This window comes from Staurois parvus, unplaced genomic scaffold (genome assembly GCF_062004578.1).
Source record: "Staurois parvus isolate SC_StPar_1 unplaced genomic scaffold, SC_StPar_1.0 ptg002783l, whole genome shotgun sequence".
NCBI lineage: Eukaryota > Metazoa > Chordata > Amphibia > Anura > Ranidae > Staurois > Staurois parvus.
In genome coordinates this window covers 1-56,193 of record NW_028320579.1, presented here as the reverse complement: position 1 = coordinate 56,193, position 56,193 = coordinate 1, and the positions used below count along the sequence as shown (strand labels likewise).

Here is a 56,193-nt window from a genome sequence, read left to right as displayed (position 1 = left end):
CTGCCCCCCCCCCCCCCGTAGTAATGCTGCACCCTTTCTATAGTAATGCTGCGCCCCCCCCCCCCGTAGTAATGCTGTGCCCTTTCTATAGTAATGCTGCCCCCCCCCGTAGTAATGCTGCGCCCCCCCCGTAGTAATGCTGCGCCCCCCCCGTAGTAATGCTGCACCCCCCCCCCGTAGTAATGCTGCACCCTTTCTATAGTAATGCTGCGCCCCCCCCGTAGTAATGCTGCGCCCCCCCCCCCGTAGTAATGCTGCACCCTTTCTATAGTAATGCTGCGCCCCCCCCCATCGTAGTAATGCTGCACCCTTTCTATAGTAATGCTGCGCCCCCCCCCCCGTAGTAATGCTGCACCCTTTCTATAGTAATGCTGCGCCCCCCCCCCCCCCGTAGTAATGCTGCACCCTTTCTATAGTAATGCTGCGCCCCCCCTTGTAGTAATGCTGCACCCTTTCTATAGTAATGCTGCGCCCCCCCCCCGTAGTAATGCTGCGCCCCCCCCGTAGTAATGCTGCACCCTTTCTATAGTAATGCTGCGCCCCCCGTAGTAATGCTGCGCCCCCCCGTAGTAATGCTGCACCCTTTCTATAGTAATGCTGCGCCCCCCCCCCCCCGTAGTAATGCTGCGCCCTTTCTATAGTAATGCTGCGCCCCCCCCGTAGTAATGCTGCACCCTTTCTATAGTAATGCTGCCCCCCCCCGTAGTAATGCTGCACCCTTTCTATAGTAATGCTGCCCCCCCCCCCGTAGTAATGCTGCACCCTTTCTATAGTAATGCTGCGCCCCCCCCGTAGTAATGCTGCACCCTTTCTATAGTAATGCTGCGCCCCCCCCGTAGTAATGCTGCGCCCCCCCCGTAGTAATGCTGCACCCTTTCTATAGTAATGCTGCGCCCCCCCCGTAGTAATGCTGCGCCCCCCGTAGTAATGCTGCACCCTTTCTATAGTAATGCTGCGCCCCCCCCCCCCCGTAGTAATGCTGCACCCTTTCTATAGTAATGCTGCGCCCCCCCCGTAGTAATGCTGTGCCCTTTCTATAGTAATGCTGCCCCCCCCCCCGTAGTAATGCTGCACCCTTTCTATAGTAATGCTGCCCCCCCCCCGTAGTAATGCTGCACCCTTTCTATAGTAATGCTGCCCCCCCCCCCGTAGTAATGCTGCACCCTTTCTATAGTAATGCTGCGCCCCCCCCCCGTAGTAATGCTGCGCCCCCCCCGTAGTAATGCTGCACCCTTTCTATAGTAATGCTGCGCCCCCCCCCGTAGTAATGCTGCGCCCCCCGTAGTAATGCTGCACCCTTTCTATAGTAATGCTGCGCCCCCCCCCCCCCGTAGTAATGCTGCACCCTTTCTATAGTAATGCTGCGCCCCCCCCGTAGTAATGCTGTGCCCTTTCTATAGTAATGCTGCCCCCCCCCCCCCGTAGTAATGCTGCACCCTTTCTATAGTAATGCTGCCCCCCCCCCCGTAGTAATGCTGCACCCTTTCTATAGTAATGCTGCACCCCGCCTGTAGTAATGCTGCACCAAACCAAAGAAAAAAAAAAAACAGACCCCCCCCCCCCCCCCCCCGTTTTTCTTTGCTTTGTGTTTTTTGAAGTTGTAACTTTTTGTCACATTTTTCTGGAAAATTTCATTTTAAAAAATCCTGTTTTTCCAAATTTTTTTTTTCTTTTTGTTAATACCAATGCAGCACAGAACCATCCTGACTGGCATGTGGGGGGGGGGGGAAGAACATGTATGATCGGGTCCGATCCATAATAAAGACAGCCCCCCGGGATATGATGGGGTATTACCTGGACCACCCAACTTCCATCATTAGTGGGGGGTTCACAGACTTTTGCTCATATAGAGTGTATGGGGGAGGGGTGCCGTGTGTTGTATGACCTGATGGCCCTCAGCACAGCTCTGTGTGATCTGCAGGACGAGGACCGAAGTCTCAGACATACTGAGTGATGAAATGAGGAAACGATCGATGAGCCTGTCTGGGTCAGAGATGAACATTCGGTGAAGGTGAGTTCAGGGTGTCGCTGGAGGAGGATGGAAAGGACAGCTTAGCGCCTATTACTGAATATTATCGCATCTATAAAACAGCCGACGACGATTCCCCGTCCTGCGATCGTCCATAAAACATCGACTTTATGTGCCACGATTATAGACAACTCCATTTATAGATATGATAAAAAAAATAATAATAATTATAAACTAAATATATATATAAAATATTTGTAAAAATAAATAATATATTATCCATATAATATATTATTACATTATATATATTTTTTTTTCATTTATAATCATTTTTATTATTAACAGTAATAATACATTAAAAATACATGCAAATTTATTAATACATTATTATTACTATTATAAATTGTATAAATTATATAATTAACTTTTCCACCAGCAGAATCCAAAAGGCAACTAGCAGTATATATATTACATATATATATATATATATTTTATATTTGTAATTATTAAAAAAAAAAATATATATATATATATATATAAATTATACAAAATATACAAATATACATTTTATTGAATAATATATATATATATATATAAAAAAAAAAGTATGTATATATAGATAGATATAAATAGCTATAAATATATATCTATTTTTATAGTATATATATATTTTTTTTTAAATTTGTAATTATTAAACTATATATATATAGATAGCTATAAATATATATTTTTATAATATATATATTTCATAACTAATATATTATTACATATATTTTTTTGATTATTATTGTAATATATTATAATATATGTATATATATATATATTGTAATAATAATGATGATAGAATAAAAAATTATATATATTTTTGTTTTATTTTTTTTTATTTTATTATTCTGATTATTTATTTAAAAAAATAATAATGTAATCATCATTTTCTATCTTTTAAATTTAATCAAAGTGAAGAAATGATGCAGCAGGCGAGTCCATGAAATTTGATTGCAGCAACTCAGAATGGTCCTCAGTAGTCTGTGTGGCCCCCACGTGGTTGTATGCATGCCTGACAACATCGGGGGAGGGTCCTAATGAGACCACGGATGGTGTCCTGGGGGATTTCCTCCCAGATCTGGACCAGGGAATCACTGAGCTCCTGGACAGTCTGAGGTGCGACCTGGTGGCATCAGATTGACCGAAACATGACATCCCAGAGGGGTTCTATTGGATTTAGGTCAGGAGAGCGTGGGGGCCAATCAATGGTATCAATTCCTTCATCCTCCAGGAACTGCCTGCATACTCTCCCCACATGAGGACAGGCATTGTCTGCACCAGGAGGAACCCAGGACCCCCTGCACCAGGAGGAACCCAGGACCCACTGCACCAGGAGGAACCCAGGACCCACTGCACCAGGAGGAACCCAGGACCCACTGCACCAGGAGGAACACAGGACCCACCGCACCAGGAGGAACCCAGGACCCACTGCACCAGGAGGAACACAGGACCCACCGCACCAGGAGGAACACAGGACCCACTGCATCAGGAGGAACCCAGGACCCACTGCACCAGGAGGAACCCAGGACCCATTGCATCAGGAGGAACCCAGGACCACCTGAACCAGGAGGAACCCAGGACCCACCGCACCAGGAGGAACACAGGACTCACTGCATCAGGTGGAACACAGGACCCACTGCACCAGGAGGAACCCAGGACCCACTGCATCAGGAGGAACCCAGGACCCACTGCATCAGGAGGAACCCAGGACCCACTGCGCCAGGAGGAACCCAGGACCCACTGCGCCAGGAGGAACCCAGGACCCACTGCGCCAGGAGGAACCCAGGACCCATTGCATCAGGAGGAACCCAGGACCCATTTCCTGCTGGAGGTCATTTTGTAGGGCTCTGGCAGGGCTCATCCTGGTCCTCCTTGCACAAAGGAGCAGATACCGGTCCTGCTGATGGGTTAAGGACCTTCTACGGCCCTGTCCAGCTCTCCTAGAGGAACTGCCTGTCTCCTGGAATCTCCTCCATGCTCTTGTCCCCTGGAATCTCCTCCGTGCTCTCGTCTCCTGGAATCTCCTCCATGTTCTCGTCTCCTGGAATCTCCTCCGTGCTCTCATCTCCTGGAATCTCCTCCGTGCTCTCGTCTCCTGGAATCTCCTCCATGCTCTCGTCTCCTGGAATCTCCTCCGTGCTCTCGTCTCCTGGAACCTCCTCCATGCTCTTGAGACTGTGCTGGGAGACACAGCAAACCTTCTGGCAATGGTACGTATTGATGTCCCATCCTGGAGGAGTTGGACTACCTGTGCAACCTTTGTAGGCTCCAGGTATGGCCTCATCCTACCAGTAGTGACACTGACCCTAGCCAAATGCAAAACGAGTGAAAAACAGTCAGAAAAGATGAGTAGGGAAAAAATGTCAGTGGCCTTCCCCTGTAAAACTATTCCTGTTTTGGGGGTCATCTCATTGTTGCCCATCTGGTGCACCTGTTCATTTCATGAACACCAAAGCAGCTGAAAGTGATGAACAACCCCCTCTGCTACGTCACTGACCCAATATCCCAAGAGTTTCATCGACTTGATGCTAGACTCTGATTTTATATATATATATATATATACACACACACACACTGCTCCGAATGTTTTTAAATTAAATAATAATACATTAAAAAATTGTGTATATATATACTTATTTATTTATTTATTTAATTTTTTTATAATTTATTTATTATTATTTAATTTAAAAAATAATAATGTAATCATAATTTTCTATCTATGAAATGTATATGTAATTTATACAATTTATATATATATATATATATATATATATATATATATATATATATATTTATATGTTTAATTTTCTTTTATACTTTATTATTTAATTAAAAATATAATAATGTAATCATCATTTTCTATCTTTAAATGTATATGTAATATATACATTATATATATATATATATATATATATATGTATATATATATATATTTTGTATGTTTACTTTTTGTATGTTTATATGTGTATATATATATGTTTATTTTTTATAATTTATTTAATTAAAAAAATTATAATGTAATCATTATTTTCTATCTATTAAATGTATATGGAACTTATACATTTTATATATATATATATATATATATATATATATATATATATATATATATATATATGTTCTTTTCATAATTTATTATTTAATTAAAAAATAATAATGTAATCATAATTTTCTATCTTCAAATTCTTTAAATGTATATGGAATTTATACTATATATATATATATATATATATATATATGTGTGTTTATTTTTTTTAAATTTATTTAATATTTAATTTAAAAAATAATAATGTAATCATAATTTTCTATCTATTAAATGTATATATATATAAAATGTATAAATTACATATACATTACATTTACAAGATAGAAAATTATGATTACGTTATTATTCTAATTATTAATATATTATAAGTTGTATAAATTATTATATAATAATAATTAGAATAATAATAATAACGTTATAACCCAAAAAGCAGCTGACCGTGCCGGGCCAATGAGCTGGGATGTGGTTCAGCCCCCCCACCCCAGCCGCCAGAAGAGCAGAAACTACCAGAAAATGGTTTGCATTATATTTTAATTTTTTTAAACATTTTTTTAAAAAATGTCTCCTGAGGGGTACAGAAGCTCCTGTCCCTTATCCTGGACCTGGACCATTGTGCAAAAAAAAAAAAAAAAACAGCCCCCATTAGCCTAATTATTTTATATTTTCGAACAAAAAACACGAGGAAAAAAAAAGTCCAAATTAAAAAAATTAAACCGTATTTGGGGTCAATTTATTTTTTCTTTAAAATGGAGTGGAGACGGATTACTCATCAGCATTGCCATCGGACTTTGTGTCCCCGCCGGGAAGATTCACCCGCTCTATTGGTCTTATCCATTACCTTGAGAAAAGGAATCGAGGAGAAATCTTCCTGTTTCAGTGAAAACTGAGCGATTTCCTCTCATTTTGGAGAGATTGCTTCTCACTTCCTGTCGCATTTACAGAACAGGAAGTGAAAGTGAAAAGTAGCCAAATAACATTGGACTTTGCCCGCATTTACACAGAACAAACGTACGTTCCATTTCATACAGGATGAATAGCTCTGCAGTTTTTTTTTTATAAATACACTTCTAAAATGAGGTCTTTTTTTTTATTATTCCATTGATACAAAAAGTGAAAAAAAAAAAAAAAGATTCAAATATTATTGGTTAAAAAAATAATAATAATAAAAAAAAAAAAGCAGAGATGAAATAAAAAAGGAAAAAAATGAGTTAATTTTGGGCAGATTGTGGATAACTAAGGGTTACTAGAGCAATAAATAGGTAGAATATTTAATATATTAAATGGGGTTCTTACACAACTCTATGTGCGGATCGGATTGGTGGGTTGAAGACATTTTGGATTTTCTCTGTTTTTGAACGTGCGACCGGCTATTTATTTACAGATTCTTCATTCGGCCAATAATGTGCTGTCAGTCACCCCGTCACCTGGTGCCCCTCCCCCAGCCTCATATAGCCTTTATATATTATACAATTATATTTTTTTATATTTGATAAATTTTTACATATATATATATAATACAAATATACAATTTATTAAATATTATACAATTATAGTTTTTACAAATATAATGATGTACTTTAGCATATTATACAATTATACATTTTTAAAAATATTATAGCATTATCGTTTATATATATATATATATATATATATATATATATATATTATACAATTATACATGTTTATATATTACACAAAAGATACAGTTATACATTTTTAAAAATATAACAGCATTATAGTTTTATTTTTATATATATTATACAATTTTACATATTGATATATTATACAAAAGATACAGTTATTAATTTTTTAAATATATTATAGCATTATAGTCTTTATATATATATATATATATATTTATTACAGTTATAAATATTTTTATATTATACAAAAGCTACAGTTATATATATTTTTTTTAATATTATAGCATTATCGTTTTTTTATATATATTATACAATTCTACATATTTATATATTATACAAAAGATACAGTTATACATTTTTTTAAATTTTATAGCATTTTTTTTTTTATATATTATACAATTCTACATATTTATATTATACAAAGGATACAGTTATTCATTTTTTAAAATATTATAGCATTATAGTCTTTATATATATATATATATATATATATATATATATATATATATAATACAGTTATAAATATTTATATATTATACAAAAGCTACAGAGTTATATATTTTTTTAAAAATAATATAGCATTATCGTCGTTTTTAATATATATTATATAATTCTACATATTTATATATTCTACAAAAGATACAGTTATATATTTTTTTAAATTTTATAGCATTTTCTTTTAAATATATTATACAATTCTACATATTTATATTATACAAAGGATAGTTATTAATTTTTTTTAAATATTATAGCATTATAGTCTTTGTATATACAGTGGGGCACAAAAGTATTTAGTCCCCACCAATTGTACAAGTTCTCCCACTTACAAAGATGAGAGAGGCCTGTAATTGGCATCATAGGGAGACCTCAACTATGAGAGACAAAATGAGAAAACAAATCCAGACAATCTCATTGGCTGATCTGGAAAGAATTTATTTGCAAATTATGGTGGAAAATAAGTATTTGGTGAATATGAAAAGTTCATGTCAATACTTTGTTATATATCCTTTGTTGGCAATGACAGAGGTCAGACGTTTCCTGGAAGTCCTCACAAGGTTGGCACACACTGTTGCTGGTATGTTGGCCCATCCTCCATGCAAATCTCCTCCTCCATGCAGATCTCCTCTAGAGCAGTGATGTTTTGGGGCTGTCGCTGGGCAACACGGACTTTCAACTCCCTCCAAAGGTTTTCTATGGGGTTGAGATCTGGGGACTGGCTAGGCCACTCCAGGACCTTGAAATGCTTCTTAGGAAGCCACTCCTTCGTTGCCCGGGCGGTATGTTTGGGATCATTGTCATGTTGGAAGACCCGGCCACGTTTCATCTTCAATGCCCTTGCTGATGGAAGGAGGTTTGCACTCAAAATCTCACCATACATGGCCTCATTCATTCTGTCCTGTACATGGATCAGTCGTCCTGGTCCCTTTGCGGAGAAACAGCCCCAAAGCATGATGTTGCCACCCCCATGCTTCACAGTAGGTATGGTGTTCTTTGGATGCAACTCAGCATTCTCTCTCCTCCAAACATGACGAGTTGTGTTTCTACCAAACAGTTCTATTTGGGTTTCATCTGACCATATGACATTCTCCCAATCCTCTTCTGGATCATCCAAATGCTCTCTAGCAAACTTCAGATGGGCCCCGGACATGTACTGGCTTAAGCAGGGGGACACATCTGGCACTGCAGGATCTGAGTCCCTGGCGGCGTAGTGTGTTACTGATGGTAGCCTTTGTTACGTTGGTCCCAACTCTCTGCAGGTCATTCACTAGGTCCCCCCGTGTGGTCCTGGGATTTTTGCTCACCGTTCTTGTGATCATTTTGACCCCACGGGGTGAGATCTTGCGTGGAGCCCCAGATGGAGGGAGATTATCAGTGGCCTTGTATGTCTTCCATTTTCTAATTACTGCTCCCAGAGTTGATTTGTTCACACCAAGCTGCTTGCCTATTGCAGATTCAGTCTTCCCAGCCTGGTGCAGGTCTACAATTGTGTTTCTGGTGTCCTTCCACAGCTCTTTGGTCTTCACCATAGTGGAGTTTGGAGTGTGACTGTTTGAGGTTGTGGACAGGTGTCTTTTATACTGATAACAAGTTCAAACAGGTGCCATTGATACAGGTAATGAGTGCAGGACAGAGGAGCCTCTTAAAGAAGAAGGTACAGGTCTGTGAGAGCCAGAAATCTTGCTTGTTTGTAGGTGACCAAATACTTATTTTCCACCATAATTTGCAAATAAATTCTTTCCAGATCAGCCAATGAGATTGTCTGGATTTGTTTTCTCATTTTGTCTCTCATAGTTGAGGTCTCCCTATGATGCCAATTACAGGCCTCTCTCATCTCTGTAAGTGGGAGAACTTGTACAATTGGTGGCGGACTAAATACTATTTTGCCCCCCTGTATATATATATATATACACACATATATAATACAGTTACAAATATATATTATACAAAAGCTACACTTATACATTATATAATTCTACATATTTATATTACACAAGAGATAGTTATATATTTTTTAAAACATTATAGCATTATCATTTTTTTTTGTAATATATTATACAAAAGATACAATGATACATTTTTAAAAATTTTATATAATTATAGTTTTTATATAAATTATATAATTATCCATTTTTATATCATACACAAATTATACAAAAATATATATATATTTTAAAAAAAATTTTTTGACACATCCCGGGGACACTCACGCTGATAAGGGACTGAGTTTGCTTTGGCTTGGATCCTAACCCTGGACCAAGGGCAGGCGAATGTTTCATCACAGCGCAGAATGTTCCATCCTCCGGTGTAAAGGTCGATTTATGTGATCCGCGAGCTCAGTCGCTGTTTGGACGCGGTGGAGGACGGTCAGCGATTTACGCACGCACATGACTTCCTCTAGGTAACATGGAGGCCGGGTGCCAAGTTGCCTCCACGTGATCCCAGAAGTTGCGTCAAATATTTTTTAGGACCGCGCCGCTGTGACGAAAATAAAAAAGATTGACGGTGAAGATTTGAAGCCATGAAGACCATCATTGCGGCGTATTCCCGGGACTTAGGCAGTAAGTTGGATGACATGCGCGTTGCTGTGCTTTATATCACGTGCCCCCCCTAGAGTTGGGGCTCATTCACATCACTGCGTTCTGTGCGCCATATGCGGGATGATGGCGTCCTCCGTACTATTATCTGTGAAGCTCTTCGCATCGGTCTTGTGAGTGCGCTGCGTGTGTTCCTGCGCATTACATTATAGTCAATGGGAATGCATGGGAAATGACAATGGCGGCACATGGGAAAAGACAATGGTGATGCATGGGAAATGACAATGGTGATGCATGGGAAATGACAATGGTGGCGCATGGGAAACGACAATGGCGGCGCATGGAAAAAGACAATGGTGATGCATGGGAAATGACAATGGTGGCGCATGGAAAAAGACAATGGTGATGCATGGGAAATGACAATGGTGGCGCATGGGAAATGACAATGGTGGCGCATGGGAAACAACAATGGTGGTGCATGGGAAATGACAATGGTGGCGCATGGGAGATGACAATGGCGATGCATGGGAAACGACAATGGTGGCGCATGGGAAGTGACAATGGTGGCGCATGGGAAGTGATAATGGTGGCGCATGGGAGATGACAATGGTGGCGATACATGGGAAGTGACAATGGTGGCACATGGGAGATGACAATGCTGGCACATGGGAAGTGACAATGGTGGCGCATGGGAGATGACAATGGTGGCGCATGGGAAATGACAATGGTGGTGTATTGGAAATGACAATGGTGACGCATGGGAGATGACAATGGTGGTGCATGGGAGATGACAATGGTGGTGCATGGGAGATGACAATGGTGGCGCATGGGAAATGACAATGGTGGTGTATTGGAAATGACAATGGTGACGCATGGGAGATGACAATGGTGGTGCATGGGAAGTGACAATGGTGGCGCATGGGAAATTACAATGGCAATGCATGGGAAACAACAATGGTGGCGCATGGGAAACGGCAATGGTGGCGCATGGGAAACGACAATGGTGGCGCATGGGAGATGACAATGGCGATGCATGGGAAGTGACAATGGTGGCGCATGGGAGATGACAATGGTGGCGCATGGGAGATGACAATGGTGATGCATGGGAAGTGACAATGGTGGTTCATGGGAGATGACAATGGTGGTGCATGGGAAGTGACAATGGTGGTGCATGGGAAGTGACAATGGTGGTGCATGGGCGATGACAATGGTGGTGCATGGGAGATGACAATGGTGATGCATGGGAAGTGACAATGGTGGTGCATGGGAAGTGACAATGGTGGTGCATGGGCGATGACAATGGTGGCACATGGGAGATGACAATGGCGATGCATGGGAAGTGACAATGGTGGTGCATGGGAGATGACAATGGTGGTGCATGGGAAGTGACAATGGTGGTGCATGGGAAGTGACAATGGTGGTGCATGGGCGATGACAATGGTGGCACATGGGAGATGACAATGGCGATGCATGGGAAGTGACAATGGTGGCGCATGGGAAATGCACTAAAATGCAACAGGGGAAGTACCGCGTGTGTCCATACTTCCCATGGGCTTTTATAACACGCACATACAACACATGTCAATAGTGTCTCGTGTTGCATGATATGTTATTGCGACGCATTACACGGCTACACATGCAATTTCTAACGCAAACTCCTGATAGTTGCTGCAATAAACGTTGGAGGGAAAAGGACAGGAGGGGGCGCTATACAGCGGAGTGTTGATTGCAGACACATCAGATTATGGTTCTGATTATCGCATTTCCTCAATGAGTTCAGCCCCTCAGTCCTGCGTGTGTTGTGTCCGCTTCCTGTGATGACTGTCTACGGAGGGGGGGGGGGTTCCTGGATACCTGGCAGGGGGGGGGTCCCATATACCTGGCAGGGGGTGTCCTGGATACCTGGCGGGGGGGTCCCATATACCTGGCAGGGGGTCTCACCCTTCTTTGCTGTATCCAAGTGTTGTCTTTTTGGCACATGTGCAAACCCTGGCTGCGCCCCCTCCCCCCCTCCTTCTCCTAGTACTGGGGAACATGATTGTCGCATTGTGTGTTTTAGGAAGCCGTCTGACTCTGCGATCTGCGCTGCGCTCCATCTCCGCCGCTGCCACACCGCCCCAGGAGCACCGCCGGTCCTGTCTGCAGATCCTGGTCATAGTACAGTGGATCTTCTCCTTCCTGCTGATGGGTGAGTCTCTCTGTATTGTAGGCTGTATTCCCACATGCGACTTTACAATGCAGCTTTACAATGTGACTTGATGCGACTTTTATGCGACTTTACAATGTGACTTTTATGCGACTTTTATGTGACTTTACAATGTGTTTTGATGCAACTTCTAGGCAACTTTTATGCGACTTTACAATGTGACTTTTATGCGACTTTTACGTGACTTTACAATGCAGCTTTACAGGTGAAACTGTAAAAATGAGAATCTGGTACTAAAGTTCATTTATTTCAGTTCAGCAACTTAAAAGGTGAAACTAATATATGAGACTAATAATCAATAGTGATGCAGCGCTGATATAATTAACAATAGAGTGGATTTCAACCGTGAGAAGAAAGTGAATACGGTGTTATACAGCCCGCACAAACACAGCACACAATAATTCCCTCTATAATATATAATTGCTGTTTGTAGATATAAATGCAGTCCACAGTATATATAGATGAATAAATCAGTTCTTAGAGGACACACATGCTTCTGTGCTGGTGCAAAGTGGTAGGTGACAATCCTTGAATGGCTAGCATGCCCGCTCACCTTCCCCCTGCGACCCACAGGGGCCAAAAAGCCTGCCGGGTCACACCTTGACCCTATGCGTTATCTCCAGGTGCAACACAATCTTCACTCTCCAGTACTCTCTCCTTCACCATCTGCTATTCCCCCTGAATAGGTACCGCTGTACGTGTATTCAAAAAGCTCATAGGATGGTGATAATCATGGAACAAAAACACAAAGATCCTCCATAGTGTAACACTGTATATCACGTTTATTCCTTAAAAAACGCCAAGTCACAACTCACATTTCAGCAGATGAAAAAATCGCTTGTAACACCTCTCATGGGTGTACTGAGGCACTCTGGTGTAGCAAGATGGCGCCAACCCGGAAGTGCGTCACCACGTCACTACGTCACATCTACGCGTTACGCCACGCCCCTCGTAGCTTCGTCAGGATAGTGTCATGGTCATTTCCCCTGGTATTTATAGCGGGATCTTGTTGTCCATTTGTCGGTAGTTATGTCAATCATCACGGCCATTTTGTCGAAGTCGCGATATTAAGGGACATTATACCGCAGCCATTTTCTTATAGTTTTCCATTTCTATATTATGATTACTTAATTCACTGCCGCAACCCAACGTGACTGCTAAATGGAATAACCCTTAAGATGTTAATTATCGTATTCTAACCGGTAAAAGGTCCTTATTATAGTCCTATATGCCCAAAATAGTATCTTCGTTAATAATAGATTTATTCAATCTACTCTTTACCGTGGTGTGTGATGCTGCTATTCCTTGGTGATAAGCCAAATATAACTGTCGTAACTGTTTGATTTAAAATTTGTAATATCATTAAAAAATACATAAAATGACAATTTTATTAATATAATATAAAAAATAAAGTCTTTTTACTAGAAAAGCGTAAAAACGCACGACGATAAAAAACGGAATTACCAGACTGGCACAGTATGCCCATGAGGGATGTACTTATCAAAGCATATCAATATAAAACAATTAAAAATCGCTAATGAAACAGTTCAGATCAAATTCCACATTCAACCCTTTTGGGGCTTGGTTTTGTAGAACATATATCCACTTTGACTCCATTTTACTCAGTGTGCGGATCTTGTGGCTCCCACGCCAATGTTTTTTGTATCTTTCTATACCCCAAAATTGTAGTTCTGCTGGATCTTCATTGTGGCATATTGCAAAGTGTTTGGATACGCTATGTTTGGGGAAGCCCTTTCTTATGTTCTGAACTTGTTCCCTTATCCGCTTCCAGAGAGGTCTTTTGGTGCGTCCAATGTACTGAAATCCACATTTGCACTGTAATCCATATACCACCCCCTCCGTTTTACATGTTATGAAGTCATTGATCTTGAATTCTTCTCCACTAATAGTTGATTTAAAATTAGACCTTTTCTTATTCAGCCCTTTTACAGCTTTACATGCATAACATTTTTTGCAAGGAAAAAATCCATTTGTATCTAAAAACGTAACCTTTTTATTTTTAACAGGTGGATTCACTATATTTTTCACTACTTTATCTCCTACATTAGGTGCCTTTCTGTATACGAATCTTGGTTGCTGTGATATTATTTTGTTCAATGTACGATCCATTTTTAAAATAGGCCAATGCCTTCTAAAAATTTGCTCCACCTTTCTATATTGGCTGTTAAAATCCAGGATCAACATAGGTTCATCTGTAAAGGCCCGGTCATTAACCCTATCCTCCAAGAGTATCTGCCTATCCATATTGGACACCTCCCTAATCTGGGCTTTAATACGTTCCTCTTTATACCCTTTTGCTGTAAATCTTTTTTCCATGATATTAACCTGTTGTTGGTAGTCTTCTTCATGTGTGCAATTGCGTCTCAACCTAATGAACTGACCCTTAGGGATATTCAAAAGCCAGGGTGGGTAATGACAACTGTCCAAAGGTATGTATCCATTACGGTCCACTTCTTTATAAAAGTTACGTGTGTAAACATTCAATTCCCTAATGGAAATTTCCAAATCCAAGTATTGGATGTTTTCTACACTATGGATCCACGTAAAACTAATGTTTTTATTATTGTTGTTGAGTGTATCTAGAAATTCCAATAAATCAGATTCATTTCCTTCCCATATCATAAAGATATCGTCTATATATCTTTTATAGACTATCAGTTGTGTAGGGCTTTGTCCATATATACTCTCTTCCTCCCATTGGGCCATAAATATGTTAGCCACACTAGGGGCAAACCTCGCCCCCATGGCTACACCCTTAGTTTGTTTGTAGAACTTATCACCATGCCAAAAGTAATTGTGTGTAAGACAATACTGTAGGGCTTCTAGAATATATTTCCGTTGTTTCCACTTCAATTGACTATATTCCCTAAGGCCCCAGCTCACTGCCGATAATGCCTCCTCATGGTCAATAATTGTATATAAAGATGAAACATCTCCACTTACTAATATTCTATTCTGCCCTGGTTCTAATTTATCCAAGGTTTGGATTAAATGTTTGGTGTCACGCAGATATGATTTCGTATTCTTTACCAATGGTTGTAAGTGGATATCCAGGTACTGACCCATCCTTGCCATAATGGACTGTATTCCACTCACTATAGGTCTTCCTGGTGGATTTACCATATCCTTATGGATTTTTGGCAGTGTATATATTATTGGTATTCTACAAGCTTCCGGGATAAGGTATTTCGCTTCTTTCTTATTAAGAATACTTAATTCTTCTCCCTTTTTCACTATCTTTTCTAGCTCTCTTTTATATTGAAATGTAGGATCTTTACTCAACACCATATATGTAGTAGAGTCAGCTAGCTGTTTACCAAGTTCTTCCAAATAATACTCCTTTGACAGGATGACAATACCTCCACCCTTATCGGCTGGTCTGATGATGATATCATCTCTCTTGGACAATCTATTCAGTCCTATTTTTAATCCCATATTATTCCGAGTTTTGGGTAAATGTAGTTTCTCTAGGTCAGCATTGACCAATCTCTTAAACACCTCAATCTGATTATTATTATTAATGTGCGGGTTGAATAGTGATTTATTCCTTAGCTGTGTATGCATACTAGGGCCACCAATGGTATTAGTACTCAATTTTTTTCCGGTTTGATCTAAAAAGTATTTCTTAATATTTAGCTTTCTTATAAATTTCTGTATATCAATAAAAATACTGAATTTGTCAGCAGGTTTAGGCGGGGCAAATTTTAAACCTTTGTCCAATACTTGAAGTTCTTCTGAAGTTAGGATCTTTTCACTCAGGTTAAAAATTCCTTCCCCTAATACTCTCTTTTTCTTTTGTGTTTTGAACCCTGCTCTGCATCCCCTCCTCTTCCTGGGCTTCTCCCTCTGTCTGGTCTCGGGCTCCTCTCCATTTGGCATCTCTCTAAAAAATCTCTCTGGTTATACTCATCACGAATGGGATCATATCTGTTAGATAATGGTATGGGACTTCGCCTATCATCTCTAGGGGGATACCATCTCTCATATTCTTGTCTCGGGCTTCGCTGGTACTGATAATGGTCACCTCTCCCTTGATAGGGACGGAAACTTCCCCCATTTTGATGGTTCCAACCCATTTGGTGGTTGTTATATGGTTTATAGGGGGGTTTCCCTTTTCCCCTCCCTCCTTGTGGTCTAAAGTTATGTGTCCCTTTCATACCAGGTTTCCATTTCTGCTGTGGAGTGCGAAACTTAGGTGTAGAGTGATTCTGATATTTGTTTTGATATGGTGCCCTCGGGGGTTCCATATGTGTCACTACTGGATCTTTGTTTCTCTCTGTTCTATATTCTTTTATTGGAGTGCTATTGGTAAAGCTTACTTCTACATCTTTAGATGTAATTTGCCACTTGAAGGCTTGATCATTTTTATAATCATTGAGGTCCCTCTTATACTTCTTAGATTTTCTGGTTTTAACTTCTACATCCACCATTTCTAAATCTTTATTTAATCTTTTGGTGAGATTGATTACCTCTATAGATTCTTTATGCTCTTCAAGTTGATTTTTAATTTCTCCTATTTGTGTATCCAAGTGTCTCATCTTTTTCTGCTTTCTTTTTAATAAAAATCTAACTAACTCCAAACTCTTTTCTTGAAAAAAACCATACCACTCTTCTATTGATTCCTGGTCTGTCAGCCCGTCATTGATGGGAACATCCCACCTTAGACGTCTTGGTACTAAACCATCCTTAAGGTATTTTTCATGTGTTAGTATGTCCCACCACACCGAAACTGGTGGCCCTAGTATGCATACACAGCTAAGGAATAAATCACTATTCAACCCGCACATTAATAATAATAATCAGATTGAGGTGTTTAAGAGATTGGTCAATGCTGACCTAGAGAAACTACATTTACCCAAAACTCGGAATAATATGGGATTAAAAATAGGACTGAATAGATTGTCCAAGAGAGATGATATCATCATCAGACCAGCCGATAAGGGTGGAGGTATTGTCATCCTGTCAAAGGAGTATTATTTGGAAGAACTTGGTAAACAGCTAGCTGACTCTACTACATATATGGTGTTGAGTAAAGATCCTACATTTCAATATAAAAGAGAGCTAGAAAAGATAGTGAAAAAGGGAGAAGAATTAAGTATTCTTAATAAGAAAGAAGCGAAATACCTTATCCCGGAAGCTTGTAGAATACCAATAATATATACACTGCCAAAAATCCATAAGGATATGGTAAATCCACCAGGAAGACCTATAGTGAGTGGAATACAGTCCATTATGGCAAGGATGGGTCAGTACCTGGATATCCACTTACAACCATTGGTAAAGAATACGAAATCATATCTGCGTGACACCAAATATTTAATCCAAACCTTGGATAAATTAGAACCAGGGCAGAATAGAATATTAGTAAGTGGAGATGTTTCATCTTTATATACAATTATTGACCATGAGGAGGCACTATCAGCAGTGAGCTGGGGCCTTAGGGAATATAGTCAATTGAAGTGGAAACAACGGAAATATATTCTAGAAGCCCTACAGTATTGTCTTACACACAATTACTTTTGGCATGGTGATAAGTTCTACAAACAAACTAAGGGTGTAGCCATGGGGGCGAGGTTTGCCCCTAGTGTGGCTAACATATTTATGGCCCAATGGGAGGAAGAGAGTATATATGGACAAAGCCCTACACAACTGATAGTCTATAAAAGATATATAGACGATATCTTTATGATATGGGAAGGAAATGAATCTGATTTATTGGAATTTCTAGATACACTCAACAACAATAATAAAAACATTAGTTTTACGTGGATCCATAGTGTAGAAAACATCCAATACTTGGATTTGGAAATTTCCATTAGGGAATTGAATGTTTACACACGTAACTTTTATAAAGAAGTGGACCGTAATGGATACATACCTTTGGACAGTTGTCATTACCCACCCTGGCTTTTGAATATCCCTAAGGGTCAGTTCATTAGGTTGAGACGCAATTGCACACATGAAGAAGACTACCAACAACAGGTTAATATCATGGAAAAAAGATTTACAGCAAAAGGGTATAAAGAGGAACGTATTAAAGCCCAGATTAGGGGGGTGTCCAATATGGATAGGCAGATACTCTTGGAGGATAGGGTTAATGACCGGGCCTTTACAGATGAACCTATGTTGATCCTGGATTTTAACAGCCAATATAGAAAGGTGGAGCAAATTTTTAGAAGGCATTGGCCTATTTTAAAAATGGATCATACATTGAACAAAATAATATCACAGCAACCAAGATTCGTATACAGAAAGGCACCTAATGTAGGAGATAAAGTAGTGAAAAATATAGTAAATCCACCTGTTAAAAATAAAAAGGTTACGTTTTTAGATACAAATGGATTTTTTCCTTGCAAAAAATGTTATGCATGTAAAGCTGTAAAAGGGCTGAATAAGAAAAGGTCTAATTTTAAATCAACTATTAGTGGAGAAGAATTCAAGATCAATGACTTCATAACATGTAAAACGGAGGGGGTGGTATATGGATTACAGTGCAAATGTGGATTTCAGTACATTGGACGCACCAAAAGACCTCTCTGGAAGCGGATAAGGGAACACGTTCAGAACATAAGAAAGGGCTTCCCCAAACATAGCGTATCCAAACACTTTGCAATATGCCACAATGAAGATCCAGCAGAACTACAATTTTGGGGTATAGAAAGATACAAAAAACATTGGCGTGGGAGCCACAAGATCCGCACACTGAGTAAAATGGAGTCAAAGTGGATATATGTTCTACAAAACCAAGCCCCAAAAGGGTTGAATGTGGAATTTGATCTGAACTGTTTCATTAGCGATTTTTAATTGTTTTATATTGATATGCTTTGATAAGTACATCCCTCATGGGCATACTGTGCCAGTCTGGTAATTCCATTTTTTATCGTCGTGCGTTTTTACGCTTTTCTAGTAAAAAGACTTTATTTTTTATATTATATTAATAAAATTGTCATTTTATGTATTTTTTAATGATATTACAAATTTTAAATCAAACAGTTACGACAGTTATATTTGGCTTATCACCAAGGAATAGCAGCATCACACACCACGGTAAAGAGTAGATTGAATAAATCTATTATTAACGAAGATACTATTTTGGGCATATAGGACTATAATAAGGACCTTTTACCGGTTAGAATACGATAATTAACATCTTAAGGGTTATTCCATTTAGCAGTCACGTTGGGTTGCGGCAGTGAATTAAGTAATCATAATATAGAAATGGAAAACTATAAGAAAATGGCTGCGGTATAATGTCCCTTAATATCGCGACTTCGACAAAATGGCCGTGATGATTGACATAACTACCGACAAATGGACAACAAGATCCCGCTATAAATACCAGGGGAAATGACCATGACACTATCCTGACGAAGCTACGAGGGGCGTGGCGTAACGCGTAGATGTGACGTAGTGACGTGGTGACGCACTTCCGGGTTGGCGCCATCTTGCTACACCAGAGTGCCTCAGTACACCCATGAGAGGTGTTACAAGCGATTTTTTCATCTGCTGAAATGTGAGTTGTGACTTGGCGTTTTTTAAGGAATAAACGTGATATACAGTGTTACACTATGGAGGATCTTTGTGTTTTTGTTCCATGATTATCACCATCCTATGAGCTTTTTGAATACACGTACAGCGGTACCTATTCAGGGGGAATAGCAGATGGTGAAGGAGAGAGTACTGGAGAGTGAAGATTGTGTTGCACCTGGAGATAACGCATAGGGTCAAGGTGTGACCCGGCAGGCTTTTTGGCCCCTGTGGGTCGCAGGGGGAAGGTGAGCGGGCATGCTAGCCATTCAAGGATTGTCACCTACCACTTTGCACCAGCACAGAAGCATGTGTGTCCTCTAAGAACTGATTTATTCATCTATATATACTGTGGACTGCATTTATATCTACAAACAGCAATTATATATTATAGAGGGAATTATTGTGTGCTGTGTTTGTGCGGGCTGTATAACACCGTATTCACTTTCTTCTCACGGTTGAAATCCACTCTATTGTTAATTATATCAGCGCTGCATCACTATTGATTATTTGTATACCTATATGTCCATTTAAAAGGTTAGGATTGGATGTTGGCAGCTGTTTCTTTATTATATATTATATATTGTAGGCTTAGCAGCGCAGGTGGACCTATTACTTACCTTCTTTTAAATATATGAGACTCATTACATGCAAAGCATGATAGTTCAAGCCGTGATTTGTCATCATTGTGATGATTATGGCTTACAGCTCATGAAAACCCCAAATCCACAATCTCAGAAAATGAGAATATTGTGAAAAGGTGGAATAATCTCGGCTCAAAGTGTCCCACTCTAATCAGCTCATTCAGCCATAACACCTGCAAAGGGTTCCTGAGCCTTTAAATGGTCTCTCAGTCTGGTTCTGTAGGAATCACAATCATGGGAAAGACTGCTGACCTGACACCATCACTGACACCCTCCATAAGGAGGGAAAGCCTCAAAAGGGAATTGCAGAGGAAGTTGGATGTTCCCAAAGTGCTGTATCAAAGCACATTAATAGAGAGTTATGTGGAAGGGAAAAGTGTGGAAGAAAAAGGTGCACAAGCAGCAGGGATGACCGCAGCCTGGAGAGGATTGTCAGGAAAAGGCCATTCAAAAGTGTTGGGGACTTTCACAAGGAGTGGACTGAGGCTGGAGTCAGTGCATCAAGAGCTACCACACACAGACGGATCCTGGACATGGACTTCAGATGTCGTATTCCTCTTGTCAAGCCGCTCCTGAACAACAAACAATGTCAGAAGCGTCTTACCTGGGCTAAAGAAAAACAGACCTGGTCTGGTGCTCAGTGGTCCAAAGTCCTCTTTTCTGATGAGAGCAACTTTTGCATCTCATTTGGAAACCAAGGACTCCGAGTATGGAGGAAGAATGGAGAGGCCCAAGGACCCCGAGTATGGAGGAAGAATGGAGAGGCCCAAGGACCCCGAGTATGGAGGAAGAAGCAAGACACCAAAACAATGATAATAATAATAATAATTAAATAAATAAAAAATAATCATAGTAATATTATTATTGTTATTATTATTATCAACAATAATAACAACAACAATATAATAATATAAATAATAACAATAAAATAATAATAATATAATAATCTTCAAAATGATAATATTATTTGATGTTATTATTATAAACAAAAAAGATTATTATTAATAATAATAATATTATTCTGAAGATTATTTTTATTATTATTGTTATTATATTATTATTACTATAATAATAAACAAAAAACCCTAATAATAATAATAACAATATAATCCATTAATAATAATGGCAATAATAATAATATAATAATAGTAATAATAATAATAATAGTAATAATAATAATATAATAATAGTAAAAATAAAAAAATAATAATAAAATAATAATAAAAAAATAATAATAGTAATAATAATAATATAATAATAGTAATAATAATAATATAATAATAGTAATAATAATAATATAATAATAATAATAATAATAATATAATAATAGTAATAATAATAATATAATAATAGTAATAATAATAATAATAATAATAATAATAATAATAATAATAATAAAATAATAATAATAATAATAAAAAAATAATAATAATAGTAATAATAATAAAATAATAATAATATAATAATAATAATATAATAGTAATAATAAAATAATAATAATAATAATAATAATAATAATAATAATAAAATAATAAAACAATAATAATAATAATATAATAATAATAATAATAATAATAAAATAATAATAATAATAAAATAATAATAATAATAAAAAATAATAATAATAGTAATAATAATAATAATAATATAATAATAATAATATAATAATAATAATAATAACAATAATAATAATAATAATAATAATAGTAATAATAATAAAATAATAATAATATATTAATAATAATAACGGTGGGAAGGTAGACTGGCTGCACTGTGATCGGAGTCCATCCATGACTCTCTTCCTGGAGATGGCGCTGGGCTCTCTAGTCAGGTGATGTACATCTCGGGCGTGTCCTGCAGCCCTGAAGAAGGGGCTCCTCCCCCCCAGAAACGTGTCGGGTCACTCATTGGTTATAGTATGACATCAGTGATCTGCAGACAATGACTCCTCCCATGTGTGATCATGACTCCTCCCCCGTCTCCTCCCCAGGGTTGCTGTTCCTGCTGACCTTCACTTACCTCTTCTTCACCCACCTCTGGCTGGTCTCGGCCGCGTACCTGAGCTGGCTCCTCTTGGACTGGGACACACCTGAAGCAGGTAACGTCTCACCTGTAGAATGATGGGAAATACGCCGCCCACAGATCTTCACATTGTACCCGACCATGAAAGAGGACCTGTCAGTGACCCCCCGTCTCCAGGAAGAATCCCCCCATCCCACCAATACAGCGCCGGGGTCTTCTGTACAAAACACTCCTCCATCCATAAGTCATCAGTCTGCTGCAGGCAGGGGGAGGCATTTCCTCAGTCCCCTCCCCCAGTGATCAGACTGTACATTGTAACTTTGTAGAAGGAGGAGGCATTTCCTCAGTCCCCTCCCCCAGTGATCAGACTGTACATTGTAACTTTGTAGAAGGAGGAGGAGTCATTTCCTCAGTCCCCTCCCCCAGTGATCAGACTGTACATTGTAACTTTGTAGAAGGAGGAGGAGTCATTTCCTCAGTCTCCTCCCCCAGTGATCAGACTGTACATTGTAACTTTGTAGAAGGAGGAGGAGTCATTTCCTCAGTCTCCCCTCCCCCAGTGATCAGACTGTACATTGTAACTTTGTAGAAGGAGGAGGAGGCATTTCCTCAGTCTCCCCTCCCCCAGTGATCAGACTGTACATTGTAACTTTGTAGAAGGAGGAGGAGGCATTTCCTCAGTCCCCCCCCCCAGTGATCAGACTGTACATTGTAACTTTGTAGAAGGAGGAGGAGGAGTCATTTCCTCAGTCCCCTCCCCCAGTGATCAGACTGTACATTGTAACTTTGTAGAAGGAGGAGGAGTCATTTCCTCAGTCTCCCCCCCCCAGTGATCAGACTGTACATTGTAACTTTGTAGAAGGAGGAGGAGGAGTCATTTCCTCAGTCCCCTCCCCCAGTGATCAGACTATACATTGTAACTTTGTAGCTAGTCACAAGGTGAGAGGCGGTAGCAGGGGTTGATCTGTGTCAGACATTTGTGAACACCAAGAACACCTGAACTCCGCCCAGGAAGTAGATGGTGATCCTGGATGATACCAGAACAAAGATGGCGCTGTCCTTCCATGTGATCAGGGTGTATGGATGCAGAACATGGGGAGAATTGTCTGATGTTTCCTTTCTGTCTATAGGGGGTCGGCGCAGTGATTGGGTGCGGAGTTGGTCCCTCTGGAAGCATTTTCGGGATTACTTCCCTATACAGGTATCCCAGTCTCAGAATATTGTACAGTGTGTGTTATACCTGAACTTTGTGTCCTCCTCCGTCCTCCCCTCCAGTCTTGCACAGGTGTACCGGCTCCTCCCCTCCAGTCCTGCACAGGTGTACCAGCTCCTCCCCTCCAGTCCTGCACAGGTGTCCCGGCTCCTCCCCTCCAGTCCTGCACAGGTGTGCCGGCTCCTCCCCTTCAGTCTTGCACAGGTGTACCAACTCCTCCCCTTCAGTCTTACACAGGTGTACCGACTCCTCCCCTTCAGTCTTGCACAGGTGTGCTGGCTCCTCCCCTTCAGTCTTACACAGGTGTACCGACTCCTCCCCTTCAGTCTTGCACAGGTGTGCTGGCTCCTCCCCTTCAGTCTTGCACAGGTGTGCCGGCTCCTCCCCTTCAGTCCTTCACAGGTCTCCTGGCTCCTCCCCTTCAGTCTTGCACAGGTGTACCGGCTCCTCCCCTCCAGTCTTGCGCAGGTGTACCGGCTCCTCCCCTTCAGTCTTGCGCAGGTGTACCGGCTCCTCCCCTCCTGTCCTGCACAGGTGTACCGACTCCTCCCCTCCAGTCCTGCATAGGTGTACCGGCTCCTCCCCTCCTGTCCTGCACAGGTGTACCGGCTCCTCCCCTCCAGTCCTGCACAGGTGTACCGGCTCCTCCCCTCCAGTCCTGCACAGGTGTACTGGCTCCTCCCCTTCAGTCTTGCACAGGTGTACCGGCTCCTCCCCTTCAGTCTTGCGCAGATGCACTGGCTCCTCCCCCTCACTCCTGCACACCAGGGTGACAACACAGAGGCACATTTGGTAGACAGGGACAGGGCGTTGTCACCCTATAACAGGAAGTGCCTGAACAAGGACCTCCATGGTGGGATCCCCGGGGAGTCCGAGCTGCAGAAAGCGAGTTTTCAGCGATTGAATTTGCATGTCTCTTCCCGTCGCTCACGTTGTCGCCTTCCCGTCCCCGCAGCTGGTGAAGACCCACCCCCTCCCTGCGGGGCGCAATTACATCATCGGCTCCCATCCGCACGGAATCCTCTGCATCGGAGCCTTCTGCAACTTCGTGACGGAATCCACCGGCTTCTCGCAGAAATTCCCGGGAGTTCGGCCGCACCTGGCGACGCTCGCGGGAAACTTCCGACTCCCGATCCTGCGCGAGTACATGATGAGCGGAGGTGGGTGCAGGGATGTCTGATGAATGGATGAGGGGGGATGAGGGTCCTCTTCACCTCCCACCTCTGCGCGGCCCCTAGGGGGCGGAGCCTGTCCTCTGTGGGCGGGGTTATGAGTGGTGAACCTCAGATGTGAAAGAGGAACAAGGCCCATCCCTCTGTAGTGTGAGCTGGTCTCAGTCCGGAGCACTGAGGGGCCATTCACACTTGTGCGACTTCTAAAGCCTGCGATTTTTATTGTGACTTTACAGTGCGACTTTGGATGAGTGCGATGTTGGAGCGACTTTGGTGCGACTTTTGTGCGACTTTGGATGAGTGCGACTTTTGTATGACTTTAGTGCGACTTTGGATGAGTTCGACTTTTGTGCGACTTTTGTATGACTTTGGATGATTGTGACTTTTGTGCGACTTTTGTGCGACTTTGGATGAGTGTGACTTTTGTGCGACTTTGGATGAGTGTGACTTTAGTGCAACTTTTGTGCGACTTTAGTGCGACTTTTGTGCGACTTTGGATGTGTGCGACTTTTGTGCGACTTTTGTATGACTTTGGATGAGTGCGACTTTTGTGCGACTTTTGTATGACTTTGGATGAGTGCGACTTTTGTGCGACTTTAGTGCGACTTTAGTGTGACTTTTGTGCGACTTTGGATGTGTGCGACTTCAGTGCAACTTTGGATGAGTGCGACTTTTGTGCGACTTCAGTGCGACTTTAGTGTGACTTTTGTGCGACTTTGGATGTGTGCGACTTTTGTGCGACTTTTGTATGACTTTGGATGATTGTGACTTTTGTGCGACTTTTGTGCGACTTTGGATGATTGTGACTTTTGTGCGACTTTTGTGCGACGATGGATGAGTGCGAATTTAGTGCGACTTTGGATGAGTGCAACTTTTGTGCGACTTTAGTGCGACTTTTGTGCGACTTTGGATGATTGTGACTTTTGTGCGACTTTAATGCGACTTTTGTGCGACTTTGGATGATTGTGACTTTTGTGCGACTTTAATGCGACTTTAGTGTAACTTTGGATGAGTGCGACTTTTGTGCTACTTTGGATGGGTGCAACTTTAGTGCGACTTTGGATGAGTGCGACTTTTGTGCGACTTTAGTGCGACTTTTGTGCGACTTTGGATGTGTGCGACTTCAGTGCGACTTTGGATGAGTGCGACTTTTGTGCGACTTTTGTATGACTTTGGATGAGTGCAACTTTAGTGCGACTTTTGTGCGACTTTTGTGCGACTTTAGTGCGACTTTGGATGTGTGCGACTTTTGTGCGACTTTTGTATGACTTTGGATGATTGTGACTTTTGCACAACTTTTGTGCGACTTTGGATGAGTGCGACTTTTGTGCGACTTTAGTGCGACTTTTGTGCGACTTTTGTGCGACTTTTGTATGGCTTTGGATGAGTGCGACTTTGGTGTGACTTTTGTGCGACTTTGGATGAGTGCGAATTTAGTGCGACTTTGGATGAGTGCAACTTTTGTGCGACTTTAGTGCGACTTTTGTGCGACTTTGGATGATTGTGACTTTTGTGCGACTAATGCGACTTTAGTGTGACTTTGGATGGGTGCAACTTTAGTGCGACTTTTGTGCGACTTTGGATGATTGTGACTTTTGTGCGACTTTAATGCGACTTTTGTGCTACTTTGGATGGGTGCAACTTTAGTGCGACTTTGGATGAGTGCGACTTTTGTGCGACTTTAGTGCGACTTTAGTGTGACTTTTGTGCGACTTTGGATGTGTGCGACTTCAGTGCGACTTTGGATGAGTTCGACTTTTGTGCGACTTTTGTATGACTTTGGATGATTGTGACTTTTGTGCGACTTTGGATGAGTGCGACTTTTGTGCGACTTTAGTGCGACTTTAGTGTGACTTTTGTGCGACTTTGGATGTGTGCGACTTCAGTGCGACTTTGGATGAGTTCGACTTTTGTGCGACTTTTGTATGACTTTGGATGATTGTGACTTTTGTGCGACTTTAGTGCGACTTTTGTGCTACTTTGGATGAGTGCAGCTTTAGAGCGACTTTAATGCGAATTTAGTGCGACTTTGGATGAGTGTGACTTTTGTATGACTTTGGATGAGTGTGACTTTAGTGCGATTTTAGATTAGTGCGACTTTAGTGTGACTTTGGCTTCGACCGATGATAATTGTTTCTGTTGTAAAAAGTCGCACACAAGTCGCACTAATCTAAAATCGCACTAAAGTCACACTCATCCAAAGTCATACAAAAGTCACACTCATCCAAAGTCGCACTAAATTCGCATAAAAGTCGCACACAAGACGCACGCACAACATTCAGGTGCGACTTCGGAGGGTTTACATTGAAGTCTGTGGCCCTCAAATCGCAGGAAAGTCGGACCAATGTAGTGCGGGAACTATTTTGAAGTCGCACAGAAATGAATGGTACCCATTGGGAAACATGGGGGGGGGGCCACCTGTCCTGCGATCTGTGGCCCCCAAAGTCGCACGACAAGTTGCATAAGTCCAGGGTCACACCCATGAGTATCCTGCAGTGTTTTACAGCAGCGCAGCACATTTATCGTGGTCTCCTATGGGACGGGTTCACATTTCTGCGTTTTCACCCGCTGCGATTTTTAGATAAGGGGGCGGGGACTTTTTTGTTTTATAGACTTCAATGGAGACGCTGCAGAAAACATGGAGTGCATTTTTGGTGCGTTTTTGAGGTGTTTTGCGTTTTAATCTGCCCGGCAACAAGAAAAAAAAAATCGCAAAACGCAGAAAAAACGTGGCAAAAACGCACCAAACTGCGTGTCTGCTGCCTCCTTCCTCTCACTTCTGACACCAAGAGATAAATGGTGACAGGGGGAGGAGCTCCAGCCTGATTGACAGCCTCAGCTCTGCTCCTGTGAGCCGTGTGTAGGGGGAGGTGTCCCTTCCCTCCAATCAGCTCTCAGAACTCTCCTCACTGAACTCTGCAGTGTGTCATTTCAGCTCTCCGCCCCCCTTTTTTTTTTCTGTACTCTCAGACAAGCTTTATAAATACTGGACCTTTTTTTAGTTTTATTTCTTTTTTCAAAACGTTTTACTGCTGGTTCCTGCTCCCTCGGTGCTGCTTCCCTGAACTTCTGGTAGTGCAGTCTACACCCCACCTGAGTCGGGGGAGGACGGGGTCAGGGGGGGCGGGGGGCAGAGGAGAGGGAGTAGGATCAGGGGGGTGCCTTGTCATCCTAGGCTATGGGGCTGTGTGTTTCTATTGATGTGCACAGCGCAGGGAGACACAACTCTAGTCCCTGCCTTCAAGGAGCGTATGAACGTTCAGTGCTGCTGGCTCCTGCTCCCTCGGTGCTGCTTCCCTGAACTTCTGGTCTTCACAGGAAAAAGGGTTAAAAGTGGACAGTGCAGTCCACAGCCCACCTGAGAGGGGGGAGGACGGGGGAGGAGGGGGAGGGAGTAGGATCAGGGGGGCGCCTTGTCATCCTAGGCTGTGTGTTTCTATTGATGCGCACAGTGCAGGGAGACACAGCTCTAGTCCCCGCCTACAAGGGTGACTCCACAGGATGCTGCAGGCGAAAGGAGACACCCAGAGACAGGAAACCCGGGGCAGAGGTCATGTGACCAGCGTAAAGATGCCCCATAGGCGGGAAATGACCTGACTACACGAGCTGCTCCTCCGAACAGCGATCCGTGCTTAAATCACTTTTCAGAGGCATTTCACTGTTTTATCCCCCCCCCCCCCCGGCCAGCTTTTAGGGGAGCAGTTGGGGGTGAGGGGCAGTCAAAATGTGGCTCAGCTGTGTTTTATCATGTGATCTCACCCCGTTGTGTCTCCCCCCCAGGCCTGTGCCCGGTGACCCAAAAAGCGATTGGATATACTCTGTCCCAGAAGGGGCGTGGCAACGCCGTGGTTATTGTCATAGGTGGCGCCGCTGAGTCCTTATCCTGCCAGCCGGGGGTGACAACCCTCATTCTGAGCCGAAGGCGGGGCTTTGTGCGATTGGCGTTGGAGTATGGGTGAGTAATACCGGAATGTTCTATATGCACTAGATTGGCCAAAGTATTGGCCCCGCCCTCCATATCATGTGATTTAGGTGCTCCAATCCCCTCCATATCATGTGATTCAGGTGCTCCAATCCCCTCCATATCATGTGATTCAGGTGTTCCAATCCCCTCCCAATCATGTGATTCAGGTGTTCCAATCCCCTCCATATCATGTGATTCAGGTGTTCCAATCCCCTCCATATCATGTGATTCAGGTGTTCCAATCCCCTCCATATCATGTGATTCAGGTGTTCCAATCCCATCCATATCATGTGACTCAGGTGTTCCAATCCCCTCCATATCATGTGATTCAGGTGTTCCAATCCCCTCCCAATCATGTGATTCAGGTGTCCCAATCCCCTCCATATCATGTGATTCAGGTGTTCCAATCCCCTCCATATCATGTGATTCAGGTGTTCCAATCCCCTCCATATCATGTGATTCAGGTGTACCAATCCCCTCCATATCATGTGATTCAGGTGTTCCAATCCCCTCCCAATCATGTGATTCAGGTGCTCCAATCCCCTCCATATCATGTGATTCAGGTGTACCAATCCCCTCCATATCATGTGATTCAGGTGTACCAATCTCCTCCATATTATGTGATTCAAGTGTTCCAATCCCCTCCATATCATGTGATTCAGGTGTTCCAATCCCTTCCCAATCATGTGATTCAGGTGTTCCAATCCCCTCCATATCATGTGATTTAGGTCTTCCATTCCCCTCCATATCATGTGATTCAGGTGTTCCAATCCCCTCTATATCATGTGATTCAGGTGTTCCAATCCTGCTCACTCCAGGTTACTAGGTGTAGAGTGGACTAGCAGAGTTCAGAGGGGAATTTTCTCTTTCTGGTAGACGATGACCATTCCTGGGGTTCTGTCCGGTGGTCTTGATCCAATCACAGAGCAGGAGATAGGTATTGTCCCCACTGGCCCCTCCCCCGTCTTGTTGGGGTCTGTGGTGATGGCGGCTCTCTTCTCCCTGTACAGGGCGGATCTGGTCCCCTCCTTCACCTTCGGGGAGACGGACCTCTACCAGCAGATCCATTTCTCGGAGGGAACTTTCCTGCGTTCACTTCAGTGCAAATTCCAGAAACTCTTTGGCTTTGCTCCGTGCTTCTTCTACGGCCGAGGACTGATGTCGCCCGACTCCAAGGGGTTCATCCCGTACTCCCGGCCAATCACCACCGTTGGTAAGTGTCACCATCAATACATCTGATCACATGATTGGCTCTGCTGTCTTCATTAATGTGGCTGTAAAGGGAAAAGGTGCGTTCTCTGCATTGAGATAGAAAAGCCCTTTAATAGTACCGCCCCCCCTAGCCCAATCCTCCATCCATCCTTGTCTGCAGCAGCTCTTCTCCCCTTTGGGTCTGGATCTGAGTTCCTGCAGACATGTTGCGTCACCTGGGGGTCCTGGCCCAGAAGTGTGCGAAAATGACACAGCAGCTTCCCCTATATAAAAGGTTCCCTAATCCAAGATGGCCGCTGAAGTCTCTGGAGTTCAGTGTCCAATCAGAGCACTTCCCCTCTCCAGGCACTGTATGGAATCCCCAAGGTAGTGGAGGGTCAACTGGAGAATTAAAGCCGACCTCAACTGTGGGCCACAACACCTCCAGAATAATAACCCCCAACATTGGTGTCACTGGACACAATAATAACCCCCAACATTGGTGTCAGTGGATGCAATAATAACCCCCAACATTGGTGTCAGTGGACGCAAGAATAACCCCCAGCATTGGTGTCAGTGGACGCAATAATAACCCCCAACATTGGTGTCATTGGACGCAATAATAACCCCCCACATTGGTGTCAGTGGACGCAATAATAACCCCCCACATTGGTGTCAGTGGACGCAATAATAACCCCCCACATTGGTGTCAGTGGATGCAATAATAACCCTCAACATTGGTGTCAGTGGAAGCAATAATAACCCCCAACATTGGTGTCAGTGGACGCAAGAATAACCCCCAACATTGGTGTCAGTGGACTCAATAATAACCCCCAACATTGGTGTCAGTGAACGCAATATTAGCCCACAACTTTGGTGTCAGTGGACGCAATAATAACCCCCAACATTGGTGTCAGTGGACTCAATAATAACCCCCAACATTGGTGTCAGTGGACTCAATAATAACCCCCAACATTGGTGTCAGTGGACTCAATAATAACCCCCAACATTGGTGTCAGTGGACTCAATAATAACCCCCAACATTGGTGTCAGTGGACTCAATAATAACCCCCAACATTGGTGTCAGTGGACGCAATAATAACCCCCAACATTGGTGTCAGTGGACGCAATAATAACCCCCAACATTGGTGTCAGTGGACGCAATAATAACCCCCAACATTGGTGTCAGTGGACGCAATATTAGCCCACAACTTTGGTCTCAATACTATCAACTTTGGGAGGACTTATGTAAATATCTAAATGCTTTGATAGGTGAGTATCAGTCTGGAGGAGTAGGTGTTCCAAGGCAGGCTGTACTTGCATGCAGACCACCCTACGTAACACCCACATGTGATGCTGAGCCTCCAAAAACTGAAATCGAATGAAAGGGGTGGGGCCAGGGACAGTCAGGCTGGGGAGGAATGCACTAGATGATGCTAGATGTCCTCCAGCCAGGAACTGAGCTCTGTCTGACTTGCTGCAGCTTCTAACGCACATTGTGTGAAGCTCACAGTGTGCAGTGAAATTTTGATCCATTTCTTCTTTTTCTATTTTTGTGTTTGGATAGTTGGGGAGCCGGTCACTGTCCCTCAGATAAAAGACCCCAGCCCAGAGGTGGTGGACCGCTATCACAGCATGTATAAACGTGCTCTGCTCAGACTCTTCCATGAACACAAGACGAAATATGGACTGGGAGAGAACGCTGATCTGCAGATCGTGTGACGCCGTTCCCTTCCGATGTGTAGAATTCTGCAGACTGAGATGGACATGTCCTTGTTGGACATTGGGATGGACATTCAAGATGGACATTGAGATGGACATTCATGGTGGGCTTTGTGATGGACGTTCATGGTTGACATAAGGATGGACACACAATGTAGACATTGCGATGGACATTCAGGGTAGACCTTGGGATGGACATTCATGGTGGACCTTGGGATGGACATTCATGGTGGACCTTGGGATGGACATTCATGGTGGACCTTGGGATGGACATTCATGGTTGACATAGGGATGGACACACAACGTAGACATTGGGATGGACACTCAGTGTAGACCTTGGGATGGACACTCAGCGTAGACCTTGGGATGGACATTCATGGTTGACCTTGGGATGGACATTCATGGTTGACCTTGGGATGGACATTCATGGTTGACCTTGGGATGGACATTCATGGTGGACCTTGGGACGGACATTCATGGTGGACCTTGGGATGGACATTCATGGTGGACCTTGGGATGGACATTCATGGTTGACATAGGGATGGACACACAACGTAGACATTGGGATGGACACTCAGTGTAGACCTTGGGATGGACACTCAGCGTAGACCTTGGGATGGACATTCATGGTGGACCTTGGGATGGACATTCATGGTGGACCTTGGGATGGACATTCATGGTGGACCTTGGGACGGACATTCATGGTGAACATTAGGACGGACACTCATGGTGGACATAGGGGTGGACACTCAGGGTGGACATAGGGATTGACATTCAGGGTGGACATTGGAATGGACATTCATGGTGGACCTTGGGATGGACATTCCTGGTGGACTTTGGGATGGACATTCCTGGTGTTAGTTTGGTGGGACATTGATTTCTGGTAATGTGCATTAACATGCAAGCCATGGTCTGGCCAGTGTTTGTTCAATGTCGCCTCTCCAGGAACAACATAAAAGAGACAGTTACCGGCAGGGGTGAGGACACAAGAACCAGAAGATAAGACCTACCATCAGGGGTTCGTAACCTTTTTGAATTTAGACCCCCCAAAACATTGGTCAATATGTACTCATGCCCTATTCTCCAGATTGTCCATCATTGGTTCTACTATGTACTAGAATGCAGGGCTTCCATTATAAATCATGGAGCCCCATACATCCTACCTGAATCCTCCCCCCCACATCAATGGATTGGCAAGTAGGTCCTTATGCCCTATTTTCCAGATTGTCCATCATTGGTTCTTCTGGGTGCCAATACGCAGGGCCGCCATTAAAAATCAAGAAGCCCCTTACAACCCCCATACATTCTACTTGAATCTCCCCCATGCCCTAATCTCCAAATGATGCAGTGCTTTGGCCAAGTGGATATTCTCCAGTTCTGAAAACAGTAACTTTAAGAAGACCATGTGGTCTCCGATCATGATGCAGTGCTTTGGCCTAGTGGACAATCTCCAGATGCGAACATACTCCAGTTAGGAGGAAGACCATGAGGTTTCCTATCATGATGCAGTGCTTTGGCCTAGTGGACAATCTCCAGGTGCGAACATACTCCAGTTAGGAGGAAGACCATGAGGTTTCCTATCATGATGCAGTGCTTTGGCCTAGTGGACAATCTCCAGGTGCGAACATACTCCAGTTAGGAGGAAGACCAAGAGGTTTCCGATCATGATGCAGTGCTTTGGCCTAGGGGACAATCTCCAGCTGCGAACATACTCCAGTAAGGAGGAAGACCATGAGGTTTCCTATCATGATGCAGTGCTTTGGCCTAGTGGACAATCTCCAGATGCGAACATACTCCAGTTAGGAGGAAGACCATGAGGTTTCCTATCATGATGCAGTGCTTTGGCCTAGTGGACAATCTCCAGCTGCGAACATACTCCAGTTAGGAGGAAGACCATGAGGTTTCCTATCATGATGTAGTGCTTTGGCCTAGTGGACAATCTCCAGCTGCGAACATACTCCAGTTAGGAGGAAGACCATGAGGTTTCCTATCATGATGCAGTGCTTTGGCCTAGTGGACAATCTCCAGCTGCGAACATACTCCAGTTAGGAGGAAGACCATGAGGTTTCCTATCATAAGGCAGTGCTTGGGCCTAGAAGACGATCTTCAGGTCCAGACACAGTCACATTAGGAGGAAGACCATGTGGTTTCCTACCCAGATGCAGTGCTTGGGCTTGCAGATGATGTCCAAGCCTGAACACAGGCCAGTTAGGAGGACAATGTGGTCTTCTTCCATGATGAAGTGCTTTGGTTTAGCGGACAATCTCTAGGCCCAAACACATATTAACATTAGGAGGAGGATGACCATGTACCTTCCTGCCATGACGTAGAGCTTTAACCCCATTCTGACCCAGGTATACTCACTGAGACCCCTTGCTATTCTGTGGTTCCATTGTAACTACTGCAAAATACTTCTTGGTATAGAGGAATCTGTGGTCTCCACCAGGATGCAGTGCATGGGCTTGCAGAAAATGTCCAGACCTGAACACAGTCCATTTAGGAGGAGGATCAGGTGGTCAATTACCAAGATGCAGTGCAGACAATGTCCAGACCTGAACACAGTCCATTTAGGAGGAGGACCATGTGGTCTCCTACCATCATGCAGTGCAGACAGAGTCCAGTTAGGAGGAGGACCATGTGGTCTCCTACCATCATGCAGTGCAGACAAAGTCCAGTTAGAAGGAGGACCATGTGGTCTCCAACCATGATGCTGTGCAGACAATGTCCAGACCTGAACACAGTCCAGTTAGGAGGAGAACCATGTGGTCAGCTACCATGATGCAGTGCAGACAATGTCCAGACCTGAACACAGTCCAGTTAGGAGAACCATGTGGTCAGCTACCATGATGCAGTGCAGACAATGTCCAGATCTGAACACAGTCCAGTTAGGAGAACCACGTGGTCAGCTACCAAGATGCAGTGCAGACAATGTCCAGACCTGAACACAGTCCAGTTAGAAGGACCATGTGGTCAATTACCAAGATGCAGTGCAGACAGTGTCCAGACCTGAACACAGTCCAGTTAGGAGGAGAACCATGTGGTCTCCTACCATGATGCAGTGCAGACAATGTCCAGACCTGAACACAGTCCAGTTAGGAGGAGGACCATGTGGTCTCCTACCATGAAGCAGTACAGACAATGTGCAGACCCAAACCCAGTCCAGTTAGGAGGAGAACCATGTGGTCTCCCACCATGATGTAGTGCAGAATTTCTCCTGGGTCCGAACACAGTGTAAGTGCCAACCTTATCCGGGGCTAGAATGGAATGGTGGGGGAAGGGCAATGAAGATGAGAATAGATTGGCTAACCGACTGACCAACGTGGTCCTAGATGTACAAAACTTTATTACATCATGACAATATGGACGATGTACTCCATTGATGAAGCTGTACGGACATTCTATGCTGTAAATAAACTCGGATCTTGATCTAACCACACTAAGGATGCGTGAATCTTTCTGGGTTCAATTCACCGAGGGACCGGGGAATCCTGTGTGAAATTTGGTAAACCCGAACCCAGAGGAAAATCTTATAGAAGTCTAGGAGAGGTGAAGCCTGTTAAGTTCCGGCCATTTTTAGGGCTCATAGGAAGGTTAGTGTCGGAAATCACCATTGGGAAACTGGGCACTGAAGATAGGAAATACCTGTAAAGAGGCTGCGAGAGATCGGCAGCACGGAGATTCCACCAAGGAGGAAACAAGGATTAAAAAAAAATGTCAGTTGCTTATGATATAGACCAGGGGTCTCCAAACTACGGCCCTCCAGGTGTTGAGGAACTGCAAGTCCCATGAGGCCTCACAAGACTCTGACAGCCACAGGCAAGACTCCCAGTGGCAGAGGCATAATGGGACTTGTAGTACTTCAACAGCTGGAGGGCCGTAGTTTGGAGTCCCCTGATATAGAACGACGTACCGAGCAAACGGAATAGCATTTAGTTGGAGTTTACATGTAAAGGGGCGTTCTGAAATCATTCCAGCAGGTGGCGGTAGAGTCCTATGGGGATGCTTTGTTGTTTTCTGATCTGCAGGATGATCAATGGAAATGAAGAGACACATTATGGGCTCATATATATATTTTTTTTCCCCTTTTAAATGAGATATAGTTTTTTCTTATTAATTTAAAAAAAAAAAAAAAAAAAAATTATATATATATATATATATATATATATATATATATATATATATATATATATATATATATATATTACATTTTTTTATAAATATATTTGTAAAATATTTATTTAAAAAAAAAAAAATGTGTGTGTGTATGTATGTATATATATAAATAGGTATATTAAAAAAATATATTTAATTATAAAATAAATATATATATATATATATATATATATATATATATATATATATATATATATATATAATTATATATTTTTAATACCGTAATGTATTAAAATATATAAATGTAAATAAATTACTGTATTAAAAATGTGTGTGTGTGTATATATGTATAAAAATAATTTATTTTTTTAATAAATTACTGTATTAAAAAAAAAGAAAAAATATATATACATACACACACTTTTTTTAATATAATTTTTTAGAAATATACACATACATACATACTTACACACACATTTTTAATACAGTAATTTATTTACATTTATATATTTTAATACATTACGGTATTAAAAATATATAATTATATATATATATATATTTTATAATTAAATATATTTTTTTAATATACCTATTTATATATATATACATACACACACACATTTTTTTTTTTAAATAAATATTTTACAAATATATTTATAAAAAAATGTAATATATATATATATATATATATATATATATATATATATATATATATATATATATATATATATATATGTATGTTTTTTTTTATTTAAAAATGTTTTCTTAAATTATATGCATTTAAAAATATATATTTATTAAAAAGAAGAAAAAATAAATCATATATATATATATATTAAAAAGAAGAAAAAAAAATTAACAAATAAGTAAATCTCATATATATATAGTTCAGTCTTCAGTAATATTTTGGGTATTTACTGAGCAGCACATTTACAGGACAACAAATTAATAGTAACAAAAATTTACAAATATTCCAGAATTAAAATATTGAGGTCTACAAATATCAGTGAATACATCTTCACAAAATTCACGCTCACTTCTCAGATCTTCATCGCCAACAGATAAAAGGCAACATATTATTATACGGGATTTATAGAGCGCAGCGCTGTACAATGTACAATACAAAGGCAGACAGTACAAACGCACCGGAACGAACATTTCCCTATTTAAATTGAAGAAAAAAGGAGGGTAAAAAAAATGAACTGAATGCATAAAAAAACGGCACCAGAATGCGTCAAAAACGCGAATGTGGAAAACGCTTCCAGAACGCCTTTCTATAGTGTGAACCGGCCCTCAGTGAGGGAAAGAAAAATGTAATCCCGACGGCAATCAATCCTTCATATCCTGGATGAGAACGTCAGTAAATTCTGTTGTCAATATGGAATAAAATGTAGCGAAAGACGGATCCGGAAATGTTACTTTTTTTTTTTTGCTTTGAAATATTAAAATAATCAAACTTCAGAAAAAAGTTAAAAAAGACAAAAATCTAACAGATGAAAGATCTGCACCGAATTCCGGGATCTCAGTAAAAGAAGTTCGCTTCATGGATTTTCAATTTGACGCTTGAGCTGAGACTACGGCCTTGGGGCGCATGAGGACGCACGGTGTCATTGTGGGCGCATTTCTGCGTTGGGATGCACCACACCCAGAGCGATGAATTACTGTACACACCTTGTGCGGAGGGGAGTGAAGCTCATGACTGCAGCTTGTGCCACATTCAGCGTTAATGGTGGCCAATAGAGGCCACGGTTATATATGATGATATAAAATCTTTGCAATTTGGGGCTCATTTGCATTTCCCCGTCGAGATGCACCGCACCCAAAGCAACGAATTGCTGTACACACCATGCAGAGGGGGAGTGAAGCCCATGACTGCAACTGGTGCCACGTTCAGCTTTAATGGCGGCCAATAGAGGCCACGGTTACAAAATGCGACAATATGAAATCATTGCGCTTTGGGGCTCATTCGCATTTCCCCAGTTTCTGCGTCGGGATGCACCGCACCCAGAGCAACGAATCGCTGTACACACCATGCGCATGCGGGGGGGGGGGGGGGGGGAGTGAAGCTCATGACTGCAGCTGGTGCCACGTTCAGGTTTAATGGCGGTCAATAGAGGCCACGGTTACAAATGACGATATGAAATCATAGCGATTTGGGGCTCATTCACATTTCCCCGTCAGGATGCACCGCGCCCAGAGCGACAAATTGCTGTACACACCATGCACATGCAGAAGGGAGTGAAGCCCATGACTGCAGCTGGTGCCACGTTCAGCATTAATGGCGGCCAATAGAGGCCATGGTTACATACGATGATATAAAATCATTGCGATTTGGGGCTCATTCGCCGTTTCTGCGCATTTCTGCATCCATGTACATTACGTCATGTTATTTATCAGCGAGTTCGGGTCGCCTTTTGGGCTGCCAGTGCACAGCCGCATTTTTTCCCCTAGCAGCGTGGCGGTGCAACGCAAGGCATCTGCATTAGAGCGGTGCGCCTTAGCGCGTTGGGGCGCCATTTAAACCGAACGGCACCGCAACACGTTACCGCACCACAAGTATGTTTTGGCCCCTAAGGGCGGCCCCCTTCCCCATGTGCTCCCATCTGGCCACGGTTTGTCCATGTTCATCTCCGGGACGTCTTGTCCTCCTCCTCCTCGCTGTGGTCACCTTTGTCCTCGGAGATCTCGCACAGCTGACTCTCGTCCACGTGTTCCAGGGACTCCGCCCTCTGCATGGAGAGCTCATTAAGGGATATACGAGGAAGCGTGTTCTGCTCTGGATTTAGCCACGGCTTAAAGTCCGGCTCGTTCTTCTTCTTCCACGACGGGTACTGGAGACACGCCTTGTGCAGCTTCCGAAGAATCTGGATTAAGAAGACACAGAGAGAGGTCAGCGGGGTCAGACTGAGGGGTGGACGTGGTTCTAGAGACTCTCAATCCATATTCTGGACACCCAACTGTCACACCTTCTACAGGTTCAAAAGTATATGAACCCCCCCCCTCTGAATGATGGAGTTCAGGTGTCTCCAGTGAAAGGTCCCGGTGATCCTCCATCATAAAAATACATTGGGCTCCTCCAGCCTTGTGGTAACAGTTTGGTGAAGACCCTTTTCTGTCCCCCCATGACTGTCCCCCCCGTGTACAAAGCCAGCTCCATAAAGACATGGATGACCAGTTTTGGTGAAGACCCTTTTCTGTCCCTCATGACTTTCCCCCCCGTGTACAAAGCCAGCTCCATAAAGACATGGATGACCAGTTTGGTGAAGACCCTTTTCTGTCCCCCCATGACTGTCCCCCCGTGTACAAAGCCAGCTCCATAAAGACATACAGTAGATGACCAGTTTGGTGAAGACCCTTTTCTGTCCCCCATGACTGTCCCCAGTGTACAAAGCCAGCTCCATAAAGACATGGATGACCAGTTTGGTGAAGACCCTTTTCTGTCCCCCCATGACTGTCCCCCCGTGTACAAAGCCAACTCCATAAAGACATGGATGACCAGTTTGGTGAAGACCCTTTTCTGTCCCCCCATGACTGCCCCCCGTGTACAAACCCAATTCCATAAAGACATGGATGACCAGTTTGGTGAAGACCCTTTTCTGTCCCCCCATGACTGTCCCCAGTGTACAAAGCCAGCTCCATAAAGACATGGATGACCAGTTTGGTGAAGACCCTTTTCTGTCCCCCCATGACTGTCCCCCCGTGTACAAAGCCAACTCCATAAAGACATGGATGACCAGTTTGGTGAAGACCCTTTTCTGTCCCCCCATGACTGCCCCCCGTGTACAAACCCAATTCCATAAAGACATGGATGACCAGTTTGGTGAAGACCCTTTTCTGTCCCCCCATGACTGTCCCCCCGTGTACAAAGCCAGCTCCATAAAGACATGGATGACCAGTTTGGTGAAGACCCTTTTCTGTCCCCCCATGACTGTCCCCCCCGTGTACAAAGCCAGCTCCATAAAGACATGGATGACCAGTTTGGTGAAGACCCTTTTCTGTCCCCCCCATGACTGTCCCCCGTGTACAAAGCCAGCTCCATAAAGACATGGATGACCAGTTTGGTGAAGACCCTTTTTGCTGTGGAGGAACTCAAGTATCCCGAGCAGAGCCCAGCACCTCCCTCATCACACGGATGCCGCTTTGCACAATCCACACAAGAAGGTCCCATGAAGTCATTGCGTACTTCCAGGTCCACGTGGAGCCAGAGCTGAGAACGATAGTGGGGTCCCAACTGAAGGGGTTGAATGGGTAAGTAAAAACCCGTGAGGGGTTAGGGGGTCAGTTTGGCATCTTCACCATGGTCAGTGGATGACCTTGTCCCGGCACTGGAGTAGAAATCTCCCCAACAGGTCACCTCATGGGGGGCTTCAGGGCAATAAATGTCTGATTGGCAGATCCTGGGGTGGAGAGGGGGAGGGGGCAACGCGGCAGCTGTAGGTTCCTCTGACCGCCACGTTCCGTCGTTGCAAATTTTCTTTGAAGTTACAATTTAGAGACAAAAGCCAGCGATGGAGAACCTCAGGAACCAAATTACGGAGCTACATTCGGATTCTTACCTTTGGTGCCAAATACTGGGAAGATTTATTCACCACCCACTTTGGTAATGAACCTGAAAAAAAAAAAAAAAAAAAAAACACGATCTTGTTAGGCCACACCTCCTTAAAGTTCGATTTAATTAAAATTCAATTTAAATTCCTTTCTGGCGCGATCAAAATAAACCGCACCGTCCCCTCCCCCGCCTTACTATAAGTTACTGAGGTCACCCAGCATGCTAACAGTGACCCCCCCCTGTCACCATAGGGTGACTAGTACTCAATGCACACCCTAAAAAAAAAAAAATAAAAAAAAAATAAACAAAAGAAAAATAAAAGAAAAATTTAATTAAAAAAAAGAAAATTAAAAAAATAAAAAAAATAAAAAATAAAAGAAAAATATTTTTTAAAATAAATAAAAGAAACAAAAAAAAAAAGAAAAGAAAAAAAATTAAAAATAATAAAATAAAAAAAGAATTTTTTTTTTAAAAATAATAAAATTAAAAGAAAATAAAAAAATTAAAACAAATAAAATAAAAAAGAAAAGAAAAAAATTATAAAAAAAGAAATAAAATTAAAAGAAAATAAAAAAAATAAATAAATAAATAAATAAATAAATAAAAAAGGCAAAATACTGACGTTTCCAGGAGCATGCGTGAACCACCCACCACTGTACTTCCTCCCACTCTTCCCGCCGTGTGGAATACTGGCCACCCCCGCCACGTTCCGTGGCTCATACAGGGTTGCTTTAGACCCAAAACAAGATAAAAATAAATATCCCATTGAAGAAAAAAAAAAAAAAACCCACAACAAAGCCAGTTGGCCGCCACATTCCCCTTCTGTGCAGAAATCCCCCCTCCCCGCAGTACTTGATTCCGGCCAGTAGATGTCCTCAGTCCGATGGCCGGCATTCTAAAGTCTTGCTGAGGAGTCCAATAGCTTCTTCACACAATTTTCCCGATCCAACCAACCAATCAGATCCGTCTCCTCGGAGACCCTTCCGTTCACTCCTGTCAGCATTTCAGTGTCTATTCCTAGGGGGTGCACCTACCTCTGGGGTCCACCTGTGCCAGGTAGGTGAGTGTGGAGCTTGCGGGGCCGTTGGACCTGACTAGGTAGCCCGCCATATAGGAGACGGCCCGGACCATGTCCTTCCGAGGGGGATACATCTGCAGGGGACACATGGAAAGTCTGAGATCCAGCAAAGCATTTCCATTGATGTCATTTCACAAGGTATTTTTTTCCCATGATCCCGCCATGAAGGTCACTTCCTGTGATAGGGTGACAACGGTCTGTCCCTGTCTTGCAACGGTGTTCCTGTGTTGTCACCCTATCACATACACTGCCATTGGAGACTACATCTGACCGTTTCAGCACACAGCATGGACATGGTCCGCTGTGGTCGCCGTCTACCTGTTATAGGGTGACAACGCTTTGTCTGTCTCCCATTTGTGCTCCTGTGTTGTCACCCGGTCACATAGGCTTCTGGTGGAGACTACAAGCATCCCAACAGTCGCAGGGACCAGCGATGACAGCTAACTTGGACCAAACCCAAGCCTGTCACTTCTGGTGATCCCGCCATGGAGTTCCTCATTTGGGCTTTTCCTGTTATAGGGTGACAACACTCTGCCCCTGTCTCCTAATTGTACTCCTCTGTTGTCACCCTGGTGATCCCACCATAGCGGTCTTTATTTAGATACTTCCTGTTATAGGGTGACCACGCTCTGTCCCTGTCTCCTAATTGTGTTCCTGTGTTGTCACCCTGGTGATCCCGCAATAAAGGTCCTTGTTTAGACACTTCCTGTTATAGGGTGACAACGCTCTGTCCTTGTCCCCTAATTGTGTTCCTGTGTTGTCACCCTGGTGATCCCATTGTAGCCGCCCTTGTTTAGACACTTCCTGTTATAGGGTGACAACGCCTTGTCCCTGTCTCCTAATTGTGTCCCTGTGTTGTCACCCTGTCAAGTGGACTTCTCAGCACACATTGCATAGACAGGGTCCGCTGTTGTCACTGTCCCAACCTGAGAAATGCCATGAAGGTCACTTCCTGTTACACGGTGACAACACTCTCTCCCTGCCTCCCAGCTGTCCTCCTTTGTTGTCACCCTGTCACATGTGCTTCAGACTACAAATGGTCGTGTTCAGCACATGTTATACAAACATGGGTCACTATTGTCAACATCAGTAAACCTGGCCCAAGAAATGCCATGAAGGTCACTTCCTGTTATAGGGTGACAACGCTCTGTCCCTTTCTGCCAACTATGCTCCTGTGTTGTCACCCTGTCACATGGGCTTCCAATGGAAACTACAAGTGGACTTCTCAGCACACATGACACAGACAGGGTCCGCTGTTGTCACCATCAGTAAACCCACCACGAGAAATGTTGTGAAAGTAACTTCCTGTTATAGGGTGACAACGCTCTTTCCCGGTCTCCACATTGTGCTCCTGTGTTGTCACCCTGTCACATGGGCTTCCGATGGAGACTACACCATCACCATCAGGAGACCCGACTGAGAAAAGGACAGGTTTGTGCCAAGAGCGTGGATAGTTTGTCATTTTACTGCCCCCCAGGAGCATACAAGGCAACAGTACGGATGTTCCGGCCTCAGTGCTGCCCCCTACTGAGCGCCCCGCTTTGCCTCGCTGACGGGATGCCCCTGCCACAGAACAAACTCCAGGTTTCCTGATGGTGACAACCGTGCACAGTGTCTGTGTAATGTGTCCTGAGATGTCCTCTTGTTGTCTCCATTGGAAGCCCATGTGACAGGGTGACAACGCAGGAGAACAATGGGGGAACAGGGCCAGAGTGTTGTCACCCTATAACAGGAAGTGCCCAAACGAGGACCTTTTCATGGCGGGATCACCAGTAATGAGGAGCTTGGGTTTGGTCTGAAGTTGGCTGTCATTGCTGAGCCCCACAACTGATGGGATGCTTGTAGGCTCCTGTGCAAACCAGGGTGACAACACAGGAGAACAATCCGGTGACAGGGAAAGAGTGTTGTCACCCTATAACAAGAAGAGGCTGAAGGACCATTCATGGCGGGATCACCAGAAGTAATAAGCTTGGGCTTCAGGCTTGGGTTTGGTCCCAGTTAGCTGTCATTTCTGGGCCCTGCGACTGATGGGATGCTTGTAGTCTCCATGTGACAGGGTGACAACACAGGAGCACAATTGGGAGGCAGGGACAGAGCGTTGTCACCCTATAACAAGAAGTGACCTCCATTAAAAAATCTAGTGAAAGCCCATGTGACAGGGTGACAACACAGGAGCAAAATTGGGAGGCGGGGACAGAGCATTGTCATCCTATTTCTGGCGGCATTACCAAGGTGGCAACACAGAAGCACAATTTGGAGACAGGGACTGAGCGTTGTCACCTTGTAACAGGAAGTGCCTGAAAATGGACCTTCTTGGCAGGCTCACCAGGGTGACAACACAGGAGCACAATTGGGAGGCAGGGACAGAGCGTTGTCACCCTATAACAGGAAGTGACCTGCATGAATGCCCATGTGACAGGGTGACAACACAGGAGCACAATTTTGGGGCAGGGACAGAAAGTTGTCACCTTGTAACAGGAAGTGCCTGAAAAAGGACCTTCATGGCAGGATCACCAGGGTGACAACACATCCTAGAACAGGAAGTGACCTACATGAATGCCCATGTGACAGGGTGACAACACAGGACCACAATTGGAAGACAGGGACAGAGCGTTGACACCCTAGAACAGGAAGTGACCTTCTTGGTGGGATCATTGAAATAAAAGCTGCAGATATCTACAAACAGAAAATGGGGCGGGGTCCCCCTGGGATTGGACGATGATGAACGATCGATTTGTGGGAGGAGCTGCGACTTACGTCGTGTTTGACGGAGAAGTTGATGATGGTATACGAGTCGGGCAATGCGAGCCAGGAGCGAAGGGTGACCACGTCGCGGTTCTTCAGAGGCTTGGGGCACTTCCCTAGGAGGGGGAGGAGAGTCAGCAGAAGAATGTCGCCCCCCTACATCACCCCCCCCCCCACCCGGTGTGTTCACACTTACAGGAGTAATATCCGACGTCGGCGTTCAGAGAGAGGCGGGCGATGTCCCGGGTCTCAATCATCGTCACGTCCCACTTCCTGCGATATTCGATGTCATGGAGAACGTCATACACCGTCTCCACCGCCACGTCCGGGAAAGTCATACGTCCCTGGGGGAGGAGCCAGAGGGAGCGCCATTATTAAAGGTTTCACACATTGTTCCTCCCACTGACACCAATGATGGGGCACTATTCTTCCCACTGACACCAATGATGGGGCACTATTCCCCCCACTGACACCAATGATGGGGCACTATTCCTCCCACTGACACCAATGATGGGGCACTATTCTTCCCACTGACACCAATGATGGGGCACTATTCCCCCCACTGACACCAATGATGGGGCACTATTCCTCCCACTGATACCAATGATGGGGCACTATTCCTCCCACTGACACCAATGATGGGGCACTATTCCTCCCACTGACACCAATGATGGGGCACTATTCCTCCCACTGACACCAATGATGGGGCACTATTCCTCCCACTGACACCAATGATGGGGCACTATTCCTCCCACTGACACCAATGATGGGGCACTATTCCTCCCACTGACACCAATGATGGGGCACTATTCCTCCCACTGACACCAATGATGGGGCACTATTCCTCCCACTGACACCAATGATGGGGCACTATTCCTCCCACTGACACCAATGATGGGACACTATTCCTCCCACTGACACCAAGGAAGGGGCACTATTCCTCCCACTGACACCAATGATGGAACACTATTCCTCCCACTGACACCAATGATGGGGCACTATTCCTCCCACTGACACCAATGATGGGGCACTATTCCTCCCACTGACACCAATGATGGAACACTATTCCTCCCACTGACACCAATGATGGAACACTATTCCTCCCACTGACACCAATGATGGGGCACTATTCCTCCCACTGACACCAATGATGGGACACTATTCCTCCCACTGACACCAAGGAAGGGGCACTATTCCTCCCACTGACACCAATGATGGAACACTATTCCTCCCACTGACACCAATGATGGGGCACTATTCCTCCCACTGACACCAATGATGGGGCACTATTCCTCCCACTGACACCAATGATGGAACACTATTCCTCCCACTGACACCAATGATGGAACACTATTCCTCCCACTGACACCAATGATGGAACACTATTCCTCCCACTGACACCAATGATGGGGCACTATTCCTCCCACTGACACCAATGATGGGGACACTATTCCTCCCACTGACACCAATGATGGGGCATTATTCCTCCCACTGACACCAATGATGGGGCACTATTCCTCCCACTGACACCAATGATGGGACACTATTCCTCCCACTGACACCAAGGAAGGGGCACTATTCCTCCCACTGACACCAATGATGGAACACTATTCCTCCCACTGACACCAATGATGGGGCACAATGTCTTACAGTTGGTTTTCTTTGAGAAGCAGCCACAGCCCGAGTAGAAGAGTCTGCCCGCGGCCAGCTTGCTTTCTATGTAGAAGCAGCGGTCTCTCTGCAGAGGTCCAACAGACCCCTCCCCCTGCTGAGTCAGAGCCCTCCAATCAGCTGGGAACAGGAGTTTTGTTGATTGGAGTGCTCTACATCCAACTCAGTGGGGGGGGGCCAGAGAGACCGCTGCTTCCACACAGAGGGTCCATCTCCGCAGCAAGCTGGCCGGGGAAGCAGAAGACATGGCGCTGAATTGTCTGGAAATGACGGATCTGCAGATTGGAGAGGAAAGGCGATTGTTAATGCCACCCAGCTCTGGATATGAGGAATACACGGATCCGCAGGCGGAGGTCTCCTATTGGTTGTGAGGAATACGTGGATCTGCAGGCGGAGATCTCCTATTGGTTGTGAGGAATACACGGATCTGCAGGCGGAGGTCTCCTATTGGTTGTGAGGAATACACGGATCTGCAGGCGGAGATCTCCTATTGGTTGTGAAGAATACACAGATCTACAGGCGGAGGTCTCCTATTGGTTGTGAGGAATACACGGATCCGCAGGCGGAGGTCTCCTATTGGTTGTGAGGAATACACGGATCTGCAGGCGGAGATCTCCTATTGGTTGTGAGGAATACACGGATCTGCAGGCGGAGGTCTCCTATTGGTTGTGAAGAATACACAGATCTACAGGCGGAGGTCTCCTATTGGTTGTGAGGAATACACGGATCCGCAGGCGGAGGTCTCCTATTGGTTGTGAGGAATACACGGATCTGCAGGCGGAGATCTCCTATTGGTTGTGAGGAATACACGGATCTGCAGGCAGAGGTCTCCTATTGGTTGTGAGGAATACGCGGATCTGCAGGCGGAGGTCTCCTATTGGTTGTGAGGAATACACGGATCTGCAGGCGGAGGTCTCCTATTGGTTGTGAGGAATACACGGATCTGCAGGCGGAGATCTCCTATTGGTTGTGAAGAATACACAGATCTACAGGCGGAAGTCTCCTATTGGTTGTGAGGAATACACGGATCCGCAGGCGGAGGTCTCCTATTGGTTGTGAGGAATACACGGATCTGCAGGCGGAGGTCTCCTATTGGTTGTGAGGAATACGCGGATCTGCAGGCGGAGGTCTCCTATTGGTTGTGAGGAATACACGGATCTGCAGGCGGAGGTCTCCTATTGGTTGTGAGGAATACACGGATCCGCAGGTGGATGTCTGCTATTGGTTGTGAGGAATACACGGATCTGCAGGTGGAGGTCTCCTATTGGTTGTGAGGAATACACAGATCTACAGGCGGAAGTCTCCTATTGGTTGTGAGGAATACACGGATCCGCAGGCGGAAGTCTCCTATTGGTTGAAGTAGACAGACTTGTGTCTTTGTTCATGACCGGGAGTGTTCCATTGTTATGCTTTTCTTCTTACATGAGGGGAGTTACCCTTTAAGGCCGGTTCACACTCCATGCGGTTCAGTTTTTTCAGCATCCAAAACGCACAGAAAGTCAGCGATCGGGTTGTCGGTGTCGGAGATCACATCAGTGCTGGCAGTTCTGGTGGCAGAAAAAAAAAAAAAAAAAAGTAGAACAGGCGGCATTTTTTCTGCACAGAACTGCACTGGAACGCGGTAAAACGCATAAAAAACGCACATGTCCCTATTTCGGGTCGGTTCACACTACAGAAACGTAGTCCAGCTGTGGTTCTGTACGTGCGTTTGGAAGTGTTCCGGTGCGTTTTTGATGCATTCCAGTGTTTTTTATGCGTTTTACCGCGTTCCAGCGCAGTTCTATGCAAGAAAAATGCCTCCGGTTCTACTTCCTTTTTTCTGCCACCGGAACTGCAAGCACTGATGTGATCAATGACACCGACAACCAGATCACCTACTTTCTGAGACAGGAGCAGAACGTTGTCACCCTATAACAGGAAGTGCCTGAGCGAGGATCTCCATGGCGGCATCACTTAGGTGACAACACAGGAGCACAATTGAGAGACAGAAACATTGCACTGTCACCCTATTTCTGGTGTTGTCACCCTATAACAGGAAGTGAATAAGCAAGGATCTTCATAGTGGGATCACCAGGGTGACAACACAGAAGCACAATTTGGAGATGGGCAGAGCGTTGTCACCCTATATGAAGAAGTGCCTGAACAAGAACCTTTCTGGCGGGATCACCAGGGTGACAACACAGGAATACAACCTGGAGACAGGAACAGAGCGTTGTCACCCTATAACAGGAAGTGCCTGAGCCAGGATCTCAATAGCGGGATCACTTAGGTGACAACACAGGAGCACAATTGAGAGACAGAAACATTGCATGGTCACCCTATTTCTGGTGTTGTCACCCTATAACAGGAAGTGCCTGAGAAAGCACCTTTCTGGCGGAATTACTAAGGTGACAACACAGAAGCACAATTTGGAGATGGACAGAGCATTGTCACCCTATAAGAAGAAGTGCCTGAACAAGAACATTTCTGGCGGGATCACCAGGGTGACAACACAGGAGCACAACTGGGAGACAGGAACAGAGCATTGTCACCCTATAACAGGAAGTGCCTGAGCAAGGACCTCCATGGCGGGATCACCAGGACGACACTGGAGCATGATTGGGAAACATGGACAGAGCGGTGTCACCATATAACAGGAAGTGCCTGAGCAAGGACCTCCATGGCGGGATCACCAAGATGAAAACACAGGAGCGCGATTGGGAGACAGATATAGAGCGTTGTCACCCTATAACAGGAAGTGCCTGAGCAAGGACCTCCATGGCGGGATCACCAAGATGAAAACACAGGAGCACGATTAGGAGACAGGGAGAGAGCGTTGTCACCCTATAACAGGAAGTGCCTGAGCAAGGACCTCCATGGCGGGATCACCAGGACGACAACATAGGAGCATGATTGGGAAACATGGACAGAGCGGTGTCACCCTATTACAGGAAATGCCTGAGCAAGGACCTCCATGGCGGGATCACCGGGATGTCAACACAGGAACACGATTGGGAGACAGATATAGAGCGTTGTCACCCTATAACAGGAAGTGCCTGAGCGAGGATCTCCATGGCGGCATCACTTAGGTGACAACACAGGAGCACAATTGAGAGACTGAAACATTGCACTGTCACCCTATTTCTGGTGTTGTCACCCTATAACAGGAAGTGAATAAGCAAGGATCTTCATAGTGGGATCACCAGGGTGACAACACAGAAGCACAATTTGGAGATGGGCAGAGCGTTGTCACCCTATATGAAGAAGTGCCTAAACAAGAACCTTTCTGGCGGGATCACCAGGGTGACAACACAGGAATACAACCTGGAGACAGGAACAGAGCGTTGTCACCCTATAACAGGAAGTGCCTGAGCCAGGATCTCCATAGCGGGATCACTTAGGTGACAACACAGGAGCACAATTGAGAGACAGAGACATTGCATGGTCACCCTATTTCTGGTGTTGTCACCCTATAACAGGAAGTGCCTGAGAAAGCACCTTTCTGGCGGAATTACTAAGGTGACAACACAGAAGCACAATTTGGAGATGGACAGAGCGTTGTCACCCTATAACAGGAAGTGCCTGAGCAAGGATCTCCATGGCAGGATCACCAGGGTGACAACACAGGAGCACAACTGGGAGACAGAAACAGAGCGTTGTCACCCTATAACAGGAAGTGCCTGAGCAAGGATCTCCATGGCGGGATCACCAGGGTGACAACACAGGAGCACAATTGGGAGACAGGAACAGTACCAGGGTGACAACACAGAAGCACGATTTGGAGATGGGCAGAGCATTGTCACCCTATAAGAAGAAGTGCCTGAACAAGAACATTTCTGGCGGGACCACCAGGGTGACAACACAGGAGCACAACTGGGAGACAGGAACAGAGTGTTGTCACCCATATATCAGGATGTGCCTGAGCAAGGACCTCCATAGCGGGATCACTTAGGTGACAACACAGGAGCACAATTGAGAGACAAAAACATTGCATTGTCACCCTATTTCTGGCAGCATTACCAGGGTGACAACACAGAAGCTCAAATTTGGAGATGGGCAGAGCATTGTCACCCTATAAGAAGTGCCTGAACAAGAACATATCTGGCAAGATCACCAGGGTGACAACACAGGAGCTCATTTGGAAGACAGGGACAGGGCATTGCCACCCTATAACAGGAAGTGTCTGAACAAGAACCTTTCTGACGGGATCGCCTGGGTGACAACACAGGAACACAACTGGGAGACAGGAACAAAGCGTTGTCACCCTGTAACAGCAAGTGACTGAGAAAGCACCTTTATGGCGAAATTACCAAGGTGACAACACAGGAGCACAATTGGGAGGCAGGAACAGAGCGTTGTCACCCTATTTCTGGCGGCATTACCAGGGTGACAACACAAGAGCACAATTGTCAGACAGGGACAGAGGGTTGTCACCCTATAACAGGAAGTGACCTCCATGGCGGGATCACCGGGGATGATTGGAATGATGGGGTGTCATTATGGGGTGGATGAGCCCCGACACTCATACGTTGGTATAGAGCTTCCTGCAGATATCACATTTCTTGCTGGCTCAGAGGATGTGCGGTTTCCTGTGACCCCCCCGGGTGGGGTGGGGTGGGGGGGGTGTCAATGTTCGGGGCGTGCGGTCAAACAACATCCTGTACAGAGATAAAAGGGAAGCTTCACTAGAAACACGGAGAACAAAGCGTCAGCCGCGTCCTCACCACAGAGGAAGTGTACAGAGAGGGTTGTCATGTGAGGGAGGATGGGAGGGTGCAAAGGCCGCGGTGGAGGCTGGAGATGACCCTCCCGGATCAATAGTTATCAATGAGCCAATGAGAAGCTCACAGATCAATTCCTCCTCCATCCCAGCCCCCCAGGGACCTTCCTCCTCCATCCCGACCCCCCGAATCTTCTTTCTTCTTCACAGTTAGGAGCCCCCCAAAAAATCTCATCTACCTTCCTCTGTCATCCAGACCCCCCAGAACTTTCCTCCTATCACAGTGCAAGAAAATGCACAGCATGTCGATTGGATCTATAGGAGATTGTACGATTGGATTGGATCTATGGGGGACTGGACGGTTGAATCGGATCTATGGGAGATTGGACGGTCGGATCGGATCTATGGGAGATTGGACGGTCGGATCGGATCTATGGGAGATTGGACGGTCGGATCGGATCTATGGGAGATTGGACGGTCGGATCGGATCTATGGGAGATTGGACGGTCCGATCGGATCTATGGGAGATTGGACGGTCCGATCGGATCTATGGGAGATTGGACGGTCCGATCGGATCTATGGGAGATTGGACGGTCGGATCTATGGGAGATTGTATGATTGGATCTATGGGAGATTGGACGGTCGGATCGGATCTATGGGAGATTGGACGGTCGGGACGGATCTATGGGAGATTGGACAGTCGGGTCGGATCTATGGGAGATTGGACGGTTGAATCTATGGGGGATTGGACGGTCAGATCTATGGGAGATTGGACGGTCAGATCTATGGGAGATTGGACGGTCAGATCTATGGGAGATTGGACGGTCGGATCGGATCTATGGGAGATTGGATGGTCGGATCTATGGGAGATTGGACAGTCGGATCGGATCTATGGGAGATTGGACGGTCGGATCGGATCTATGGGAGATTGGACGGTCAAATCTATGGGAGATTGTATGATTGGATCTATGGGAGATTGGACGGTCGGGTCGGATCTATGGGAGATTGGACGGTCGGGTCGGATCTATGGGAGATTGGACGGTCGGGTCGGATCTATGGGAGATTGGACGGTTGAATCTATGGGGGATTGGACGGTCGGATCTATGGGAGATTGGACGGTCGGATCTATGGGAGATTGGACGGTCGGGTCGGATCTATGGGAGATTGGACGGTCGGGTCGGATCTATGGGAGATTGGACGGTCGGGTCGGATCTATGGGAGATTGGATGGTCGGATCTATGGGAGATTGGACGGTCGGATCGGATCTATGGGAGATTGGACGGTCAAATCTATGGGAGATTGGACGGTCGGATCGGATCTATGGGAGATTGGACGGTCGGATCTATGGGAGATTGGACGGTCGGATCGGATCTATGGGAGATTGTATGATTGGATCTATGGGAGATTGGACGGTCGGATCAGATCTATGGGAGATTGTATGATTGGATCTATGGGAGATTGGACGGTCGGATCGGATCTATGGGAGATTGGACGGTCGGATCGGATCTATGGGAGATTGGACGGTCGGATCTATGGGAGATTGGACGGTCGGATCTATGGGAGATTGTATGATTGGATCTATGGGAGATTGGACGGTCGGATCGGATCTATGGGAGATTGGACGGTCGGGTCGGATCTATGGGAGATTGGACGGTTGAATCTATGGGGGATTGGACGGTCAGATCTATGGGAGATTGTATGATTGGATCTATGGGAGATTGGACGGTCGGATCGGATCTATGGGAGATTGGACGGTCGGATCTATGGGAGATTGTATGATTGGATCTATGGGAGATTGGACGGTCGGGTCGGATCTATGGGGGATTGGACGATTGGATTGGATCTATGGGAGATTGGATGGTCGGATCTATGGGAGATTGTACAATGTATGGAGGGAGTCGGCTCTCTGTACATAGACACACCTGACATTCGCCCCGATCTATGAGTTCTCAGATGCGATATCGCCCCCCCCCCCCCCGTGCACCGGTCCGGTAGCCCCGCCCCCTCACCTACCTTCACCGTGTGTACCGATCCGCCCCTCCCCCCGTCGGGCGGCCTCATCCACACCCCGATCCCGGACTTGTTGTAGCAGGTCGTCCAGCCGTCGTTGTCGTCACATCGGGTCTGGAACTCCCGGAATAGGGCGTCATCCGGCACCGCGGGCACCTCCCGGGCCATGGCAGTCGGTAATCATGTGACCCTCCTCCGGGCTACACGAGCGATCCCATCCGCGACCGACCGACTGACCGCCCACCTGTAACCTGCGCCTCCCAAGCCTGGCCCCGCCCACCTCGCACCTCATTGGCTGATAATCTACCTGCCGCTGTACCTGGAGGAGAGAGCCTGTGTGGCCCCCGGGGGCCCTTATCACCCTGGAGGAGGTTCTATAGAAACCAATCAGACATAAGGAACCGGAAGAGTCACAACTGTTACATTGTTACCGGATTTATATATTGAGAGAAAGGGGGGGGGGGGGGTATATTATAGGGGGAGGTAATATAAGGGGGGTATTATTGGGGGTGATATTATGGGTGGAGCATGGGTGGACTGACAACTCATGGGGCCCCGGGCAATAGGGGATCATGGGGCCCCCAGGCAATAGGGGATCATGGGGCCCCTGTGTTCTTGCCCAAACTCAAAAAAGCCTATGAAAAAGGTACCAGGGGCATCTCATGGGGCCCCCTACTGACCCCGGGCCCTCGGGCAGTGCCGAGTTTCCAAATGGTCAGTCCACCCCTGAGGGGGATAATATCATGGGGGGTATTATTGGGGGTGATATTATAGGGGGAGGTAATATAAGGGGGATATTATGGGGGTATTATTGGGGGTGATATTATAGGGGGAGGTAATATAAGGGGGATATTATGGGGGGTGGTATTATAGGGGGGAGGTAATATAACGGGGGGGGTGATATTATAGTGGGGAGGTAATATAAGGGGGATAATATCATGGGGGATATTATTGGGGGTGAAATTATAGGGGGAGGTAATATAAGGGGGATATTATTGGGGGGAATTATTGGGGGGTAATATTATAAGGGGGTCATTGTAGATATATCTACATACATTACTATGTATATCACTGGGGGGGGCGGTAATGGTTCAGTGGGGGGGGGGGGTGATATGTACATACAGTGTCACAGTATTAATATTATAGGAGGGTGTGTGGGGGGAGGGGGGTATTATTATGATGGGGGGGGGGGGTTGGGGGGATCAGTGCAGTTATAACATTCACACATTTTAAAGCAGAAGGAAGACCCCCCCCCCCCCCGTATGACTGATGCCTTTCCAGGGCCACGCCCCCTTTGTTAGAGCTCAGGGACGGAGCGTTGTCACCCTGTAGGAAGTGCTGGCCCCAGGGCCCCGATGATGAGACTTTACTGTCTGGATTATTAGGAGGGATGGCACCAACATATACCGGGGAGCTCACTGCATGACGACGCGTTGTCCACGCTTCCACGGCCCATACAGTGGGGGAGGGGAGGGGGGCGGTAAATGAGCGTAATAAATTGTTATATAATAACGTTGATGTGGCACTTGGATGAGAGTTGTGGGGGGAGGGCAGCTGTGTTTTCCCCTCACGTTGGAGCCAACGCCGGGGGTCCCGGAAGGTGAGAACGTGTCATCTACTGACCTCTGCTGGTCCATGGCAGAGGCGGACTGACAACTCATGGGGCCCCCGGGCAATAGGGGATCATGGGGCCCGTGTCCTTGCCCAAACTCAAAAGAACCTATGAAAAAGGTACCAGGGGCATCTCATGGGGCCCCTACTGACCCCGGGCCCTCAGGCAGTACCTGAGTTTCCAAATGGTCAGTCCGCCCCTGGTCCATGGACCTCCACTGATCACCGCCAGGGTTGCAAGGTCAAGTCACTCCCCCCCCCCATGGGAACTGAAGCTGCTGTTATATCAGGGACATTTTCTTTTTCTAAATGTGAGCGATTATTTATGGAGCGAAAGGCTGAACTTTGGTCTCCTCTGTATTTTCCACCAACCAGTCTACAGTTGTGAATGTGTCACCCGGTGACAACAACATTCACCATTTCTGCCGTCTCCAGGAACCTCTCATCCTCCAGCAGACTCTTCACTCACCACTATGGTTTCTCCAACCTACACCACATTGCCCCAAGTATTGGGCCCCGCCCTTTCCACCCACATGACCTTTAATGGCCCCCCAGTCTTAGTCCGTAGGGTTCAATATTGAGTTGGCCCCGCCCTTTCCACCCACATGACCCTTTAATGGCCCCCCAGTCTCAGTCGGTAGGGTTCAATGTTGAGTCGGCCCCGCCCTTTCCACGCACATGACCTTTAATGGCCCCCCAGTCTCAGTCCGTAGGGGTCAATATTGAGTCGGCCCCGCCCTTTCCACGCACATGAACTTTAATGGCCCCCCAGTCTTAGTCCGTAGGGTCCAATATTCAGTTGGCCCCGCCCTTTCCACCCACATGACCTTTAATGGCCCCCAGTCTTAGTCCGTAGGGTTCAATATTGAGTCGGCCCCGCCCTTTCCACCCACATGACCTTTAATGGCCTCCCAGTCTTAGTCCGTAGGGTTCAATATTGAGTTGGCCCCGCCCTTTCCACACACATGACCTTTAATGGCCCCCCAGTCTCAGTCCATAGGGTTCAATATTGAGTCGGCCCCGCCCTTTCCACACACATGACCTTTAATGGCCCCCCAGTCTTAGTCCGTAGGGGTCAATATTGAGTTGGCCCCGCCCTTTCCACGCACATGACCTTTAATGGCCCCCCAGTCTTAGTCCGTAGGGTTCAATATTGAGTTGGCCCCGCCCTTTCCACCCACATGACCTTTAATGGCTCCCCAGTCTCAGTCCGTAGGGTTCAATCTTGAGTCGGCCCCGCCCTTTCCACCCACATGACCTTTAATGGCCCCCCAGTCTCAGTCCGTAGGGTTCAATATTGAGTCGGCCCCGCCCTTTCCACCCACATGACCTTTAATGGCCCCCCCAGTCTCAGTCCGTAGGGTTCAATATTGAGTTGGCCCCGCCCTTTCAACACACATGACCTTTAATGGCCCCCCAGTCTTAGTCCGTAGGGTTCAATATTGAGTTGGCCCCGCCCTTTCCACGCACATGACCTTTAATGGCCCCCCAGTCTTAGTCCGTAGGGTTCAATATTGAGTTGGCCCCGCCCTTTCCACCCACATGACCTTTAATGGCTCCCCAGTCTCAGTCCGTAGGGTTCAATCTTGAGTCGGCCCCGCCCTTTCCACCCACATGACCTTTAATGGCCCCCCAGTCTCAGTCCGTAGGGTTCAATATTGAGTCGGCCCCGCCCTTTCCACCCACATGACCTTTAATGGCCCCCCCAGTCTCAGTCCGTAGGGTTCAATATTGAGTTGGCCCCGCCCTTTCAACACACATGACCTTTAATGGCCCCCCAGTCTTAGTCCGTAGGGTTCAATATTGAGTTGGCCCCGCCCTTTCCACGCACATGACCTTTAATGGCCCCCCAGTCTTAGTTCGTAGGGTTCAATATTGAGTTGGCCCCGCCCTTTGCAGCTATAACAGCTTCAACTCTTCTGGGAAGGCCGTCCACAAGGTTTAGGAGGGTGTCTATGGGAAGGTTGGACCATTCTTCCAGAAGCACATTTGTCAGGTCAGGCACTGATGTCGGGGGAGGAGGCACTGATGTCGGGGGAGGAGGCCTGGCTCACAGTCTCATCTCTAATTCATCCCAAAGGTGTTCTATGGGGTTGAGGTCAGGACTCTGTGCAGGACAGTCAAGTTCCTCCACCCCAAACTGGCTCCTCCATGTCTTGTGAAAAACATTTTAGAAATGTGGGCTTCCAAGTTTGTGGTAACGTAGAAGGGTGCATTGTGTGGACCAGGAGGCATCCGTAGAATTTTTTTTTTCCTATGTACCATACATACAGTTGTGTTTAAAATACTAGCCGTCA

At 45.0% G+C, this 56,193-nt stretch overlaps 2 protein-coding genes across 2 annotated transcripts; one reads left to right on the top strand and one right to left on the bottom strand.

Annotated features, from left to right (window-relative positions):
- The first annotated feature begins 9,558 nt into the window (after positions 1–9,558).
- Positions 9,559–34,851, top strand: LOC149429134 (diacylglycerol O-acyltransferase 2-like). The gene is made up of 8 exons (XM_089666693.1): positions 9,559–9,762; positions 11,798–11,926; positions 22,127–22,234; positions 23,289–23,359; positions 24,327–24,531; positions 28,324–28,498; positions 29,518–29,720; positions 31,266–34,851. Exons 1-8 carry the CDS (start codon positions 9,723–9,725, stop codon positions 31,418–31,420), a joined length of 1,086 nt encoding a protein of 361 aa, XP_089522819.1. The 5' UTR covers positions 9,559–9,722; the 3' UTR covers positions 31,421–34,851.
- A 1,581-nt stretch (positions 34,852–36,432) lies between these two features.
- LOC149429133 (START domain-containing protein 10-like) lies at positions 36,433–52,671 on the bottom strand. Its single transcript, XM_089666692.1, has 6 exons — positions 52,289–52,671; positions 44,102–44,249; positions 43,918–44,021; positions 41,117–41,234; positions 40,090–40,142; positions 36,433–38,397 (listed from the first exon to the last, which is right to left on the bottom strand). Exons 1-6 carry the CDS (start codon positions 52,451–52,453, stop codon positions 38,158–38,160), a joined length of 828 nt encoding a protein of 275 aa, XP_089522818.1. The 5' UTR covers positions 52,454–52,671; the 3' UTR covers positions 36,433–38,157.
- Positions 52,672–56,193: the final 3,522 nt, after the last annotated feature.

What these genes read in the sequence shown, in the direction of transcription:
- LOC149429134 (XM_089666693.1), top strand. Translation starts at nt 9,723, where the DNA reads ATGAAGACCATCATTGCGGCGTATTCCCGGGACTTAGGCA. An exon ending in GTATTCCCGGGACTTAGGCA is followed by an intron (nt 9,763 to 11,797) that starts GTAAGTTGGATG and finishes TGTGTGTTTTAG; the next exon opens with GAAGCCGTCTGACTCTGCGA. An exon ending in CTTCTCCTTCCTGCTGATGG is followed by an intron (nt 11,927 to 22,126) that starts GTGAGTCTCTCT and finishes TCTCCTCCCCAG; the next exon opens with GGTTGCTGTTCCTGCTGACC.
- LOC149429133 (XM_089666692.1), bottom strand. Translation starts at nt 52,453, where the DNA reads ATGGCCCGGGAGGTGCCCGCGGTGCCGGATGACGCCCTATTCCGGGAG. An exon ending in GGCACAGGTGGACCCCAGAG is followed by an intron (nt 40,143 to 41,116) that starts GTAGGTGCACCC and finishes TTTTTTTTTCAG; the next exon opens with GTTCATTACCAAAGTGGGTG. An exon ending in CCCAGTATTTGGCACCAAAG is followed by an intron (nt 38,398 to 40,089) that starts GTAAGAATCCGA and finishes TTCTTAATCCAG; the next exon opens with ATTCTTCGGAAGCTGCACAA.